Source organism: Cibotium barometz, chromosome 63 (genome assembly GCF_041138505.1).
Source record: "Cibotium barometz isolate CiBa-2024 chromosome 63, ASM4113850v1, whole genome shotgun sequence".
In the NCBI taxonomy this organism is placed as follows: domain Eukaryota; kingdom Viridiplantae; phylum Streptophyta; class Polypodiopsida; order Cyatheales; family Cibotiaceae; genus Cibotium; species Cibotium barometz.
Window position 1 is genome coordinate 11125794 of NC_141108.1, and position 72089 is coordinate 11197882.

Consider the following 72089-nt stretch of genomic DNA (forward strand, 5'->3'; position numbering starts at 1 on the left):
GCATTAAAGGCAAATATAATTCCTATCACAATTTTAAATGTTAGCATGGCTAGGTCAAGTAGGGACCTTTATTGTGATATGTATGGAGAGTCAACTCACCTTTTGGTTCCAAAATGTCTATTGGTGCATCTCCAATGTTCTCAGTTTCCTCTCCACCAATGCTACTACTCCCTGCTTGTGTTACTTGCCTCTTGATTTCCTGCAAGGCCTGTTCTACAAGTTGTCTTCCATAAGTTCACAGGTGGCATGAGTAATGTGGCTCTCGACACAGTAGACTAGGCATGGGATGTGATGGGTGTATTCTATACATACGACACACATACAAAACACACATACAAAACACATACAAGTTGATTTCCTACAAGGCCTGTTCTACAAGTTGTCTTCCATAAGTTCACAGGTGGCATGAGTAATGTGGCTCTCGACACAGTAGACTAGGCATGGGATGTGATGGGTGTATTCTATACATACGACACACATACAAAACACATGTTACATCATGTAATTATATTATAACAATTTGGCTGCCGATGCAGTAGATTGGGCATGGGATGTAATGGGAGTATTCTAAACATACGACACACATGCAAAACACATGTTACATCATGTAATTATATTATGACACATGAAAGACAAACAATTCTCACTTATGTCATCTGTAATCTTAGGCTATGCTCCTAGAAGTAATGCATACTTATATTGTTGATATAGGTCCATCTCTTCATCTAGTGCTATATTTTTTTCCATGTCCAACCACCATGGACAATGATCTCTTTCAATACTAGAAATAGCCTGTGTATAGGTGTAACAAGAAAAAGTTACAATTGACTATGGTATTACAAGAACTCAAAGGATACACACTTACTCTTCCCAACTGCAAGTCTTCATACATATATGTTGGTGTATCATTGCAAGCCCATATGGTTGATAGCAGAGGTATGCTCTCAAGTGAACCCACACTCACAAGCTTAAGAAGCCATCTGCAAATTACATAAGCTGATTTCAATAGGTGTCATTAATGATTAATTTAAGAGGTCAAGAATTATATAGGAAGCAGTTCACGTGTAAATAACATGTTGTGTAGCCTTGATGATTGGGCTGATGCTCGATGTCATTGTTGAATCTAATGCTTCCTTGATGAGTCTTGAAAGCCTTTTTAAAGCACTTTCTTCGATTGGTCATGACATACTCTGTGTACACATCGTCATTAGGAAGCCTCACTCTATCTGCATTACATATGTCATGCAACAAAGATACCCCCAATTCCGAAATTTGAAGCCAATAAACAAACATATCCAACCAATCTCGTATCTTCCTCTTGTCACTAGGTAAGTACTCCAAGGTGCGTATATGAGATTGGGAATTGTCAAGCATCCCCACAAGATTGTCTTCATCTTTAATATAGGCAGCAGCAATCATGTTCAATTTCTCCTCTGTGGCAATGTGTTTGCTTGGCTCATGCCAAAGCAAAGAAAGGATAGCATGCCGGTAACACTCACCATTGCAAGGATCTGCAAGCCTCACATGCTTCCATGCTTTTCCTCTATACAACACCTCTCTTATGACCTTTTGTCTGGCCTCATCATCCATTCCCTTTGTCTTTTCATCCACTTTTTGTTCCATTTCATCCTTTGATTGAAAACATAATATAATAAACCAAGAACAATTAACATAAGTTCATGTTTTCACTTTGCAAATGAAAGACATGTATGTAATTTGACATTTTTAGAAATGCAAGTTACGAGTAGGAAATTACCTTGAAAACAAGTAAGTATTTGAATTGGAATCTTGTACAACCCTTTTTTTTCCTCTTGCATCAACATTCTTGCTCAACTCTGCTTCAATCCATTTCTTATCTTCTTCATCAAATTTAGCAATAAGAGTAGTAAGGTCTGATTCCCCAAGTTTCCTAACCTAAAAAAGCTTATCTCCAAATGTGTTAGGAATATACCCAAACTCATTGATCCTACCGCACAAGACAACATTTCAATAAATGACCCAAAATGCACATTGGTCAATCAGATGAGAGAATAAATAAGTTCAATTGGAAGAGAGAAATTTCTTACTTGTTCAATCGCGTGAGAGAAAATAAGAGCTGGACCCAACATCATTGTTCTCAAATGAAACAAAATCACAAACAACACTAAAGTACATAGACAAATCATTTTGGTATACAGCATCAAGAACACAATTATAAATAAGTAAAAGATAAAATTTGGCCATTGACATAAACAATTATAATATAATACTCGCCTCGTTTGATGCAATCCATGAATGCTTTGTGTCGATTATTTCCAGCAAGTATGTGGATCATTTACCCCTGATGTATGGATCCCACTCTGCATTTGTGTTCTAAAGTTCCTCAAACCTATCATTCATAGTCTTCCATGCAGCATCACTCCAAGATTCTCTCCTCTCATCTATTAGGGGTGTCTTCTCCCCCTCTAAATCAACGATGGGAACAATGAAGGACCCCTTACTTTCCACGTAATCACCCATCTTCATAAAATACCTTGATAGATTTTTCTCTGTTCATGGACTTAATTTTCTGATTGCTTCATTCGGAATGAGCCTACATAGAGGGATTTTTTGAGGTGGTGTCGTAAAATTCACCCTAATTCTCTCTAGGAAACCTTGAGGTGTACTAGTTTTCAAGATCTTACCAAATATCTATATCTTCCTCTTACCCGCAAGTTTTGGCACATTTGTCCCTTGTGCACATTTATCTTTGTCTTCCTCTTACCCGTAGTTTTTGGCACATTTGTCTTCTATGCACTTGATTCTTCAACAGATTCCTCTCCTTCCTAATTTCCCCCTTCAACACCTTCTGTAGTCTCTTCTTCATCCCCCTCGTCTCATTACCTTCTTCACTCCCTCCTTCATGAGCTTCATCATGCCCTTCAATATTAACTCCTTCCATCTCTCCTTCCTCATCCCCATCCCCTTCTTTCTCTTCTTCCCCCTCCCCCTCCCCTTCCCCTTCTCTCTTACCTTTATTCCCTTCCTCACCTTCTCTGTTACCTCCTTCTGTCACTTCCCCTTCTTTAACAAGAGACTACTCTTCAATTTCGGTTTCTCCAAGCTCGAACAAACCCCAAGCAACAGTAGATGAACCTTCTGCTTCTTCACTCTCTGACACACCTACACAATCTTTTTTCGCTTACAGTTAGGCCTTGGAATTTCAACCTCCATGTTTTCACATGATTGTTCAAGTTCAACATGACCTTGTAAAATATCTACTACCTTTTGACAAGCTAGGTGAACCCATTCTATTAGTGACATGAGAAAAACATAAGCAATGACATTTTTTAAATTTTTCTCATTTTCAGGATGGAAAATTCATTGGAAATAGAAATTAAAATAAAAAATAGATTTTATTTTTCTAAAATTTTCAGGATGGGAAATTCATTTTCTCATTATGAGTACCAAGGTCGTGGGTGCAATTTTGAGGTGTGTATGATATAACAAATATCCATGCACGTATCTCAAAATTACACCCATGACCTTGGTACTCATAATGTGACGTGCACCCACGACCTTGGTACTCATAATAAATACATATTTTAAATACCATGCATTCAAGAAGATGCTCAAAATGTATAAACAAAGACATGTAGAAAACAAGAAAAATTTACTCAATTCGCATTACTAATCGAACACTAGCTACCATGTAAGTTCCTCTCCCACTATCTATGTGAAGCCCCTGTCTCTGCTATAATGTAAGTTACTTCGTAATATGTTTTTGAATTAATTCTTCCTCCTATGTAAAGTCTTTGTCTCTAATTGATTTCAAAAAACCTATGTGAATCAAACAATCTTTGTGTTTTTGAAGTCCTTGTGTCTTATTTAAATTTCATGTGATTAGGCCTCTAGTATGATTATGATTTAGTAGTGATCTATTGAAAGCTAATCAATCTCTCTAGATTGAATCACAGCAAAAAAGATGGGCTCATAAGCTCACAAAATATTTATAATGAAAAACAAGTCAAAGAGTACGCAATTTTAAGAAGCCTCCTTGAATGGTCCCTTCACATCTCCCCTAGATGTAAGATTCCTCCCTCCAGCTTTTGAGGTGTAAAGGTGTAAGAACCTTCCCTTCTGTTCTTGAAATTATTCCCCTCTCTGAAACAGAAGAAAGATCTCGTTTTACCCTGTTTTTCCCTAGAGAGAGAAAAAGTCTAGAGAGAGAGCCCTAAATTGAGATATCTTTGGATATAAAAATCCTCCTAGTGTCTAAAATGGATTCCCCTAAAACAAAAATTCAAAAAGAACTTTCCAATGTACAATTGGAATTAATTGAAAATGTGTATAAAGGACCTTAGCCTAAGGGTCTACATTTTCAGAAATTTTTAGATTATGGTCCAATTAAGGTCCAAATGGACCAATTAGATTAATCCAAGTGTTGGGATGAGATAAATCCAAAGAATAAAAGAAAATACCCAAAAATGAGTAAATGCTCACATAAGATGAAGAGTTGACTGAGTACAAGATTTATTAGTTAAAAACTATGAGATATTACTAAAAAATGAGATATTTTGAAATAATGCTACATTTTGACACCTTGGTAAGGAGAGGGTGACTCTGGAGGTAGGCACCTAATTTACACATGTGGATGAGTTTTTAATTTTAAAAAAAATGTGATATTTTTATCTCTCCTCTCTCCTGGATCAAACAAAATAAAAAAGAGAGCCAAACTGATCCAAATCTTCCAAATTGAGTAAAACTAAACTTGAAAAATTCTAGAACCCAGTTGGACTTGGTTAGTGGCCTCCCTCACCTATAAATAGATCCTTAGTCTTTTGTAAAAAAATCTGTGAACCATACAATGCCAGTATTACATTAAAATAATGATATTTTCTATTATTCTTTAAAAATCCTCTACTTTTGGAGAACTTGGAGCTTCTCTCTCTCTTCAACAATCCTTGGAGCTTTCTTCTCAACATACTAAACCAATTGATTGGTTGGGGGCTTCCTTCTAAGATAAAGAAGCAAGCCAAATATAGAGGTAAGAAGTAATTTCATGGTTTTCATTAATATTCTCAATGATTTCACTTCTCAACCCCTCTCAAGCTTGAGAAGTTTCTATATCATTGCCATTGCATGATCCATATAAGATTCAGCTTTCTTGGCCTTCAAACAATCATGTTCCAATGGATCCTCGAGCGATAGAGCTTCAATTCTGCTTGTTGTGCATAAAGAAGAGCCTGCATACGAGTAAATTCAGCCCTTAAGGCTATGGACTCTTCTTCTTGCATTTTCTCTTTGCTATACGGGCGGCTGTAACACATGAGTTTGCTCATCCTGTATAGCATTGAAAGCATGCATTTCATTGTCCCCGTCTCTTATGTAAGCATCTTCAACATTCACTGTATGACTGTCCATAGTGTTCTAAGTGTAGAGATAGCTAGTGTTCTCGTGATCATCTTTCACGATAGAAGTGAAAGAGAACTGTATGCTTTGATACCAATGTGACTTGGTTGAACACAATGCTAATCAATACACTTAAATACACCAAGATTTAGTGGACAACATGCTCAATACAAGAAGTAATTTGTTGAATTGACAAGAGACACACATTGAGCCGGAACGGCCGGCCCCTCCCTCAAATAAAGTATATTGATCTTAGGAGAATCAAGTACATAGTGTCCATACCAATGCATATAAAAACAATATTACAAACAATATAGTTGTTGGTGTAGACTTGCAACTCACACTACCCTCTTAAGTGCCCATGTTCCCTACCATCTGCTTTCTATTGTTCCACCAACACATGAAAGCAACAATCTGCAAGATAGCACGTCGGACAAGAGAACACTACACACGGTATGTGAACAAGAAGTCCGGTTCCTCCCTCCTGCTACTTGCTTCAATATTTAAGCATCAAAGCTTACCAAATTGCAAGTAGCGTTAGTGACAGCGGAAGTCTTCGCGATGAAAGCGTTTGGTGTGTTGAAATCTTCGATTTGTCACAATCCTTCGTGACAAAAGTCTTCAAGAGAATGAAGGAAACCCTGGGAAAGCTTTCCCTTTGGTTCAACAAAGAACTGAAATTAGGGTTTTCAACAAAAAGGCCAAAAATTACAACAAAAATAAGAATTGTTTTGCTGAATTTTAATCATTGGGAGTGTATGGAAGAGTGTATACCACCTAGAAACACTCTTGGACGCTTGGAAAACACACTAGCAAGCTTGGATATGAAATTGGGAAGGAGAAAGTGTAGAAAATACAACCTAAAAGACCTCATGAAGGGTGCCTACTTCTAGAGAGAGAGGGAAGTGAGAGATAGTGAGTTGTCCACTCTAGGTGTCAGGTAGAGAGAACAAGTGGCTTGTGGTGCAAGCTAGAGCGAACACATAGTTGGTTACTCCCTTTGTACAAAGGGGATAAGGTCTAGGCGGTGGGCATTGAGTTTTGTCCACCTCGAGACATCAATGTATACGAACTCAGGGCTAATCATAACTTATAAGTGAGTCTTGATCGCCCAAAACTTAGTGAAGTGTGTACACACTCACTTATAAATTAATGCTAATTCCTAAAGCTAGGTTTATGACCAATACTTACCACTTATCACATGCCACATAACCATGTCAGCAGACAGTTACACACACATTTGATGGATGGGCTTCCCCTTACCCGGAACTACACATTGGTCAGGCAAGCACGAAAATAGCATGCAATCTCAATTGCAAGCAAGCACATAAAGATGCTATGCAATGCAACATTGGTATGGACAATCCCCGTTCAAGAAGCTATACCAAAATAGACGTGCTCCAAGCAAGTACACAAGGTACCAGACCCAATGGAATACCAATCTTCCAGGCATTTCCGGGCATGTACACACAAGCACAAGTCCCAACGGAAAGCCAAGTCCACGTTATCACATGAGTGGCATCAATCCCTGGCATATGCAACTGCCATGGACGTCAGTCCAATGTACATACATAATCAAAAAACATGGGTGGACCAATTGGGTGGCCAAATGGTGACACTGCTTCTAGGATGATGCCTTAAATGAGCCTCGACCCTGCTCTTATATATCTGTACATAGAGCTGATCGTCTGCCTACTGCAGGTTGGCTTGTTTGTCCACCAAGCCGGCCTGGTCTACTGCCCCAAACAGTGATGTGGGCAGCCCACACTCGACTGATCCTTCGGCAACCTGCTGTCCAGTATTTGGCTGCCCAAAACTGCAGGCCATCAGTGCAAATATGCCCTCTAATCCTACCGAAAAAGTGTTTCATGGGTAGGACATGTCCATAAGCATCCCTGACTAGGCATGCACGTGACATTTCCTCCTGCTAATCTTGGAGCATTGGGGCAAGTCATGCAACTTTGCTCCACTTCTCATTCGATCCATCTTTAGGCATGAAACTAGCTCTTCTTTGCTCCAATTCTCATCCGATCCATCTTTAGGATTAAATGACCCTCACCCCTGTTCTTATATAGCGGTACATAGAGCTGGTCGGCTTGTTTGTTTACCAAGTCAGCTTGGTCCATTGCCCCAGAGAGTGATGTGGCCTGTCCACACTTGACTAATCCTTGGGCACCCTGTTGTATCTAGCTGCCCGAAACTGCAGCCAATCGGCCTCCACATGGCCTCTGATCCTGCCCAAAAGGCAGCTGCACGGGTAGGACAGTTTCATAGGCATCCTTGACTAGGTGTGCACGTGACATCCCCTCTTGCTAAACTTGGAGCATTGGGGCAGGTAATATGCAGCTTTGTTCCACTTCTCATCCGATTCATCTTCAGGCATGAAATTAGCTCTTTCACTGGCGGCTCCAGCTCTGCTGTGTCCATGGGAACATCAGGCTCCTCTAAAACAGAACACTCCTCAACCTCCTTGGGAAAGAACTCCGGAATAGGAATAGCCACAAACTCTGGCATGTATTCGTCCTCATAGAGTGATTCCTGTGCTTGCTCTAACTCTACCACCACCGACATCATCTCCTAAATGTCCTCCAACGGTCTGCACTCCTATATTGGGTCAACGATCTCTTGGTCCACTTCCAGTCTTGGAAGCTCTTTGGCATCCTTGGAAACTCCCTCCCACTAAGCTTCAACTTCGGGTGAACTCTCCGCGTCTATGCCTTTGTCTACGAGCTCCGCAGTTGTCAGCATTGCAACTCGTGCCTGGATCTCTCTCTTACCCTCGGCCCAATAGCTTTGCATTTCCTTGTTGTAGGCCTCTTACTCCCGCAACTCGTGCCTGGAACTCTTACCTTCGGCCCAATAGATTTGTATTTCCTTGTTGTAGGCCTCACATTCCTCTTACTCCCGCTCTGTATTTCCTTGCTGTAGCCCTCACGTTCCTCTTACTCCATTCGTACTTGGCTTTACATTTCTCAACTATCCCATTGGAATGGCATTCAACTTCCCTTATGTGTTCCTCCCCTTCCGTCAAATCTAGGCTCTGTTCTCTTCCATTTCTCGATGATACCCTTCCTCTAATAGCCTCTCTTTGCTATTACTCCTCCCATGAACAGCAACTATCAGTAGCCTATCTAAACTTAACCTAATCTATATGCAACTAAACTTGTGCACATGTGCTTGACTTGGCTTCAGGACTACCTAACACAAACTCTAAATGTAATATGGGCTGAGAACGCAAACCCTAATGCATGAATCTGGCAGAAAATCTGGGCTGCCCTGCAAACCCAAACAAAAACGCACAAATGGAAGAAAAAACGCACCCTTAATGACCCTCCGAAAAGCTGACCTGATGCTCAGATACCAATGTGACATGCAAATCTGATTAATGCTAAGTAAATCAAGATTAACACTAATCCTTCTTAGTAAACACAAAATAGAGAAGAGGCAAGAGAGACCCTAAACTACTATATATTGCCAAAACATGAATACATACATTGAGTTCCAAGTCTACACTTGAATCTGTCGTGTGTATATGTGCATAACTGCCATGCAATGCAAGTCATGTTGTCCCCCCCCTGTGCATTGATGACAGACAGAGAAGAGGGTTGCAAATCTGATGACCCCTGATGTCAATTGTGCTGCCCTTAAACTTGGCTCCGAACGCTACTTCTAGGATGCCCTAAATGGGCCTCAACCCTGCTCTTGTACATAGATCTGGTCAGCCTGTTTGTTCACCAACTCGGCCTGTCCACAGAAAAAAACATTTTCTCCTCTTGAGAGAAGTGTAGTGCTCAAAATAAATAGCTTTTCAGCTCCTACTGGCCTTTCGGAAAGCCTAGATTATAAGACAGGTGAATGATTTCATTCTGAAGAAGTAAAGCTTTTCATGAACTCGTTGAGCTGCTAGCACCAGTGACACGCTTTCTCAGAAGGCCTTGCACATTGAGATCACTTATCTTGGCAGCAAGAATAAAATCATTCTCTGTAAGACCCCCTGCCAAACACATCTATGCTTAAGCAAAGTGCTTGCAGCCAAAACAAAATTAAATTACACGACAAACAAGAAATTTATATATAATTCAGCATATAAACTACATGATATAAAGTTCAAATAAGAAATTTTTGAATCAGGGTAAAAAATTGTTTACCTATGGCATGAGTCCATATCTCCACGCTTACATCATTCCAATTGACCAAGTGAAGGTTGGGATGGTGACCTGAATGGCATTAAAAAAACAAAAAAAAACATAGGTAGCCTGATTAGCCTGATTACAACTTGGTTTGCTATACTGTTACCTATGTTCAAGTGTACAATGGTCTGACCTCATTCCATACGCTCAATTCATCAGAAATTGAGGTATCTCAAAACAGTAACCGCAGATCATTAATAAAAGCATGGGTTTCAAGTTTTCCCCTTCTTGCAGCATACTGCTCTCTTATCTCTTTTTCATATGCATTATTCAACTCAGCAGGAATAGATATATTTTTTTTCATCATGCAATACAATCTAGAAGCTCACTTTTTTTTTTCCGAGAAAAGATCCTTTCATTAGTTATAAAATAAACCCCACTGGGCTACAAAACCCCTCTCCTGCTCATAAGAAGGTAGAGCAGAGATCCAACGTGGCCTGTAGTGCCAGCGGGGGTACCCGCGTGTAGAGTATAGAAAGGGCCGCTGCACCAAGTGGTGTGGAAGGCCTGGCGCCGCAAGATCGCTCGATCCGAGTCGCCCCGGATGCGGTCATACTGTCCTCGCAGGGTGTGAATCAACTCCTGCTAGATAGCCCGAACAGTCTCTGCTGGTGGCTCCAGTCTCCCCTCAAAGGCCCTGAAACAACGGGCTCTCCAGGTGAACCATATGGTGAGGCTACTGAGGAGCTCCCATCGTATATCCCTCTCGTGTGTCCAGCCGGCTGTCCAGAAATCCGGTGAAGGAACAAGGCGAGGCTGGCCCCCAATGAATCTGATGGCCTGGCTGTCCTGCTCCATCTCGTATCCCAGAGCTGGCCCTGACGAAGTCGGCCAAGCAGCGGCTCCCCACGTATACATGCCCTCTGGAGAGAGGGGGGCCAAAATGCGCAGCATCCTCAGCCAAATCTGCTGCGCCTGTGGACAGCCCCATAGGCAATGTCTCTGTGTCTCCAATGGGTGGCGGCATCGGACGCAGGCCGGCGGAAGGCCACTGTAGACAAGCCAGGTGCCAACTGCAGAGCCCCTGTGGGCAACTAGCCACTGGAAAGCCGAGATCTTGCGTGCCTGCCTGGTCCAAAAATCCTCCAAGAACTCCTGTGAGAGTCCCTGAAGCCGCCAGTGCTCCGATGCAGCTGGAAAGACCGTCCTCCTCGCAGTCAAAATATGCCTCCCCAAACGAACAGTGTACTGGAAAAAGGTGATCTTTGTGGCCTCGGGGGACACATAAGGATCATGCCACTAGTACTCGCCAGGGTCCCACTGGAGCCGGGCCAAGGGGCGCGCAGCATATGCCCATATGCACCAATCAAAGTCCACATCTGCACGGTCTGGATCAATATACCACTTCCGAGAAGCGGCAGCCACTATCCGAATCCTCTGAAAGATGCACTCTACAACCAAAGGCGACTCCGCCACCACTCTCTGAAGTCTGCCCTCATCCTGTATCTCATAGTAGAGGCATCTACCATCCTCAGTGCAAGCTCTGACAGCAATCAGGATCTCCAATTGTGTAAAGGCTCCCATCCACCGTGGGGCCGTTGGCTCGAAAGGCGTGAACCACTCCTCAGTGAGTGCCTCCTGAATGTCATCCCTCATAATCAGCCCCCCTCTGAAGTGACTCAGCCTCTCCGCCTGGATCTCCTCCGAGAGACTGCAAAAGGCCTGCCAATCACCAAAACTGCGCGCTGGGCCAGCCGCCAATGGTCCCCAGGCTAGACGAGGCCGAGAACCCAGCATATGACCATGCTCTGTGCGTACCACAGGGCTCCAGATGAGCAGCTGTCTGGCCCGCTCCTCATCACAAGTGGGAGGTCTCTGAGAAAGCCCCGGTCTCAGCAACTCCCAAGCTCGCAGGATACTCAAGGCAAATCTGTCCTCCCATCCTCTACTGAGGCCTGTCCTCCTCATCTCTGTGAAGATCCACCGAATCTCTGGTGCCCAAGTGCCCCCTGCTGGGGGAGCTCTAGCCTGCAGCCGCTAAAAAAGCTCCTCCTCCCAAGGCTCATCGCCTGGAAGCAGCCCCCGAACAATAAGCTTCCCCAACAAGGCTCTACTCTGATCAGCTGGATCTATAATGCCCAAGTCCCCCTGGGCCAGCGGAAGAGTAATGACTGCTTGGCAAGCAACCTTAGCCCGGGCCGGCTAACCATCCTGCCCAGACCAAAGAAAGTTCCTGATCAGCCTCTGTACCTGGCTGATGCAAGAGCTCGAGAAGATCCAACAAGACGTGATATACCACATAGTCGCTAAAAGCACCTGATTTGCCACCACCACCCTCCCAGCCAAGGATAGCCGAGCTGTACTCCAATATAAAAGCTTCTTCCGAATGCTCAGAAGAAGCGGGGCGATCTGCTGCTCAGGTGACAAATCAAGTCCAATCTGGCATCCCAGATACCGCACTACTGTGCCAGGAGGAATCCATCTAAAACCCGAGTCTGGGCTCCATGCCAGAGCGGGAGCACTACTGATCCAAAAAGCCACTGTCTTGCGCCAGTTTATCAATGCTCCCGAAGCCACACCAAAAACCTGTAGCGACTGCTCTGCCCTCTGTAGATTGGCCTCCTGGCCATGCAAAAACAATCCCGTGTCATCAGCAAACTCAGAATCGAGCAGGTCCTCTCCCCGGATTGGAAGCTGGAGTCCTCTCAAACCAACCTCCTCTGCTATCAGATACATGCTCATAGCCTCTGCAAAGAAAAGAAAAAGGAACGGGGCGAGAGGGCATCCCTGACGGACTGATCTAGTCAACTCAAAACACGGCCTCCGTCCTCCTGCCATCAACACTTGGCTACGAGCTGTGGAATATAGAGCCGCCACTCCTCGAATCCAATCTGGCTCAAAACCCAGGCAAAGCATAGTGCCCTCTAGAAAACCCCAATCGACTCTATCGTATGCCTTCTCAAAATCGAGAAGCATAACGACCAAGTCCTCACCGAGAAATCTAGCTAGGGCCGTCGCCTCCCAAAAGGTGAAAATGTTGTCAAGGATACTGCACTCCTTGACGAATCCTGTCTGAGTAGCATGAATCAAATCCCCAAGGAAGGGCTGGACCCTCAAACTCAAGGCCTTTGCTAGGACCTTGTAGACAGTATTGAGGATCGTAATAGGCCTCCAATGCCGAATATCATCTGACACTCCCTCCCCCTTGGGGATAAGAAAGATCAAGCCCTCTGAAAAACTCTGTGGCATCACCCCAGTGTCCAAAACATACTGAAAACCCCTGCGGAGGCCTGGCCCCAAAAGGTCCCAATAGCGCATAAAAAAGGCAGGCGTCAATCCGTCCTCCCCAGGGCAACTATGACGCAGAAGGACCCTCAAAGCCTCAACAAGCTCATCCTCTGAAAGGGGCTCACCCAAAACTGTGCGCATACGATCTGTGACCCTCCTCTGCACATGGGTCCACACAGACTGTCTGTAAGCATCACGTGCCTCCGTGGCTGGCTCCGCTGAAAGCAGGTCTCTATAGAACTCAATGGCAATAGCTCTAATCTCCCCGGGCTCAGTGGGTGGCTAACGATCCGTCCTGCCTCCTGAGCTGGCGTACTCCTGCTCGAGCATGGCGGAGTCCGGTGATCTCAAAAAACTCCAAAGTCACTCTATCACCAAGCTACGTCCACTCAGATGCCTGGCGATGATAGTAGAACTCGTGTCTCTGCTCCTCTGCCTCTCTGACCTCCTGGCGTGCCTGGGTCAGCTGGGACGCCACCCACTCACATGTAGGCTGCTGCTCCTGAAGACGCTAAGCGAAGCAAGGCTACGTCTCAAGCGACGCTCCCGCTCTCGTGTCTCTCCCAGCCGTGTCAAGGCTGTAGCGTGCAAAAAAGAGCTGAGCTCAGGTCAGAGCTCTGGCTATCATGCCATATCCTCTCAATGTCCTCAAAAAGACTGGGGTCTGTAAGTATCCTCTCTGGGATCCTCAACTGCAAGCTGGTCTCTCGTGTCCTCTCCTCTAGTGTCAAAATAACTGGCGCATGGTCTAAAAAAGAGGTGCCAGCGAGAATGCCAACGGAGCCACCACGCTCCCCGAACCTGTCGCCCACATAGAAGCGATCAATCCATGATAGATTAGTCCCTCCCTGCCAGCGATCCGACCGAGAAAAACTAAGACTGTCCTGAGAACAGGAGAAAGCCACATGCTGCCATGCATCAGTGATCCGCAGTGTCATACAAAATCGCTCCCAAGCTGCAAGCTCCGTGCCGTGCACTGTAACATGATTGCCTCTCACCCTATCGGCCGGGTCCTCAAGCATGTTGAAGTCTCCCCTGACACACCAATGTGCGGCCTCGGGCAATGCATCTGTAACAAGGGTCCAGAACTCTGCTCTGGCACTAGCATGATTGGGCGCATAGACATTGAGCACACCAAAGTGCTCATCGTGCATCCTCAGAATAACATACTGCGCTCTACCAGGCACAATGACCCCGCGATCCACAATGGCCTGCCGCCATACATCCGCAATGACCATACATACTCCTCCTCCCACCCAAGGGGCCAAAACCTGCAGACCAAAATGTGTCCCATCTACCAGGCATCACCGAACCATATCTCCGAATCCTGCTCTCACTCAAATGGTGCTCCTGCATCATCAGAATAACAATACTGCCTCTAACCAGGCATCTCTGAAGCTCCTGCCTCAAACAACCACGATAACGTACATAGTGTGCGCTGCCAAGGCCTTGTACATTCCATGAGATGATCCTCATAGATGACCTGCTGAGGTGGAGGCTGTCTCAGCCATATGGTGGGCCTTCGCAAGCGGCTTGGATGGAGAGTAATCCCCATCCGAGCGACTACGAATTTGTCCACCTGGTGTGTTGCAAGAGTCTCGGATCAGGCGCTAGTGGCTGTGTCCCATAGCGACTGCCTCCCGCTCGGAGAGAGAAACCTCTGTATGCATACATAGCGAGGGTCTCGCGCTAGGTCTGCCACTATGCGAACCACCAAGTGTCGATTCCCAGAGGCATCCGCACTCCCGGTATCAAAGAAATGTGCCAACCCCCAGAGTCGGCCTATCACGTCTGTCATCTCCAAATCGCTCACATGGTGAGAAAACTCAACTGCCTGTTTCCTCAAAATACTAAGAGCGAGATCCAGAGTCCACTCCCGGTCGCTAGTGCCGCAAAGAGGGAAGGAGAAGGCCACCGCTTAATCAAGTGCCTCCTCCCCTCGGGCCGGAGGTATCACCACATGAACTCTGATGGGTGCTGGCTCATGGGGGCCCTCTGCTCCAAAAAGGCGTGTAAAGGAGTAGTCAAAAGCCTCCGAGCGCTGTCTAGTGTCGAGACTTCTCAATCGATTGCGGATAGAGGATATCCGTGAAGCACGAATCGGCATGGTAGGCCTCCTCTGCGGTGCACGAGCAAGGTCGGTGCTCAGTGCCCGCCGGACTGCAGGTGAGCGCCAAGGTACTGCCAGTGCCTCCCGGGGAGCTGAGGCGAGCCGAGGGGGAGGGGGGGGGGAGAGGGGGGTGGGGAAGGAGACGCTGAAAGTGCGGGAGCGGAAACGGGAGGAGGCGAGGGGGGGGCGGTGGAGGGGGGGGGTGGAGGAGAAGGGGGGGGTGCTGGCATCTCCTGATCCTCAGTCTGCGCTGGGGTCTCCTCCTCAAGGGGAGCAAAGCTGTTCCTCACTGGAACCCAATGATACTGAGGCTGTGTCTGCTGCTGCGTCGGTCTCTGGGCATGCTGCTGTGGCTGTCTCCCTCTACGGCGCCCCTATCCAGGCTGCCAAATCAAAGGTCTCTGTGGGCTGAGCAGGAGTCTCGGAGGCTGCCTGTCGAGCCGCATCTGTGGGCGGGCCATCGGAGGTCTGCTGCTGCGGTGAAGGTCGGGGTCTCCTGCGAGGGCACGCCTTGGCCAGGTGGTCGACCTGCCTGCATATAAAACATTAGTTCGGGAGCCCCAAAAACTCAACTCTCTGATCGATCCATCCCCCCCCCCCCCCCCCCCCCCCCCCCATCCTAGGTAGAATGACCTTTGGAAGGGAGGAGATGTCAGGAACCAAAACTCTGACTGAAGGAAGGCCAGCTGCTCTAGCCACCACTGAAGCTGCTGTGGGGCCAGTCTCAAGCACCGAGCCCGCCAACGATCCTATCCTAGAAAGGAGCGGAAGGTACTCGCGGCGAAGTCCAGGAAAGCAAACTGTGACATGGAATAGGCGCTCTCCCTGCTCGGCCGCTGCTGGGTCGAAACCATGCTGCCAATGTCTGAAGAAGGCCCGAGCGCCCCTGATGTCAAGGGGACTCATGGCTAGGACCTGGGCCACGCTCTAGGCTGTCTCGAACTCAATCTGGTAGTGTCCGCGGCCCAGTAACTGAACGTCCAGGATCTTGCCCACATCTGCAAGAAGGCGGGCCTGGAGAAGATCCCGGATCTCCCCTCTGCTGGGGCGAGTGCCAACTATACGGCAAATGGTGGAATGTGCCCGGAGGCGTTCCACCTCTGCGGCAAGGCTCGCTCCTCTTCTAGCGAAAGAGAAAGCCTGATGGGGGTATCCTCAGGGGTGGGCGAGGGGGCTGCGGAAGAGTCCCTCTGAGGTGGGGCGGGAGGAGCCTCCAACAAAGTCTGAAGCTGAGTCGACGGCGAAGCGAAGACGGAGGGTCCTACAAGAACCAAGCTGTACGAAAAAGCGGAGCGGGGAGGGGAAGAGGGAGAAGGGCGGATGACAGAGGGGGAGGGGTGGAAGACAGAGGGGGAGGGGCGGAAGACAGAGGCGGGAAACGGGCAGCGGGGAGCGAAAGGGGGGCGGGAAAAGCGCGAAAGGGGGGCGGGGGCAGGCAGGGGGCGGGACGCGGAGGAAGGGGGGAGCGGGGGGCGCGAAGGACACGGGGGCAGGTGGGCAGGGGCGATGGGCGCGAAGGGGGGGGGGGGGGGGGCGGGGGGCTCGAAGAGCACAGGGGCGCGGAGGGGGGGTGCGAGAAGGCGGGGAGAGGAGAAGGCTCGAAGGCGGGGAAGGGGGGGTGCGAGCAGGCGGGGAAGGGCGAAGGAGGCTCGAGCGGGGGGAGGGGGGGGCGGCGAAAGCTTCAGCGAGCTGTTTTTTTTTCTAGAAGCTCACTTGTGTATCACAAAATCACTCTCATTTAAATTTCATCTTAATAAAGTCTTGCACTTATGCATCTTGATGTTGCTATGTCTATATGCTTGCATGTTTATATATCATGTGCAACCTGTATACAAACATGTCTTGTCAAGCACCCTAGTCTTGAGTCACGAATAGATTTCTGACTGAACAAAAAGTGATAGCTATGCACAAGGACCAATTCCGAATTCAGTACTACACCTTCAGCTTCAGCAACATCTGCGATGATTTTGAAAAATTCAAGTCCCTTCACAAAGTTCTTAGCCTTCCAGGACCTCTTGAGTTTTAAATACCCATCATCATTAACCAAATCCCAACCAGGCACCTAGGCAAACACAAAATGATGTCTTGGTCACCAGAAATTTTGATCAAAACTACTGAAAATGCTTGTTTTAAGCCTATGACGTATTGAAATATAAAACTCTTAATCTGCACATCAGATGAAACAAGTATGTGTGCATTAAACAAGGGCACAACCAATGAAACAAATACCTTTTGTGAAAGTAGTCTTGCAGACTCCTCATTCATGGGCCTCAAGTCCTTGGAATTGCAGGGCACGCATTTCTTCTTTGACAAGGGAATGGCTGCAGCTGTGATTTACAAAAAATTGATGAAGAATTTAAACTACTACAACTTTACCCAGACTTCATGGCACGGACACGACAACAACAAATACTGTCTCCCTGGCCCTTCAAGAATCCAGGATCATGAAAAGTCAGAAATTTTGATTTGGAAAAAAATACCATCTTCAGGTTCAGTTTGTGCAGAATACTGCATGGCTAGATTCTTCCAAGGCAGTCTCACCAAAGGTGTGATGCAAGGGTAAGCTGTGCCACAGTGATGAGTTGAAATTTTAGATAACTGCAAAGCAAGACACCAAGTAAAAAGCAGAATCTTATAAAAATTACAATCACAAAATGCCATGATTCATGTTAAGTATGACAGATATAGCTCTCCACCTTTGAATTCCTTATCTATATAGCACATCCGATCTACAGAGCTACCCCCTTGTTTGGGGCACTTTAACAAAGCGATCATTCTTGTATAATTCAAGGAGAGGGATTGTGAAATCAAAAATACCCAGGATAAGGTTGTCCTTATCAACTCTGATGTGTGCAAGATTGTGAGATGCGAGGCCTAGGACTGAATCACCCTTCATATAGGGGGTATGGAACTGGCTGACAGGAGTAGGGCTGGCTGACTATGCATTTAGGGCTGATCGTGGGGTGCTAAGCCTCCAAAAGGTGCTTAGGTGGATGGCCCACACATGTGGCCATTACCATGGTCCCTGGGCACCAGCATCTTCCATGGCCCCCTTTTTGGGTGGCCAAAAGGGCTGTCCACAAGCCTTTCTTGCACCTTTGGCCTCTGCCTCCTAAGTGTGGTGTCACTAGTACCATGTGAAATGGATTTGTACACACTGGAACTTGACTAAGACCAGGCACCGGACACCCAACCAAGTGCCCAGGACACAATGACATCATACAAGAGGGTTACAAATATGTGCAGGATGGGCACTGCACTCATGCATGCGAGACATGTTGTGACCACCCCTTGGCTGTACACCAGCGATTTGTCCCTGGACAAGAGCTCACAATGAATTTTGAAAATGTGTGGTGTCCGGTCTCCTTAGGGCCTTGCACTTGCTTAGTGTAGCATGTCCATGGGTTTTCTTGACTTTGGAACCCAAATGTAGGAGGGGTTCCCTTCATAGAAGCCTTGTGTTGCTAATAGCCTTGTTGGGACCAAACAGAATGTCGGCTGCTGGGCACATAATCATTGACATTCTGTGAATGCGGAGTTTGAAAATGAGATAAAGGAAGATGTGTGGGATGCACGTGATAGAGAGGAACCTATTGTCACGTGCACCCCACTTTTGGATGCCATGGGACATGTTGTACATAGGACAAGTGCAAGAGACTAAGGCCGGACACCAGGCATTTTCATTATAAGACAACTTGAAACCGATTTCACAACCTTATACGGCAGAACTCCGCTTAGCAACTAGACACAAAACTCAACAGAAGGTCCAAAACCCTGTGGTCTATCTCGTGATGGCTTACAGCCCTTGTTGGAGCACAAAAGATATATATTCATACCTTACCAAGGGCAAGTTGAGCAGCCAGATCTGAGAGGCCTTCTTTGGGTTTCTCTTTTTCAACGGCAAGCTGCATCTTCAGTGAATTTATTTGCTCCATCATTATTCTCAAGAGCTCTTATGTGCTTGGCGGAAGCGTACTTTCTTTTGGTGTGTCGCTTTGGAAGGTTTGTGCCTCCATAACTTCATGCTTGCTTTCTTCTTTATGCGATTTCTCTCCCGACATGGTGGAGGCCTGACTATTTTTTCCGGACCACAGCTTTGCCATCCACCGGATGCTCTCACTTCTTTAGATAGCCAAGTTGGGTCACCAACTTGATGCTCTGATACCAATGTTACATGCACTGAGGTTGATCATGGTGGGCCTTCTTTATACCTTTATGCGGTGAGATCTTTGCATAGAAATGAAGAAGACGACACAATATTGAGTCCCAATTGAATCACAATATTGAGCCCCCCCTCCAAGCAGGAGTATTTGCTTATATTACTTCTTTGGAGAATGTTGTACAATGCTTGAGAACAAGCGATATGACAGCCCAGCCCAAGGACAAGGAAGACCGTACGGCTGAGTATCCACTAGTCCGAGGCACTGCAGAAGACTGTTCGGGCCACTTATGCAAGTCCGGATAGCTGTAGGACTGCATGCTGGCTGAATGCTGAAGAGGAGCTTCACTAAAAGCCTAGAGATGATAGGATGCTGAATGCTGACTTTAATGCTAAATGTTTTGCTGAAATCCTGAATGAATAAGTGTTGGATTCAGGCGCCTCTTATATATGGACAAATGCTGCTGGTCGGCCAGCATGGTTGCTGTCGGCCTGCTCTGATTGGACAAAATCTACATTCTCTGCAGCATTTAATGCTGCGCTTAACATTTAATGCCACAACTACTGCTGGCCAACTGCAATCCCACACCCGGCCTTCTGCTGTCCACCTAGGATGCTGGCCACCTTCTACTAACAGGCCTGTGCTGCTGTCGACTGGTCTTCTCTGTGGTCCAGGGCTGTAAACAGCCCCCACAAGGCTGCCGACTAAGTCTTATAGCCATGGGCTAGCCTTTGGCTGGTCCATAGGCATGCTTCTCACTACTTCATGCTTTTGATGCAAAACCTACTGCTAAGGCTGACATCTACATGCACTATCTGATGAATTCTCCAAGTGGGTTAAGAGGACCGACTCTCGACTGACCTCTATGGCTCAAAGACTGACCTATGTAGCTCGTGCTTGACTGTCCTTGGTGATTGTTGGCTAGGAATTATGGAATCATTTGTATACGATTATGATCATGATATCATATTGTATGTGGATAATCTGGCTTGCCATGATCGGAATCCCCCAAAGCTTGTACAATTGAAATACTCCTTGGAAATAAAAATATATCCAAATGGAGGGGGGGGGGTGTAAGATCCCTCCGAGCTCTCCCTAAACACAAGCAACAAGATTTGTACCAAAAAGAAGGGGTGCACACTAGCTCACCTCCCAACCTACGGTTTGTGACTGCAGACCAACCCCCAGCCGGAGGCTTAAGGCTCACTCCCATCTGCGGAGTCGATGGCAAAAGTCTCTGATCTAGGCCCAGACCCACTGCCAACAACTATCAACAATAAGAATAATAAACCCACAAGTCACTTTTATAGTGATTATTGTTGCTATAAGTAACCAACTAGTCATAAATAGCTAGTAACTATGGTTTTACTAATAATCCATGTCACCAATTGGCCGACCATTTGGTCCATCTCCAGTTTTTGCGTCTCGTTCACTTGAGGCCAGGCCGGTGTCTCGTGTGAAGAGGCCAGTATTTTGCTAACATGGACGGGAGCCAGACTGGTGCCACCCGTGTGTTAGCAGGATGGTGTCGTATGGACGGGAGCCAGACCAGTGCCACCCGTGTGGTATGACCTGGACTGTGTTCGACCCATGGGATTGTCACGCCATGGAAGAGCCAGTATTCGTGCCGTGTTTTGCCTATGGGACTGTCACACCATAGGGAAACTCGTGCCTGGAATTGTGTCTTACCTATGGGACTGTCACTCCATAGGAAGACCAGGTTTTTATGTTTTTATGTCGTGCCAGTTTTGTGCCGACAGATATTTTGTACTTGTTCCATGAACGGGAGATATGTCCATGTTACTATTTGCACATGCACACATATTTTGCATGTTTGAAACTGTTTTCGCATGACATGTATTTGTGTGTTTGCCTGCTTGACGTGTTACTTACTGAGCGGGGACGCCTGCCAGTGAGTCGTGAAGTCTGCTCTGTATTCTGACAAGTTTTGGTGCATGTGAACAGGTGGTAAGTATGTCGCACTTGTTGTTTTAATGTTTTATATTCTAACCCTTTATTTTATAAGGTTAGGTGTTCACATTTATTTAAAAGTGGGCACCCACTTAGGGGCCAAGGTGGGGAGCCCCACTTTAAGTGAATGTGGGGGTGGGCACGGTCACCTACCCAAACTCCCCACCCACATGCAAGTGTGGAGAAAACTCCACTATAATTTTATTAAAAAAAGCTTCCTCCTTCAAGCGTAGAAATCAATCGCTTCCTTCAAGCGCTTATTCACCAACCTGCGCCTTCTCTCTTACAAGCGACTGTTGCCCCTGCACTACTGGCTGCAACCAAACATGCTCCCAGGCGGCTGCTGCTGAATTTTTATGTGCCTCTGCTCCTACAGCAACCAGGCTGCGGGCTGTGTCTCTGAATAACCAGGCGCATGATCCTACCTCTCCTGCAGGCGACTGTTTCACTCCCATACAGGCGCGACTCTGAAGTGCTGCAGTCCCTCCAACAGGCGGCTGCCTCCCCTGCACAGCGGCTGCACTTCCTCGATACTGGTGGCTGCGCCTGTTTTCCAGCAAGCTGCTCTGCCTACATAGAGGCGGCTGCCACCACCTGAAGGCTACGCCTCAGCTCTGCTACAGCCGGCTGCTCCTCCAGGCCATCTCCTCTTCAGGCTACAGCCAGGCGGCTGTGCACTGCAGCCAAGCGTTACTGGACTGCACACTGAGGCAACTTCTGAATTGCTTCCCCAGGCGGCTGTGTATCCATCACCAGCAGGCTGTGCTCCAGCAGGCGGCTGTCTACAGCTATCTCTTGGTTTTTTCTACTTTGGAAGAGGTGGTACATCCTCTCCACTGGTGTTCTACAAGGAGACTTCGCATCACCTGGGTGTCCAACGGAGTCTTTCCCACTTGACGGGATCGGTTTCATTGGTATCAGAGCACGGTTGTTTCCCTCTTCCTAGTGGGGAAACGAACCTGTGTACTGGACATCCTGCTTTTAGCAAACTTAAAACACAATGGACAGCCAAGGCAACCCTTTGGAAGTGCCAAATTCGAGGGGTCCATCTAGTGCTTCTCGTGGGTCTGATGCCCTGCGTGGTAGGCACAAGCCCCTTGAAAGGGTTATGGATAGTGAATCCAAGAGTCAACTGTCTCCAGGAAAGACAGTTATGCTTGAACAAGAGCCTGAAGCTATGAGGGCTGAAATGGAACATATGAGAAAACTTTTGCAGGCTCAAGAGCAAGAGTTAAAGTTCTTGCATGAAGATCCACATCTGCAAAGTGCTATTGAAGCCAGGAAGGCTGATGCTATGGTTGATGTAACTTTTGAATCAATGGCTCGTGAAGTGGGCAAGAAACCAAGGGAGTTGGCACTTGCCTATCTCCTTCGCAAAGGTGATATCAAAGAGGGGGATGACGGAGAGCTGAAATTCAGAAATCCACCTCGTTTGAAGCATGGAGATCCCGCATCCCAGAGGCTGAAATCTTTTATGCAAAAGGAAGAGGTGACTGTCACCTCTCGACATGCATCCTCTCCACAAGGCACAAAGCCTGATAGATATATGTATGCCAGTGCTCATGGAGGGCATGAAAGTCACATGCATGCAAGACATGTATCTCATGGTGACAGGTCTGCTTCCAGAAAAATTTTGCCTTCTGAGTTGTCTCATGGAGAGACATTGCCATATGCAGGTAAGTCACATGCATCTTAGTTTCGAGTTCGTGGAGCACATGCCACCGTGCCCCAAGAAACTTCTATGACGGCCCATGGAGCCCATGCAGACAGGGCTGCCCCGTTGGATAAGGGGAAAAGAAAAAGAGAAGACCATGAACCTCATGCCAGGAAGCTCAAGGAATTCAAAGCAGGTGATAAATCTGTCAAATTTGATGTTTTTCATGGTGAACATGATGCTTCTAAGGTGTCAGCATTTGTGGCACAGTTCGGCATTGCTTTTAGCGATGAGGATTTCACAGAAAAGTCAAAGGTGCGCCATGCTAGCATGTTTTTTAAAGGGACTGCTGCTCATTGGTGGATCACTGAAAAGATCACCAAGGATCCCATCTCCACTTGGAAGGAATTCAAGGATAGATTTTATGCTCAGTTCTTACCACCCAATGCAGAGCAAACTCTCACTCAAAAGTGGGACAGGCTGGAACAAAGAGACAATGAAAGTGTGCAACAGTATGTTAACAAATTCTAGAAAGTGTTGCTGGAAGTGACTCCCTTCATGCAAATCACAGAGGATGAAAGAAAGAGGAAGTTTCGTTCTGGACTGCAACCAGCATATAGATCGGGTATTGAATTGCACCCGAAACATACGTTGCAACAACTCACAGCTTTTGCTCTTGCTACGGAGCAATTGGTGCTCAAGATTAAGCAGGATCAAGGAGGTTCCAAGGGAAAAGACAAGGCTGTCCCAAATCAGCAAAAGGGTGGACAGCCACCTAAAAAGAACTTCCGGGAGCCTTACAAGGGTGGTAAAGCTGAAAATAACACATCTAAAGAACAGGGCCCAAGAAAGAACAAATTTGGATTAACCCCGGAACAAAGAGAGCAATATGCTAAGGATGGAAAATGCTTTTCTTGTGGTAGCAAAGACCACATGTTTCGGCAATGCCCAGATCGCAAATCAAAGCACGAGGACAAGCACTCCAAAGCTAATGTACATGCAGTTCCTGATGTGCAAGGTAATACAGTCATGATGCAAAAGAGCGTATGGTTTGCAAGGCTTGGGGGCAAATCAAGGATCAGCCCGCACTCTTCATGTTTGATGACTGTGCAACTGACAATTTCATCTCTATGCAAATGGCAGCTGCATTGGGTATTGAGGTGGAAAACATGGGACCTCAGATTGAAGCCGAAGCTGCATTTATTGGTAAAGAGGTGCAGGTTACCCCTTTGATAGGGAAGTTGCGCATCCATATCCAGGGCTACCTTGATAATGAGCATTTTCTAGTTGCTCCACTGAATGGATGTGATATATTGTTGGGCAAGCCATGGCACCATAGGCTTGAGCCCCGCAAAGACTACAAGTCCAATATGATTTCTTTTATGCATAAAGGCCGCATGCATTTTATTGATGCTGGCAAAGAAGGGGATTCCATCCCACTTGTATCACACATCCAAATTAATAAAGCAATGAAAAAGAGTCTTTCAGCGTACTTGGTTTTTGTGCGTGATAGTCTTGTGCCAAATCATCAAAATGTGGATGCTATGTCTAATGATAGGCTAAATTTTCTTAATGCATTCAACGATTGTTTTGCTGACTCGTTGCCAGGTGAATTACCTCCCCAAAGGCCCGAAGATCACCGTATAGATCTTGTGCCAGGTAGTTCTCCACCTAACAAACCCGCATACCGAGTGAGTGCTGCACAACAAGAAGAAATTATGAAGCAGGTAAACGAGCTTTTGGAGAAAGGTTTGGTTCAGCCCAGTTCCTCACCTTACTGCTCTCCTGTGCTTCTTGTTCAAAAGAAGGACGGATCATTCCGTATGTGTGTAGACTATAGAGCTTTGAACAAGCTTACCATCAAGAACAGATTTCCTATTCCACGTATTGATGATATCTTGGATAAGCTTGATGGTTCGGCTGGCTTTAGCAGACTTGACTTCAAGAGTGGTTATGTCACCAGGAGGTGAAATTTTTTGCAGTTGATTTCCTTATTTACATTTCTTTTTAAATATATATATATATTTTTCTTTTCTTTCTCTTTGGTTGCTGTTGTTTTCCCCCGGGATCTCTTGGAAGGGCTTCGGCCATTGCAATGTCAGAATGGGTCAGCCAGTGGGACTTTGGACCAGTGGTTGGCTAAGCCTGAGAACTGCATTGAAAGATGAATGACAGTGTCCAGGACATGGGCACTGAAAGATGAATGACAGTGTCCAGGACATGGGCACTGAAAGATGAAGGACAGTGTCCAGGACATGGCCACTGAATGAGGGTATAGGCCAGTTTACACTAATAAGTGGCCGCCACCGAAATGTGAATGTATCTTGAATTCTAAGCAAATTCTGAAGTGACCATAGTGGTCAAAGATGGTCAGGAGACCAAAAGGAATGCAGATGACATCATCCCTAAAATTTAGGGAACTGCTATTTTTGGCAGTGTCGGAATTGAAAAGTGTTCGCGTCAGTTTGTGCGGAATGTCAAGGGGACCAAAAGCTGGCAAAGGACTGTTGTGAGAATGTGAACCAGTCAGGAGATTTTTAGCCTGGAAGATTGCATGTGGAAAAGGCTTAAAAATGTGCCAAGTGTCAAATTTTGGTACATTTTCCTCATTGAGAAGAGGGAAGCGTGGGAATTTGGGGAAGGAGGCTCAATTTGCAGCCATCGTGTGGTTTTGTTGCAAGAAAAACAGCTATGGTGGTGCACTCCCTTGCCCTACAACTCATGAATTGAGGGTTGAGCTTGCTCCCCACAGCCTCTCTCTCTCTTTCTCTCTCTTGCAGACTATGGAAATGCTTTCATCAGATAAAATCAGGTACAATTGTGTGAATTTCATGCTTATATGCAAAGGTTAGTTGCCTCCTTGAACAGGAACAGGTGTAGTTGGTTCCTACACCAAAGCAGGGACGGAAGAGGGTAATAACCTCTTCAATACAATGCTGTTTCAGCACTGTTTAGGTGCTGTTTTTGGGCTGTTATGTTGCCCGGTTGATGCCAAAATGCAGTAGGACTTTGTTAAAGTCCTCCAGGACAGTGCAAGGGTTATTTTGGGCTGAAAACAGAGCTGAAAACAGGTCTGTGCAGAAAATTACAGCAAGCTGAATTGTGATGTTTTGGACTCCATTGGGTAGCTTGATGCCTATGGAAGTGAGCCTGTCAGTTGGGATTCATTCTGAGATGTTATGGAACAGTTTTAATGCAGTTATGCTGGCAAAATTCTCCTAGAATTTGTAAAATTCAGCTGATGTAAGTAGAGTGCTTTGTTGCACTTGTGCTTTGTAATTTCCAACCTTTTAACAATAAAGAAATACCGCAAGGGGCGCCGGACTTCGGGGCCAATGTGTTGTTGAGCGAGGGAGCGAGGATTCTATGAATGTGTGTCTCAGTAAGTCCAGGTTATTTGTGAATGAATTACCGCTTTATGTGTCCATAGACCGGTTTTATGGTTCCATTGCCGGGATAGGGTCCTCTTTTCTGCAAGAGCCCGGACACGGATTGGATTGGGTGAACAGGAGACACACATAGTGAGGTACAACTGATTACAGGTGAGAAAGAGTACGGTCTCTTTCTTTGGATACAGGTTCCCTTAAACTTTCAGTTGACAGCATGACAGACAAAGGGAAAGGCAAGCTCCTTGCCGAGGAGAGTTCCTCCTCTACTCGCAGACAGCATATAGAGGTGACAGGTGCCCAGGTGTCAGCCTTTGCTCGGACGGAGCCAGTAGTACAGCCAGCCTTGTTAGAGGAAGAACAAGAACAAGAGGATTTATTTCATGCGCAGCTCCTGAGCATGGTTGGTACCTTTGAACAGTTGGTGAAGAATCCCAGGATGAAGAGGTATTTGCAGTCAAGGACAGGGGATTCCCAGGCTGAATCATCTCAGCATGTAGTTGAGAGGGCACAGGAACAAATGCCAAGGATGCCACAGCATGTAGAGCAAACACCAACAGTGGCAGCTGATCCAGTGCAGCATGTTACACAGGCACAGGTACATGCATTTAATGGCCAGGAAAGTAATGTGCAAAGGGTCATGTCGACCATTCCTCCATTCGTTGCTTTCCAGCCCGGCTATTTTGGTGGTGGGTCTGTTTTCCAGGCCATGGCTAGACCGCCCACAGTTTTGCCAGGATTGATGTCAAGAGGGTCACCAGGAATGATGCCTATGGAAGCTGTGAACCCTCTTTATGCCAATATAGGTATGCAGCCCCGATTTCAAACTTATTTTAGTCCAGTTTTGGGGCCCGCAGCACCTGTCAGTGTGGCTGAATTTTCTCAACCTAGTGGACAAAGAGCAGTAAGGATTGATGCAGAAAAGGTGCAAAAGGATTACAAAGAAGGAGGTCAAGCAGTAAAGTTTGAGACTTTCAGTGGGATGCAGGACAAATTGAAAGCGCTGACTTTCATTCAGCAGTTTGATGCAGCATACACTGGGGGTAACTTTACAGAGTCTTCTAAGGTGCGGAAGGCTGCTACTTTCTTGAAAGGTAATGCATTACAGTGGTGGACCTCACTGTTGATGCAAGGACAAGCACCTGCTACATGGGTTCAGTTTAAGCAGCAGTTCTCTTTTGCCTGGCTTACAAATACTTTTGAAGTGGATGTTATGACAGCATGGCACAAACTTGATGCAGCCAACTGTGTAAATTTGGAAGAGTATAATAAGAAGTTTTGGGATGCACTCTTGCCAGTAACTTCTTACAGGACAGTGCCATTGTCAGAGCAAATAGAAAAGTATTGCTGTGGTTTGCCCAAAGAAATCAGGGATTATTGCATTAAGACCAATGTTTCTAATATGACTCAGCTCATTGAGAATGCAAATATGGCTAATGCATTGTTACAGGGAGGTTCACGTGGCTTTAAGAGCACAGTAAATAAGGAACCTCAGGGCAAACAGGAACCACTTGTGAAGAGGGATTTCCCACCTAGACCATTCTATAGAAAGAAGCCATTTGAGAAGAAGACTTGGCCGTCACAACCTCAGAAAAGTGTTGATCAAGGCAAAGGACAGAAGAGGCCATTCTATGGCAAGTCATTTGAAGAGAGAAAGGCATTAATGCAAGCTGGGAAATGTTTCATCTGTGAACAAAAAGGGCATATGGCTGCAAAATGTCCACAACAGCCAGCAAAAGATGCCGAGGATAAAGAAGGGCCACTCAAGAAGAAGACAATGCCGAGTGCAGGATTGGTACCTGACATGGTTGGTGACCAGCCATGTGATAATGCTACAGAATTGTGCAGAGCATGGGGTAAAATCAGAGATGCTACAGTGCTGATTTTCTTTGACCCTGGTGCTCGAGCCAACTTTATTTCACCGGCATTGGCAGCCAAGTTGGGAATTCGTGCTGAAGAGATGGGACCAGTTGGACAGGCTGATTTGGCATGCCCTGGGCATTCAGTTCCTGTCACTCCTATACTTGGCAAACTTCGTATGCATATACAGAGTTATGTGGACACAGAGGAGTTTCTTATCATGCCCTTGGAAGGATGTGATGTCCTGTTGGGAATTCCATGGTGTCATAGGAAACATGCAGTGTTGGATGCTTTCAACAGGAAAATCACAATTGTACATAGGGACAAGACCCATGTTTTGGATGTGAAGCTGAAAGGAGAGTCTGTCCCAGTTATTTCTGCTTCTGCTATAACTTCAGTAATGAAAAATCATCTTTCTGCGTACTTGGTTTTTGCAAAGCAAGTGAATGAAGTTGAAACTGATTTGTCTACACTAGACGAAGGTAGAAAAGCTTTCTTGGATACGTTCAGAGACTTCTTTTCAGAGTCTTTACCAGGAGAGTTACCTCCAGAGAGGCCAGAGGATCATGCCATAGATCTTATTCCAGGGTCTAGTCCGCCCAATAGGCCACCATACAGGGTTAGTGCAGCCCAGCAGAAAGAGATTATGACACAGGTTAATGAGCTGTTAGAGAAGGGACTAATTCAGCCCAGTAGTTCCCCGTTTTGTTCACCTGTGTTACTAGTACAGAAGAAAGACGGTTCATGGCGAATGTGTATTGACTACAGAGCCTTGAACAAGAACACGATCAAGAATAGATTTCCAATTCCGCGCATAGATGATATTCTTGACCGATTGCAAGGAGCAGAAATGTTTAGCAGGATAGATTTGAAGAGTGGGTATCATCAGATTAGAATCAGACCCGAGGATGTGCACAAAACCGCATTTCGCACTACATTTGGTCTCTATGAGTTCTTAGTCATGCCTTTTGGATTGACAAATGCTCCTGCCACATTCAACAGAATGATGGATAGAATTTTCCGCCCTTACAGAAACTTTGTGGGCACATTCTTTGATGACATGATAGTTTATTCAAAGAGTGAAGAGGAGCACAGAGACCATCTGACAGCAGTCTTTAATGAGCTGAAACACAACAGATTGCTCATTAATGGCAAGAAGAGTGAATTCTTTCTGAAAGAAATTCACTTCCTTGGGCACATTGTATCAAAGGATGGTGTCACAATGGATCCTGCTAAGATTGAAGCAATCATTTCATGGCCAGATTTACAGACTGTGCATGATGTTCGCAGTTTTCTTGGCCTATGCTCTTACTACCGCAGATTTGTAAGGCATTTTGCAGAGATTGCTTCACCGTTACATGCGCTTGAAAAGAAGGCCATTAAATGGCAATGGACAGATAAAGAGAAATCCGCATTTAGATGCCTGAAACAGAAAATGACTACAGATCCTGTATTGACATTGCCAGATTTGTCTAAATCATTTGTTGTGCAGTGTGATGCATGTGGGAACAGCATTGGTGCTGTCTTGATGCAGAATGGCGGAGTCGTGGCATATGAGAGTAGAATACTCTCTGACATTGAGAAGAACTATCAGATTTATGAGAAAGAGCTGTTAGCTGTGATCCATGCACTTACCAGTTGGAAACACTATTTGCTTGGTGCTGATTTTGTTGTGCAAACAGATCATCAGACGCTCAGATACTTTCTCACATAGGCAAAGTTGTCAGAGAAACACATGCGTTGGGCAAATTTTCTGTCAATGTTCCATTTTCAGATAGTGCATGTGGAAGGCAAGAAGAATGTGGTTGCAGATGCATTGTCTCGCAAACCACAAGTGTCAGCTGTTTCTATTTCTTATCACCAGGAATTGGATGATATGATCAGTGCTTTGAAGTTGTATCTGTTACGCTTCAAATGAATGATTTACATGTTGTGACACTAATAGTACAAGATATATGCTATCGCCCTGTGTTGCATCCGGAAACATGTATTTGAAAGGCTTGAACCTGCGATGGCACAAATGGTAGTGGGGAATCCCTATCATCGCCCCGTGTCATCCATTGGCAGGAGATACATGCGATGACACTAATCACCTGGGGAATCTGGTGATCGTCCTGTGTCATCCGTTTGCATGTGGACTTGCAATCGAGGTCGCTTGCTTCTTTCAAGAGGGGGGTATGTCACCAGGAGGTGAAACTTTTTGCAGTTGATTTCCTTATTTACATTTCTTTTTAAATATATATATATATTTTTCTTTTCTTTCTCTTTGGTTGCTGTTGTTTTCCCCCGGGATCTCTTGGAAGGGCTTGGGCCATTGCAATGTCAGAATGGGTCAGCCAGTGGGACTTTGGACCAGTGGTTGGCTAAGCCTGAGAACTGCATTGAAAGATGAAGGACAGTGTCCAGGACATGGGCATTGAAAGATGAATGACAGTGTCCAGGACATGGGCACTGAAAGATGAATGACAGTGTCCAGGACATGGGCACTGAAAGATGAAGGACAGTGTCCAGGACATGGCCACTGAATGAGGGTATAGGCCAGTTTACACTAGTAAGTGGCCGCCACCGAAATGTGAATGTATCTTGAATTCTAAGCAAATTCTGAAGTGACCATAGTGGTCAAAGATGGTCAGGAGACCAAAAGGAATGCAGATGACATCATCCCTAAAATTTAGGGAACTGCTATTTTTGGCAGTGTCGGAATTGAAAAGTGTTCGCGTCAGTTTGTGCGGAATGTCAAGGGGACCAAAAGCTGGCAAAGGACTGTTGTGAGAATGTGAACCAGTCAGGAGATTTTTAGCCTGGAAGATTGCATGTGGAAAAGGCTTAAAAATGTGCCAAGTGTCAAATTTTGGTACATTTTCCTCATTGAGAAGAGGGAAACGTGGGAATTTGGGGAAGGAGGCTCAATTTGCAGCCATCGTGTGGTTTTGTTGCAAGAAAAACAGCTATGGTGGTGCACTCCCTTGCCCTACAACTCATGAATTGAGGGTTGAGCTTGCTCCCCACAGCCTCTCTCTCTCTTTCTCTCTCTTGCAGACTATGGAAATGCTTTCATCAGATAAAATCAGGTACAATTGTGTGAATTTCATGCTTATATGCAAAGGTTAGTTGCCTCCTTGAACAGGAACAGGTGTAGTTGGTTCCTACACCAAAGCAGGGACGGAAGAGGGTAATAACCTCTTCAATACAATGCTGTTTCAGCACTATTTAGGTGCTGTTTTTGGGCTGTTATGTTGCCCGGTTGATGCCAAAATGCAGTAGGACTTTGTTAAAGTCCTCCAGGACAGTGCAAGGTTATTTTGGGCTGAAAACAGAGCTGAAAACAGGTCTGTGCAGAAAATTACAGCAAGCTGAATTGTGATGTTTTGGACTCCATTGGGTAGCTTGATGCCTATGGAAGTGAGCCTGTCAGTTGGGATTCATTCTGAGATGTTATGGAACAGTTTTAATGCAGTTATGCTGGCAAAATTCTCCTAGAATTTGTAAAATTCAGCTGATGTAAGTAGAGTGCTTTGTTGCACTTGTGCTTTGTAATTTCCAACCTTTTAACAATAAAGAAATACCGCAAGGGGCGCCGGACTTCGGGGCCAATGTGTTGTTGAGCGAGGGAGCGAGGATTCTATGAATGTGTGTCTCAGTAAGTCCAGGTTATTTGTGAATGAATTACCGCTTTATGTGTCCATAGACCGGTTTTAGGTTATCACCAGATACGCGTGGTGCCACAAGATGTCCATAAGACTGCATTCAGGACAGCCTTCGGATTATATGAATTTTTGGTAATGCCTTTTGGTCTCACCAATGCTCCTGCTACTTTTAATCGTATGATGGATAGGATATTCCGACCCCATCGCAAGTTTACAGGAGTCTTCTTTGATGATATCTTGGTTTTCTCCAAGAATGAGCAGGAACACAGAACTCATTTGGTCACAGTGTTCGAAGAGTTGCGGAAGCATAAACTTTTCGTCAATGCCAAGAAAAGTGAGTTTTTCCTTTCAGAGATTCATTATCTGGGTCATATTGTACCCAAAGATGGAGTTACAATGGATCCTGCAAAGATAGAGACCATTCGGAATTGGCCCGAATTGCAAAACGTACATCAAGTACGTAGTTTTCTGGGATTATGTTCGTACTACAGGTGTTTCATAAGGCATTTCGCCATGATTGCCACTCCTCTACATGATCTCACGAAGAAGAAAACTGCTTTCAAATGGACTTCAAAGGAACAGGATGCTTTCTTGCAGCTCAAGCATGCGATCATATGTGGTCCAGTATTGATTGTTCCTGACTTGCACAAGTCATTCGTGGTTGAATGTGATGCTTGTGGTGATTGCATAGGAGCTGTCCTAAATCAAGAAGGGCATGCAGTTGCATACGAGAGCCGTCGTTTGCATGATGTTGAGCTTCATATGGATATCTATGAGAAAGAGCTCTTGGCTGTAATTCACGCCTTAAAGATTTGGAAACACTACCTTCTTGGGGCTGAATTTGTAGTCAAGACAGATCATCAAAGCTTGAGATACTTTCTATCTCAAACCAAGTTTTCAGAGAAGCAGATGAGAATGGCAAATTTTCTTTCCATGTTTCATTTTCAGATTGTGCATACTCCAGGAAAGAAAAATGTGGTGGCCGATGCACTATCTAGGAGGCCTTATGTTGCTGCAGTCTCAGTGGCCTCTCATGGAGATTTATCTGCTATGAGAGATTTGTATCATTTGGATGCTGATTTTTGCCATATATGGACTGATTTGATGGCTGGTCATTCACATGCCTCTTATGTTATCAACGAGGGTTATCTTATGAAGGATAATTGCCTATGTGTGGTGAAGGATTTGTGTCCAAAAGTTATGGACGAATGTCACGCTCCACCTTATGCTGGTCATAGAGGTATTATGCCTACTACTTGCATGATTCAGAGGTTTTTTTTTTGGCCAACCATGCGTAAAGACATTGAGGCTTATGTGCGTGCATGTATTACTTGCCAAAAGGTGAAATTTGACAGGCAAAAGCCTCCAGGTTTGCTTCAGCCATTGCCTATTCCCTCGCAACCTTGGGAAAGTATCACGATGGATTTTATTATGGATTTGCCTAGATCCCAGCATGGGAATGATGCTATTTGGACTATTGTGGACAGGTTTAGCAAGCAAGCTCATTTCTTGCCCGTCAAGAAAACCATTAAAGCTGATCATATGGTAAAGCTTTTTCTTGCTAATATTTTCAAGCATCATGGATGTCACCAATTGGCCGACCATTTGGTCCATTCCCACATTTTTGCGTCTCGTTCACTTGAGGCCAGGCCAGTGTCTCGTGTGAAGAGGCCAGTATTTTGCTGACATGGACGGGAGCCAGACTGGTGCCACCCGTGTGTTAGCAGGATGGTGTCGTATGGACGGGAACCAGATCAGTGCCACCCGTGTATGACCTGGACTGTGTTCGATCCATGGGACTGTCACGCCATGGAAGAGCCAGTATTCGTGCCGTGTTTTACCTATGGGACTGTCACACCTAGGGAAACTCGTGCCTGGAACTGCGTCTTACCTATGGGACTGTCACTCCATAGGAAGACCAGGATTTTTATGCTTTATGTCGAGCCAGTTTTGTGCCGACAGATATTTTATACATGTTCCATGAACGGGAGATATGTCCATGTTACTTTTGCACATGCACACATATTTTGCATGTTTGAAACTGTTTTCGCATGACATGTATTCGTGTGTTTGCCTGCCTGACGTGTTACTTACTGAGCGGGGACGCCTGCCAGTGAGTCGTGAAGTGTGCCCTGTATTCTGACGAGTTTCAGTGCATGTGAACAGGTGGTAAGTATATGGTACATGTTGTTTAATGTTATTAAATACTAACCCTTTGATTTATAAGGTTAGGGGTCCACACTTATTTAAAAGTGGGCACCCCCTTTGGGCACCCACTTTGGGGCCAAGGTGGGGAGCCTCACTTTTAAGTGAGTGTGGGGGTGGGCATGGTCACCAACCCCCACTAGTCCCCTTCATGCATGCGTGGGAAAACTTTAGTGAAACCTTCACTTAAATTTTATTAAAGAAATCCCTCTCTCTCAAGTGTGGATGCATCGTTTTTCTATTTGGCGCATGATCATCAACCTGGAGTCACCTTCGTTGGCTTCCTGGCGGCTGGAGTTCACCTTGTTGCTGCTTCAGGATACTACAGCTACACAAGAGGCGGCTGCCCCTCCATAGGCTGGCTGCAACTGCCCCTCTACAGGCGACTCTTCCCATCTCTTCTGCTGGCGTTGAATTACCTACAGGCTGCGCTGCCCTCTGTGCGCTGGAGTTACCTACAGGCTGCGCTGCCCTCTGTGCGCTGGAGTTACCTACCGGCTGCGCTGCCCTCTACTGTGCGCTGGTGTAATCTGCAGGCTGCAAACTGCTCTCTTTTCCCTCTCCAACGGGCGGCTGACTACCCTGCACAGCAGTTGCCACCTTTTGAGGGCTACACCTCTAATCCTACAGCCAGCCGGCTCTTTGCAACCAGGCGCTTCCTAGTGGCTGTTTCTCTCATACTCTCAGGCGGCTGAATCTTCATCAGTGGTACTTGTCTTGGTGAGTCTTTACGAGGCTACTCTTTCTTCAACAAGGGTGGTTTCATCCTCAGCAAACCACAAGTATTGGTTTCCTATCAACCATCTACAAGTAAGTGATTTTCAGATTTGAGTAAAGCATTTATATGTTTAAATCTGGTAAAAGATTCGTCCTGCTCGACCTACACCCGTTCGGTGCCGGGTTGTCCAAGCTATATGGGCGAACCTCGGTCCAAAGGTGCTGAGATCGGGAGAGCCAGGCGTTAGTACGAGAGCGCCTGTCTGTGCGTGGTCTCGGAACACCAGTGTGGTGCTCTCCGCGGAGTCCAGTGAAAGCACAGGACCGTAGCGATTGGACCACACTAGTGGTCAATCTGCTTCGAGCTTCTACATCGAAATTCGAGTTATTTGTTTAATACTGTTTTCATATGTACATGGACATCATCTGGTTCTCAGAACCCATGGAGCATTGTATTCTTTAAATACTCCCAATAAATATATCATATATTGAGGGGGGGGTCGGCCCGTTCCGGCCCCAGTGCTGGTGTCCATCTTTCCATTTCTGTTCATTTAAATTTCAAGTTGTTTTAAGTTGTCCATTTCATATTTGTGGTTTTAAAGTTGTGCTATTAAACGTGTAGGTGTCCAATTGAGTCTTTCCCACTTGACGGGATCGGTTTCATTGGTATCAGAGCACGGTTGTTTCCCTCTTCCTAGTGGGGAAACGAACCTATGTATTGGACATCCCGCTTTTAGCAAACTTTGAACACAATGGACAGCCAAGGCAACCCTTTGGAAGTACCAAATTCGAGGGGTCCCTCTAGTGCTTCTCGTGGGTCTGATGCCCTGCGAGGTAGACACAAGCCTCTTGAAAGGGTTCTTGATAGTGAATCCAAAGGTCAACTGTCTCCGGGAAAGACAGTTATGCTTGAACAAGACCCTGATGCTATAAGGGCTGAAATGGAACATATGAGAAAACTTTTGCAGGCTCAAGAGCAAGAATTGAAGTTTTTGCATGAAGATCCTCATCTGCAAAGTGCTATTGAAGCCAGGAAGGCTGATGCTATGGTTGATGTAACCTTTGAATCTATGGCTCGTGAAGTGGGCAAGAAACCAAGAGAGTTGGCACTTGCCTATCTCCTTCGCAAAGGTGATATCAAAGAGGGGGATGACGGAGAACTAAAATTCAGAAATCCACCTCGTTTGAAGCATGGAGATCCTGCATCCCAGAGGCTGAAATCTTATATGCAAAAGGAAGAGGTGACTGTCACCTCTCGACATGCATCCTCTCCCCAAGGCACTAAGCCCGACAGATTTATGTATGCCAGTGCTCATGGAGGGCACGAAAGTCACATGCATGCAAGATATGTATCTCATGGTGACAAGTCTGCTTCCAGAAAAATTTTGCCTTCTGAGTTGTCTCATGGAGAGACCATGCCATATGCAGGTAAGTCACATGCATCAGAGCTTCGAGTTCGTGGAGCACATGCCACCGTGCCCCATGAAGCTTCTATGACGGCCCATGGAGCCCATGCAGATAGGGCTACCCCGTTGGATAAGGGGAAAAGAAAAAGAGAGGACCATGAGCCTCATACCAGGAAGCTCAAGGAGTTCAAAGCAGGTGATAAATCTGTCAAATTTGATATCTTTCATGGTGAACATGATGCTTCTAAGGTGCTAGCGTTTGTGGCACAGTTCGACATTGCTTTTAGCGATGAAGACTTTACAGAAAAGTCGAAGGTGCGCCATGCTAGTATGTTTCTGAAAGGCACTGCTGCCCATTGGTGGATCACCGAAAAGATCACCAAGGATCCCATCTCTACTTGGAAGGAATTCAAAGATAGATTTTATGCTCAGTTCTTGCCACCCAATGCAGAGCAAACTCTCACTCAAAAGTGGGATAGGCTGGAACAAAAAGATAATGAGAGTGTGCAACAGTATGTGAACAAATTTTGGAAAGTGTTGCTGGAAGTGACTCCCTTCATGCTAATCTCTGAGGAGGAAAGAAAGAGGAAGTTTCGTTCTGGATTGCAACCTGCTTACAGATCGGGTATTGAATTGCACCCAAAACATACGTTGCAACAACTCACAGCTTCTGCCCTTGCTACTGAGCAATTGGTGCTCAAGATCAAGCAGGATCAAGGAAGTTCCAAAGCAAAGGACAAGGCTGTCCCAAATCAGCAAAAGGGCGGACAGCCATCTAAAAAGAGCTTTCGGGAGCCTTACAAGGGTGGTAAAGCTGAAAATAAAGAACAGGGCCCAAGAAAGAACAAATTTGGATTAACTCCGGAGCAAAGAGAGCAATATGCTAAGGATGGAAAATGCTTTTCTTGTGGTAGCAAAGACCACATGTTTCGGCAATGCCCAGATCGCAAACCAAAGCACGAGGACAAGCACACCAAAGCAAATGTTCATGCAGTTCCTGATGTGCAAGGTAATACAGGTCATGATGCTAAAGAGCGTATGGTTTGCAAGGCTTGGGGGCAAGTTAAGGATCAGCCCGCACTTTTCATGTTTGATGACTGTGCAACTGACAATTTCATCTCTATGCAAATGGCAGCTGCATTGGGTATTGAGGTTGAAAACATGGGACCTCAGATTGAAGCTGAAGCTGCATTTATTGGCAAAGAGGTGCAGGTTACCCCTTTGATTGGAAAGTTGCGTATTCATATACAGGGCTACCTTGACAATGAGCATTTCTTAGTTGCTCCTCTGAATGGATGTGATGTATTGTTGGGCAAGCCATGGCATCATAGGCTTGAGCCCCGCAAAGACTATAAGTCTAATATGATTTCTTTTATGCATAAAGGCCGCATGCACTTTATTGATGCTGGCAAAGAAGGGGATTCTATCCCAGTTGTATCACACATCCAGATTAATAAAGCAATGAAAAAGAGTCTTTCAGCGTACTTGGTTTTTGTGCGTGATAGTCTTGTGCCAAATCATCAAAATGTGGATGCTATGTCTAATGATAGGTTGAATTTTCTTAATACATTCAAAGACTGTTTTGCTGACTCATTGCCAGGTGAACTACCTCCCCAAAGGCCCGAAGATCATTGCATAGATCTTGTGCCAGGTAGTTCTCCACCTAACAAACCCGCATACCGAGTGAGTGCCGCACAACAAGAAGAAATTATGAAGCAGGTTAACGAGCTTTTAGAGAAAGGTTTGGTTCAGCCCAGTTCCTCACCTTACTGCTCTCCTGTGCTTCTTGTTCAAAAGAAGGACGGATCATTCCGTATGTGTGTTGACTATAGAGCTTTGAACAAGCTTACCATCAAGAACAGATTTCCTATTCCACGTATTGATGATATCTTGGATAAGCTTGATGGCTCAGCTTGCTTTAGCAGACTTGATTTGAAGAGTGGTTATCACCAGATACGCGTGGTGCCACAAGATGTCCATAAGACTGCATTCAGGACAGCCTTCGGATTATATGAATTCTTGGTAATGCCTTTTGGTCTCACCAATGCTCCTGCTACTTTTAATCGAATGATGGATAGGATATTCCGATCCCATCGCAAGTTTACAGGAGTCTTCTTTGATGATATCTTGGTTTTCTCCAAGAATGAGCAGGAACACAGAACTCATTTGGTCACAGTGTTCGAAGAGTTGCGGAAGCATAAACTTTTCGTCAATGCCAAGAAAAGTGAGTTTTTCCTTTCAGAGATTCATTATCTGGGACATATTGTATCCAAAGATGGAGTTACAATGGATCCTGCAAAGATAGAGACTATTCGGAATTGGCCCGAATTGCAAAACGTACATCAAGTACGTAGTTTTCTGGGATTATGTTCGTACTACAGGCGTTTCATAAGGCATTTTGCTATGATTGCCACTCCTCTACATGATCTCACGAAGAAGAAAACTGTGTTCAAATGGACTTCAAAGGAACAGGATGCTTTCTTGCAGCTCAAGCATGCGATCATATGTGGTCCAGTATTGATAGTTCCTGACTTGCACAAGTCATTCGTGGTTGAATGTGATGCTTGTGGTGATTGCATAGGAGCTGTCCTAAATCAAGAAGGGCATGCAGTTGCATACGAGAGCCGTCGTTTGCATGATGCTGAGCTTCATATGGATATCTATGAGAAAGAGCTCTTGGCTGTAATTCACGCCTTAAAGATTTGGAAACACTACCTTCTTGGGGCTGAATTTGTAGTCAAGACAGATCATCAAAGCTTGAGATACTTTTTATCTCAAACCAAGCTTTCAGAGAAGCAAATGAGAATGGCGAATTTTCTTTCCATGTTTCATTTTCAGATTGTGCATACTCCAGGAAAGAAAAATGTGGTGGCCGATGCACTATCTAGGAGGCCTTATGTTGCTGCAGTTTCAGTGGCCTCTCATGGAGATCTATCTGCTATGAGAGATTTGTATCATTTGGATGCTGATTTTTGCCATGTATGGACTGATTTGATGGCTGGTCATTCACATGCCTCTTATGTTATCAACGAGGGTTATCTCATGAAGGATAATTGCCTATGTGTGGTGAAGGACTTGCGTCCAAAGGTTATGGACGAATGTCACGCTCCACCTTATGCTGGTCATAGAGGTATTATGCCTACTACTCGCATGATTCAGAGGTATTTCTTTTGGCCAAGCATGCGTAAAGACATTGAGGCTTATGTGCGTGCATGTATCACTTGCCAAAAGGTGAAATTTGACAGGCAAAAGCCTCCAGGTTTGCTTCAGCCATTGCCTATTCCCTCGCAACCTTGGGAAAGTATCACAATGGATTTTATTATGGATTTGCCTAGATCCCAGCATGGGAATGATGCTATTTGGACTATTGTGGACAGGTTTAGCAAGCAAGCTCACTTCTTGCCCGTCAAGAAAACCATTAAAGCTGATCATATGGTAAAGCTTTTTCTTGCTAACATTTTCAAGCATCATGGTATGCCTAAATCCATTGTTGGGGATAGAGATCCCAGGACTACAAGCCTATTTTGGAGGGCTTTGTTTGATAATATGGGTACTAAGCTTGAGTTTTCATCAGCTTATCATCCCCAAACGGATGGCCAAAGTGAAGCTGCAAATTCAGCTGTGTTGGATTTGTTGAAGTGTTATGTGGCAGATCAAAAGAGTGCATGGGAGAAGTATCTTCCACTTGTTGAGTTTGCCTACAACAATACAATCCATGCTTCCACAGGAAAGGCTCCGTTTGAGATTATTTATGGCAGAGTGGTCTTGCCACCCATCCTTCGTACCAAGGATGAGATTTTTGCAGCTGATGAATATGTTCGTGACTTGGATGTTGCCTTTGGTCAGGTGCGGACAGCCATTGCAAGATCTCAGGATAAGCATAAAAAGGCTGCTGACAAGCATAGAAGGGACATGGAAGTCAAAGAAGGTGATTGGGTATTGCTGAAATTTGAGAAGGCTAGGCTTCGGAAGAGGCCAGGACGAGAAGGATCATATCCTAAGCTTTCTCCTCGCTATTATGGACCCTTCAAGGTGATTCACAAAATCAATGAAGTGTCCTACAGGCTTGCTCTACCTAGTCATTGGAAGATTCACAATGCTTTTCATGTGAGTCTATTTCGGAAATATGTGGGGCCAGATCCTGATGAGCCTGTCACAGAAGATCCGCCAGAAATTGAAGAGCTTGAGGAGATCCTCCAGCCAGAACAGATTGTTTTTCACAAGGAGAGAAAGCTACCTGCAGGAAAGCTTTCCAGGAGATACCTTGTGAAGTTTAAAAATTATTTGCCTATTGATGCCAAGTGGGTAAATGAGGATTATTTTGCAGATTATCCGCAATTGTTGCAGGCATATCTTGAGGCTTTTAAGTTGAGGTCAACTCTTTAGAAGCCCGGGGGGATGTCACCAATTGGCCGACCATTTGGTCCATTCCCACATTTTTGCGTCTCGTTCACTTGAGGCCAGGCCAGTGTCTTGTGTGAAGAGGCCAGTATTTTGCTGACATGGACGGGAGCCAGACTGGTGCCACCCGTGTGTTAGCAGGATGGTGTCGTATGGACGGGAACCAGATCAGTGCCACCCGTGTATGACCTGGACTGTGTTCGATCCATGGGACTGTCACGCCATGGAAGAGCCAGTATTCGTGCCGTGTTTTACCTATGGGACTGTCACACCTAGGGAAACTCGTGCCTGGAACTGCGTCTTACCTATGGGACTGTCACTCCATAGGAAGACCAGGATTTTTATGCTTTATGTCGAGCCAGTTTTGTGCCGACAGATATTTTGTACATGTTCCATGAACGGGAGATATGTCCATGTTACTTTTGCACATGCACACATATTTTGCATGTTTGAAACTGTTTTCGCATGACATGTATTCGTGTGTTTGCCTGCCTGACGTGTTACTTACTGAGCGGGGACGCCTGCCAGTGAGTCGTGAAGTGTGCCCTGTATTCTGACGAGTTTCAGTGCATGTGAACAGGTGGTAAGTATATGGTACATGTTGTTTAATGTTATTAAATACTAACCCTTTGATTTATAAGGTTAGGGGTCCACACTTATTTAAAAGTGGGCACCCCCTTTGGGCACCCACTTTGGGGCCAAGGTGGGGAGCCTCACTTTTAAGTGAGTGTGGGGGTGGGCATGGTCACCAACCCCCACTAGTCCCCTTCATGCATGCGTGGGAAAACTTTAGTGAAACCTTCACTTAAATTTTATTAAAGAAATCCCTCTCTCTCAAGTGTGGATGCATCGTTTTTCTATTTGGCGCATGATCATCAACCTGGAGTCACCTTCGTTGGCTTCCTGGCGGCTGGAGTTCACCTTGTTGCTGCTTCAGGATACTACAGCTACACAAGAGGCGGCTGCCCCTCCATAGGCTGGCTGCAACTGCCCCTCTACAGGCGACTCTTCCCATCTCTTCTGCTGGCGTTGAATTACCTACAGGCTGCGCTGCCCTCTGTGCGCTGGAGTTACCTACAGGCTGCGCTGCCCTCTGTGCGCTGGAGTTACCTACCGGCTGCGCTGCCCTCTACTGTGCGCTGGTGTAATCTGCAGGCTGCAAACTGCTCTCTTTTCCCTCTCCAACGGGCGGCTGACTACCCTGCACAGCAGTTGCCACCTTTTGAGGGCTACACCTCTAATCCTACAGCCAGCCGGCTCTTTGCAACCAGGCGCTTCCTAGTGGCTGTTTCTCTCATACTCTCAGGCGGCTGAATCTTCATCAGTGGTACTTGTCTTGGTGAGTCTTTACGAGGCTACTCTTTCTTCAACAAGGGTGGTTTCATCCTCAGCAAACCACAAGTATTGGTTTCCTATCAACCATCTACAAGTAAGTGATTTTCAGATTTGAGTAAAGCATTTATATGTTTAAATCTGGTAAAAGATTCGTCCTGCTCGACCTACACCCGTTCGGTGCCGGGTTGTCCAAGCTATATGGGCGAACCTCGGTCCAAAGGTGCTGAGATCGGGAGAGCCAGGCGTTAGTACGAGAGCGCCTGTCTGTGCGTGGTCTCGGAACACCAGTGTGGTGCTCTCCGCGGAGTCCAGTGAAAGCACAGGACCGTAGCGATTGGACCACACTAGTGGTCAATCTGCTTCGAGCTTCTACATCGAAATTCGAGTTATTTGTTTAATACTGTTTTCATATGTACATGGACATCATCTGGTTCTCAGAACCCATGGAGCATTGTATTCTTTAAATACTCCCAATAAATATATCATATATTGAGGGGGGGGGTCGGCCCGTTCCGGCCCCAGTGCTGGTGTCCATCTTTCCATTTCTGTTCATTTAAATTTCAAGTTGTTTTAAGTTGTCCATTTCATATTTGTGGTTTTAAAGTTGTGCTATTAAACGTGTAGGTGTCCAATTGAGTCTTTCCCACTTGACGGGATCGGTTTCAGTATGCCTAAATCCATTGTTGGGGATAGAGATCCCAGGACTACAAGCCTATTTTGGAGGACTTTGTTTGATAATATGGGTACTAAACTTGAGTTTTCATCAGCTTATCATCCCCAAACGGATGGCCAAAGTGAAGCTGCAAATTCAGTTGTGTTGGATTTATTGAAATGTTATGTGGCAGATCAAAACACTGCATGGGAGAAGTATCTTCCACTTGTTGAGTTTGCCTACAACAATACGATCCATGCTTCCACAGGAAAGGCTTCGTTTGAGATTATTTATGGCAGAGTGGTCTTGCCACCTATCCTTCGAACAAAGGATGAGATATTTGCAGCTGATGAATATGTTCGTGACTTAGATGTTGCCTTTGGTCAGGTGCGGACAGCCATTGCAAGATCTCAGCATAAGCATAAAATGGCTGCTGACAAGCATAGAAGGGACATGGAAGTCAAAGAAGGTGATTGGGTATTGCTGAAATTTGAGAAGGCTAGGCTTCGGAAGAGGCCAGGACGAGAAGGATCATATCCTAAGCTTTCTCCTCGCTATTATGGACCCTTCAAGGTGATTCACAAGATCAATGAAGTGTCCTACAGGCTTGCTTTACCTAGTCATTGGAAGATTCACAATGCTTTTCATGTGAGTCTATTTCGGAAATATGTGGGGCCAGATCCTGATGAGCCTGTCACAGAAGATCCACCAGAGATTGAAGAGCTTGAGGAGATCCTCCAGCCAGAACAGATTGTTTTTCACAAGGAGAGAAAGCTACCTGCAGGAAAGCTTTCCAGGAGATACCTTGTGAAGTTTAAGAATTATTTGCCTATTGATGCCAAGTGGGTAAATGAGGATTATTTTGCAGATTATCCACAATTGTTGCAGGCATATCTTGAGGCTTTTCAGTTGAGGTCAACTCTTTAGAAGCCTGGGGGGATGTCACCAATTGGCCGACCATTTGGTCCATCTCCAGTTTTTGCGTCTCGTTCACTTGAGACCAGGCCGGTGTCTCGTGTGAAGAGGCCAGTATTTTGCTGACATGGACGGGAGCCAGACTGGTGCCACCCGTGTGTTAGCAGGATGGTGTCGTATGGACGGGAGCCAGACCAGTGCCACCCGTGTATGACCTGGACTGTGTTCGACCCATGGGATTGTCACGCCATGGAAGAGCCACTATCCGTGCCGTGTTTTGCCTATGGGACTGTCACACCATAGGGAAACTCGTGCCTGGAACTGTGTCTTACCTATGGGACTGTCACTCCATAGGAAGACCAGGTTTTTATGTTTTTATGTCGTGCCAGTTTTGTGCCGACAGATATTTTGTACTTGTTCCATGAATGGGAGATATGTCCATGTTACTATTTGCACATGCACACATATTTTGCATGTTTGAAACTGTTTTCGCATGACATGTATTTGTGTGTTTGCCTGCTTGACGTGTTACTTACTGAGCGGGGACGCCTGCCAGTGAGTCGTGAAGTTTGCTCTGTATTCTGACAAGTTTTGGTGCATGTGAACAGGTGGTAAGTATGTCGCACTTGTTGTTTTAATGTTTTATATTCTAACCCTTTATTTTATAAGGTTAGGTGTTCACATTTATTTAAAAGTGGGCACCCACTTAGGGGCCAAGGTGGGGAGCCCCACTTTAAGTGAATGTGGGGGTGGGCATGGTCACCTACCCAAACTCCCCACCCACATGCAAGCGTGGAGAAAACTCCACTATAATTTTATTAAAAAAAGCTTCCTCCTTCAAGCGTAGAAATCAATCGCTTCCTTCAAGCGCTTATTCACCAACCTGCGCCTTCTCTCTTACAAGCGACTGTTGCCCCTGCACTACTGGCTGCAACCAAACATGCTCCCAGGCGGCGGCTGCTGAATTTTTATGTGCCTCTGCTCCTACAGCAACCAGGCTGCGGGCTGTGTCTCTGAATAACCAGGCGCATGATCCTACCTCTCCTGCAGGCGACTGTTTCACTCCCATACAGGCGCGACTCTGAAGTGCTGCAGTCCCTCCAACAGGCGGCTGCCTCCCCTGCACAGCGGCTGCACTTCCTCCATACTGGTGGCTGCGCCTGTTTTCCAGCAGGCTGCTCTGCCTACATAGAGGCGGCTGCCACCACCTGAAGGCTACGCCTCAGCTCTGCTACAGCCGGCTGCTCCTCCAGGCCATCTCCTCTTCAGGCTACAGCCAGGCGGCTGTGCACTGCAGCCAAGCGTTACTGGACTACACATTGAGGCAACTTCTGAATTGCTTCCCCAGGCGGCTGTGTATCCATCACCAGCAGGCTGTGCTCCAGCAGGCGGCTGTCTACAGCTATCTCTTGGTTTTTCTACTTTGGAAGAGGTGGTACATCCTCTCCACTGGTGTTCTACAAGGAGACTTCGCATCACCTGGGTGTCCAACGGAGTCTTTCCCACTTGACGGGATCGGTTTCAATCCACCTTAGCCACTTGTATCAACCTGCTTTCCCTAATCCCACAACTCCCCTAACCTTGCAAGATTAGACCACTAATCCCAAGGATCAACGAGCCAACTGTGTCTTGAAATACTTCACAAGAATCCAATAACAATGAGAGAACTCATATGTATACATGTATAAGATATCATTCATTAGATTCATGCCATTGCATAATTCATAAAAGAATCCTTCCATGTCCCAACCAAAGTTTGACGATTGTATATGAAATGGCCTCAAAGGGGTTTGAGCACAATCTTGACACACACTTTAACTATTAATACTATTAAACAAGATGAAATGACACAAAACCAAACAAGATAGCAATGCTGAAATTTAAATGACACTGCAATAGGGCCAAAAAGGGCCAACCCCCCTTGTAATATGATTACGATACAAGCTTCATGGGCATCACATGCCAAATTTCCAATGACATTCATGCAATGAAAACACTTTGCAAACATGATTTGTCGAAGTTGGAGTTGATTCCATAGCTTTTGTCGCGAAGAACTTCACTCCCCAATCCCCAATGTCTTGGCACAAGCAGCTATGCTCCACTGACATCCATACACAAAAGGTAATATGATTAGCTACGATAATTGTCTCCATGATTTCACGTTATCCAATTCTATGGGAGTTGCGAGATTGAGAGGTTTTTTATGACCTTGATTTGGTTTGATTTCGTCTTTTGTTCCAAACTTCCACATAGATAGTCTTTGTAGGAGCAGTGGCTTATGACTAAGTTGGTTCTTGTATAGGTAACTTATGATTTAATGGTTATTGAAAGTTAACACAATTGGCTTTTGTGCCTGTGTTGTCATGTGCAAGACATGCACTAGCTAATCCCTGAAGGGGCAACATATAAAGAACCAGATTTGAACCTAATTTTGGAGCAAATGTTGCTGTTTTTGGCGATGGAATGATTGGGGGTGGACAAGAGGTACTGTTGGCCACTGCATGAGTGAGCAAAGGAGCTGTCAGTTGCAGCAAGAAACACATGGTTTGTCCAGGACCTGGCCGACCAACAATCGGCCAATCCATCAATTTATTCCAAGGCCTATAAAAGGCACAAGTTGCTCATTGTTTAGATCATTCAACTCTTTATGAGTTGAGTCCTAGATTTAGGAATAGATTAGGTTTACACCTTTCAAGAAGGCAGCCTATGGCTGTAGGATTTATACTAGCTTTTTGTACATTGAATACTCAGCTCTTTTTTTTTCATAATAGAAGATATATTACCAAAATTACTTTACAAATGGCCACATTGCCTAAATGTGATGTACTAAATACTAGTTGCTCATTGTTTAGATCATTCAACTCTTTATGAGTTGAGTCATTGTTTAGATCATTCAACTCTTTATGAGTTGAGTCCTAGATTTAGGAATAGATTAGGTTTACACCTTTTCAAGAAGGCAGCCTATGGCTACAAGTTGCTCATTGTTTAGATCATTCAACTCTTTATGAGTTGAGTCCTAGATTTAGGAATAAATTAGGTTTACACCTTTTCAAGAAGGCAGCCTATGGCTGTAGGATTTATACTAGCTTTTTGTACATTAGAATATACTAAATACTCAGCTCTTTTTTTTTCATAATAGAAGATATATTACCAAAATTACTTTACAAATGGCCACATGGCCTAAATGTGATGTACTAAATACTCAACTCTCTCTCTCTCTCTCTCTCTCTCTCTCTCTCTCTCTCTTATGTATGCATTTTTGCATCATGTTCCAAGATGGTGTTTAGGGCTGAACGAAGACTCTCAGAGCTTCCGCATGTAACATTGGTATCAAAGCATGAGGCTCAGCAAGGCTAAACACTGATTCAATCCCAGATGAAGGTGCACAAGTCCAAGGTACAGGAAAGTACACAGGTACGAGGCCCAAGGAAAAGGGACACAAGACATGGAAGAATTCCCAAGAGGGAGGTTGGTGGTATTTCACAAAACCCAAGGGAATGGCCATCCTGTGAGTCGGGTGCCACTTGGGGCACACCAAGAAAGGCTTTCAGGCAATGGTTCCAAGGGAGGATGATCCTCCAAGGGGTGGAGTGAGTGCCAGACTCAATACTCAGGAAAGAAGACCAAAGACAGTGTTTAGGGACAGGGGAGGAATGGAAAGGGGACAGGATGGAACAGATGCACAGATCTTCATCAAAGTTAAGAGTGGATTTGGAGACCGGGCCGGGTTTTCAGTGAAAAGGTTGCCAGGAAGGGAAGGATGAAAGGTTGGGACTCCGTGAATAGATAATGGGATGATGACAGTCATCCAAGAACATAGATTGGAATCCCGTCATCAAGTTTAGCAGAGGGGGATGTCATGTGCAAGACATGCACTGGCTAATCCCTGAAGGGGCAACAGATAAAGAACAAGACTTGAAACTGATTTTGGAGCAGATGTTGCTGTTTTTGGCAAGGGAATGATTGGTGGTGGACAAGGGTGCTGTCGGTCAGCGCATGAGTGAGCAAAGGAGCTACCAATTGCAACAAGAAACACATGGTTTGTCCAAGACCTGGCCGACCAACAGTCAGCCAGTCCATCAATTTATTCCAAGGCCTATAAAAGGCACAAGTTGCGAGTTGAGTCCTGGATTTAGGAATAGATTAGGTTTACACCTTTTCAAGAAGGCAACATATGGATGTAGGATTTGTACTACCTTTTTGTACATTGGAATATACTGAATACTCAGCTCTCTCTCTCTCTCTCTCTCTCTCTCTCTCTCTCTCTCTCTTATGTATGCGTTTTTGCATTAGCATGTTCCAGGATGGTGTTTAGGACTGAAAGAAGACTCCAAGAGCTTCCGCATGTAACATGTGTCTATCATCGATTCCTGGAATGGGAGTATCGATGATTTGGTTTTCCACATGGAAATATGGATTCTTTGATCTATGCGTAGAGTTATATGGATTTTGTTTTCAATGATTCTGCTTTGATCTATATCAACCTGGCCATTGTGTTGTCTTTAATGGCTATGGCTTAAGGTTGACAATTAGCCAGTGTGTTGTCTTTTATGGCTATGGCTTAAAGTTGACAATTAGCCAGTGCGATGTCTTTTATGGCTATGGCTTAAGGTTGACAATTGTGGTCAACCGTTCAAAAGTGGGAGGAGATTGTTACCAAGCTGTACATTTCCAGCATGAAAAAGTGGATTCCAAGATGCCCGAATATTCATGGGTGCGCAAGCTTTGGGAATGGGGGATGATCCAATATAAAGAATCAGGCACCCGAAATAGTTCCTTGGACATAGACATGGTCATTTGAACCCTATTCTTGCATGGGAAATAGGCCTAGAAGGCCCCGAGTGTTTGGGGAAGGATTTAGCATGGAAATAGGGTCTGACAAACCTGTCCACACTCATAGAGAGTATGGAAGGACAATTTATAAAGTGAGCACCCCGTGCTTTGAATGGTGTTCAGGCTTTCTCATTAATGGAAAGCGTTTCACATTTTTATGGCTGGGTTTTGGTATTTGGGCGGCCAGGACATGAGAAAAGGCAAAGAAGGGATCGTGCATTTTATGGATGCACACCCTACAGTGTTTGACTAACCTAAAACACTTCGCCAAAGTTACTATACATGGCTAAAGCTCGAAAACTATTAAAAAGGTCACGTTTTATCTTCTTCATCATTTTGTTCCGTACACATTACGCTATTGTACGAAGGCACGAACAAGATGTGCGAACACAGATACCGCAGTAGGATCCATGCAACCGTACGAACATGTGCAAAACAATGCTACAATCAATCGGGAAAGTTATCAGAATTAACATCTTTCGGTGATTTTCGAGCATTTTTGGGCTCCCAAAAGTGATTTTTCAGCTGAGTTTTGGGTTCTGGGCTGCATGGACATATACAAAAAGCTATCGGCTACCCATGAATTGGCTATTCCACTTTTATGCTAACTGAGGTATTTTCTATCATGGTTATTTTTCCAATTGATTATCTGCAAATGTTGGCCTATGTGCGTTTTAGGGGGAAAGAATCAATACCCACACTTGATTGTTGGCCAAGATTTATGGAATCATTTGTATATAGTTATGATCATGATATCATATTGTATGTGGGATAATCTGGCTTGTCGTGATCGAAAGCCCCCAAAGCTTGTCAATTGAAATACTTCTTGGTGATCAAATTTGATGGGGGGGGGGGGGCATTCCGGGCCCATTGCCATGTCATATGTGCAAGTTATATTTCAGCTTTCTTGTGGATGCGATTAACAACTACATGGTTTATAACCATGTTTATGTTAATATGGTGTATGTGCACGTGTGTTTAAATGTATGTTTAACTAATAGTCGAGCGTCTTAAAACCCTTACTTTTGTTACATGTGCTTTCATAATTGATAGAGATTAGTTAGTAGGCTATTGGGACTCCTGAGCCGAGGGTAAAACTATATCCTGAAGTAGATCTCCTCGTGTCTCGATCTCCTCCCCAATCTGAGTCACTCCAACCTTGGAGCCTGACTCCATCCCCTCCAGTGTAAAAGAGTCCTAGATCCTTCGTACTCTGCAGATACCGCAAGATCCGCAATCCTGCGTCCCAATGAGACTTCAATGGCGTCTGCATGAAAGAGCTCAACAGCCCCACGGAGAAGCTCAAGTCCAATCTGGTGTTCAGCAACCAGATCAATGAACCAACCAACTTCCGGTACTGCGAGGCATCAACTGGCTCACAAGGATCAGTGACGGTTAACTTTGTGTTCGGGCCCATTGGCGAAGTAATAGGCTTGCAGTTCTCCATCCCAAAGGCCTCAAGCAACTCATGAACATACCGCTGCTGAGAGACGACGAAAAACCCCCTCTGGGTCTGCCAGATCTCCAATCCCAAAAAGAAGTGGAGTAAGCCTAAGTCGGTCATCTCAAACTCCTTTGACAAGGCAACCTTCGTCACTCCAATGTGCTCCACATGACCGCCAGTGAGAATGAGATCATCCACATAAAGGATGATAATCGTGACCATGCCACGTTCCCGAAAGAGATACAGGTTCGGATCTGCAACCGATCTCTGAAATCCAGTCCGAACAAAGAAGGAATTAATCTTCTGATTCCAAGCCTTGGGAGCCTGCTTAAGACCATACAAGGCCTTACGTAACCTGTAAACCATCCCTTCAGATCCTGGAACAATAAAGCTTGGAGGCTGCTCAACATACACCTCGTCCTGCAGGTCACCATTAAGGAACTCAGATTTTACATCCATTTGATACACGGGCCACCTCTGAGAAGAAGCAAGGGCAAGAACGGTCCGAATCGTGGACATCCGTGCTGTCGGTGCAAAGGTATCCTCGTAGTCGATGCCTGGCCGCTGAGCATAACCTTTAGCCACAAGTCTGGCTTTGTGTTTGTCCACCGACCCATCAGACGCATATTTGGTCTTAAAGACCCATTTGACACCAATGACTGACCGCTTCGACAGCCTTGGAACCAACTCCCAAGTGTTGTTCTTCTCGATGGCATCAAGTTCCACCTGCATGGCTTTCCTCCAAGTATCCTGTGAAAGGGCTTCTTTGACAGAAGTGGGCTCCTTGTCCCGCATAATACGAGACATCAAAGCATAGTTCACCTCAAGAAGCTCCGTTGTATTGCTTTTATCTTGGACTCTGTGTGATCTTCGAGGGCTGTCCTCTGTGGTCCACTCGGAGGGTAACTCCGTGACACCTGACTCCCAAAGGATGTCTAACAACCACCTAGGTACTCGAACAGATCGTGGAGCCTCCTGTGGTCGCGAGGGCTCTACTCTAGCTGCGGGCTCAACCTCCTGTACTGACTGAGGTTGATCAACTGGAATTATGGTCTGGGAATCATCATCAGACTCCTCTGGATCTCCAAGAAGTGGCGGCTCCTCGACAGTGGATACTGGAACATGCAGCTTCCCCCTCTGCTTCTTCGGAATATGTACATACGCGTCACTCCCAAAAACACGGAAGTGCGAGACATCAGGTTTCCTGCCAAAGTATGCCTCAAATGGAGTCATATAGGGTACTGAAGTCGTCGGAGATCGGTTGAGGGTATGGACAGTCGTTGCCACAGTCTCTCCCCAAAGTGGACGAGGAAGATCACGATGCTCCAGCATGGTCCTCGCCATCTCCACCACAGTCCTATTCTTGCATTCGACAACTCCATTCTCCGAAGGCGATCCTGTATTGGCCAATTCCCTTTTGATGCCATGATCTACACAAAATCTGAGAAATACAGTCGAGGAGAATTTTCTCCTCCTTTATCAACCCTGAGAGTCTTGACCTGAAATCCAGACTCTTTCTCCACCATCACGTGCCAATCCTTGAACCATGCAAAAGCTTGGTCCTTCTGGGAAAGAAAGTAGACCCACGTGTTTCTGGTATAATCATCAACAAGCAGCATAAAGTAGAGAGATCCTCCCAAAGATGGTGTCTGCTGAGGTCCACACAGGTCAGTGTGAATCAACTCCAATGGTTTCGAAGCCCGCTTGGAAGCCTGCTTCGGAAAGGATTCCCTGTGCTGCTTACCACGTATGCAAGAACTACAACGCCCTTGCCTACTACCAACATCTGGCAAGCCAACCACCATTTGGTCTCGGAAAGCTCGCCTCAATGCATCCACATTTAAGTGGCCATAACGAAAGTGCCACAAATCTTCGACCTTAGAACCTGTCAACGAGGAGAGTGCAGAGAGCTTGTAAGATACCATTCTCCACACCACCTTCCCAAACAACCTGGCCAGTCTCACGGTCCCGTAGAGCAACTGAATGCTCCTCACATTTCACCCGAAAGCCAGTCTTGCATACTTCATGCACTGACAGAAGATGAAAACCCAGAGCAGGGACATAAAGAACACGGAAAGCATGCTTGCCCCCCTTTCCGTCGGGAATAATCTCCATCCGGCACTCACTATGTATCGGAATAGTGGAGTTGTCGCCAATAAAGATGCGACCTTACTGCCGTTTCAGATCCAGAAAGAAGTCACGGAATGGAGTCATGTGCCTGGAAGCACCACTGTCAAGAATCCATTCCCGGGTATCCTTCGCGATGAAGCCAACTACCTCCTCGCTCGAAGATGATGAAGCGTCGGAGTCCATTATCTCTAAGTGCACAAATGCCGGAGTCTTTGCAGCTGAGGCTGAGGAATCAGCACTCTTCCCTGTCCGCTTAGGACACTTTCTCCAATAGTGGCCTTTCTCGCCACAATCATTGCAGAATCTTTCGACCTTCAGCTTCTCTCGTTCTGAGTCAGGCTTCTTCTCATAAGACTTCTCCGGTGAAGCCTTCCCTTTGCCCTTGTGGTTATTCCGGCCTTTCGACCGTTGGCCAGTTAAGGCCTCCGAACCGCCGCTGTGAGGAGGGTTCGTGAAGCGTTCCTCCTGGTCCAAAACCATTGGCACAAGCTCCTCCCAGGTACTGGTGCTGAGCCTGCCACTCGTAATCAACGAGGAGTAGAAAGCAGAATACTGAGCAGGCAAGTGGGACAGCAAAGTGATGGCCATGTCTTCAAATGATATCTCCTTCCCAGCTTGTAGGACTTCCTGCTGAAGGGCCTGCAGCTTGTTAATGTGTTCCCGCATCGTCGAGGACTTTGCAGGGTTCATAACCCGCATCTGCACTTCCAAGGAGATCCGTTTCATGGGTGATACCCTGTTATAAAGAGAAGCCAAGTGCTCCCATATGCCTCTCGCCAGCGTCATGTGCTTTACATGATTGATCACTTGTGGTGTGCAGCTGAGAAAAATAAATGACCGGACCCTGGCGTTGACACGATCCCATATGTGTGCCTGTGCCTCTCGGTCCTTCCTCATCGACAGTAACTCCCCTTCCTCTGCTTCCGGCCATGGAACCCTGATGATGATGAAATCAGCAAGGTCATATGACTCCAGCACAGACTTCATCATGACCTTCCAGATGCCATAATTGGACCCGTCCACCTGACGGTCCACTGGGAACGTGGGGAGAGTCAGAATCTTCACGTGCTTCTCAGTCATCTCTAGTAAATCTGCCATCGCGGGGAGTAAACTAAAAGGGTGGGTGGGTGGGAAAAAAAATCTCTAAAACCTGCAAGTGGCTGTCCAGCACCTTAGCCCGCCTTCCTCTTGCAACTTCTCTTCCCGAACAATCCAAAACAGTCCACCAATCAGCAACCTATCGATCCCTCTCTTGCTCAGAAAACTCCCAAGATCTATCACGAGCCTAGGGCTCTGATACCATGTCAAAATATGCAGCGGAAATGATAACCAAACTTGGGTTGACAAGAGCAAGTAGAGTGTAGAAAATAGACAGCACAAGAAACACAGAGAAATAGGTGTGTAAACTCTTCTCTATACACAAGATCCCGCAAATAACTGAATGAATAAGTGGTGGGGGGCATGGGGCCTATTTATATGCCCCATGCATGCAATCGGCCAGCGCTAGTGGCTCTCCACGACTGCATGAAGTAGTCGGCCAGCAGTAGAGAAAACTCCACGCTTGCTGAATAGGCAGTCGGCCAACCACACGACTGCTGAATGGACAGTCAGCCAGCCACCAGAAGCTCCTGCCAACATCTGGCATCCATCCACACCACCGAAAAAATGAGAAAAAATAGGGAAAAAATACGGGGAGTGAGGAAAAATGATAAAACACCTATACAGGGCGGGCACACCCACAACAGAGGCCCTGGTGTATAAAAATAGACAGGAGATGACTTCTAACAGAATAGCCATGGCAAGTCAAGTCCTAGAATACGACTAATCAAAGCCCAAGCTTTACACCTTTGGGTGGGTTCTCGTGGTATGGAACACCATGACTATGCAAGAAGGACACATTGCTGGTTTAACCTCAAGTTCCCAAGTGGAGCTATGGTTGGCAGCCAGGAACACATTCTCACCATAGCGCCAAGCATTTCCAAAGAGTGACCTTTCTCGTGCTTTTTTTCTCCAAAAGCCACCGTGATGCTTCAATGGACACACAGATCTGTGCTTGGCATGTTAGCTGTGAAGGGGACTTCCACTACTCCACCAGCAGAGTCCCTCAACAGATCTAATTCAGACGCATCAGAGCTCCTACGAACGACTTCAGGGTAATACCCAGGCTGTGCAGGAACGAAGAGCGGCCTTGTTGTGCAACTAGAAGCCAGGTTTCGTCTTGTAAAGAGACAAAGACTGGATCAGACACAGGATCAGTGTGGGGCTGCTCCCCCAACCCTGGAATCTTCCTCGCAAGGCACCCACAACCATGGAGGGATCCCAGTCATGAGGGTTGTTATCAAATATATCTCACACACAGTTATGTACACAGTTTCAAAACTTGTATGTTGCATGAAATCGAGGATTAGGGTTAGCACTCACCTGGAGATGTCGAAAGCCACTCAAAAACAGAAAGTGCAGCCCTGCCATGGTCTCTCAAAGCTCGCCCACCCTTCTTTTATAAGACTCTTTGTGAGTTTGCCGCGTGGTTTGAGAATCCTGCCACGTCAACAGCTTGCCGTTCCACACAAGGTCCCCTCTTTGCACTTTCTGACCGCCTGCCCGCCCACACCTTGCGTTTCCCCGTATGGACATGGCTGTAAGGACCCTTCTGGCATATTTGGGGCGTTTAAGGGATTGACGACGAGTACAAGGATTTGTGTCGCCAATCCCTTAAACGCCCTTTGCCACCAAAATGAAATTTAATGTCGACCGCAAGTTAGTGGAGTGGTTAAGGTGGAGTCCCGAGGTCATGGGTTCAAGCCCCCCCCTCTGCAACAAGCGATGGCATGTAGGGTGTGTGTGTTGTTCAGTAGGGTGTGTGTGTTGTTCAATCTAATTCCAACCAAACTTTTTTTTTTTTACAAAATGAAATTTAATGTGCTAGCAACGCATAGTGCTAGGCTCTCCTTCATCTTAAACTTACAAAGTTGATGTTAAGAGACCCATAATTAAGTTGTGCAAATATATAACTTTAAAATGAATAAATGACTATTGATTCCCATAGTTTCAACTTACAAGATCTTATCTTTCTCTTTTTTCTTTTTCTTTTAAAGAATACAAACTCGTGAGATGATGAAGTGGAGAAGCGAGTTTCAAGTGTTAGGTGGCGAATACAACAACTTCCATGAGCTAGGAGGTGCGAGCATAGCTTGAAATCACATCAATTCGTCTCTTCCAAAAGTAAAAGCGATTAATGCCAATATATATTAGCTCTTAACATGATTTTTTAAATTTGCATTTGGTTATAACAGTAATTTTTATGAGCATGATCGAGCATTTGCACCTACATCTAGAGAGCCAAAATCTTATCATATAGTTTCTTTGTTCACAAGTCATATTCTTGAAATGTTAATTAAAACTTTTCCAATGGATTAGCATCATGCACAATATTCAATTTAGGCATCAAGATTGCAAGAGGTAAAATTAAACATGTGTAGTTTTAATTTAAAAGTTGACAATGAATACTAGGATGGCCCCATGAGGAGTGCACATGGCCTTCACATCTTGCCTACCTATAATGCACATATAAAGAATGTGAGCTACCTTTAAAACTTTTCTTGCTAGCAAGGTTTAACTTGATGGGCTTCTCCTCCATGGGGCCATTGTAATGGTTTGTCTACTGTCTGTCTTCCCATTCTTGATGTGGCAATCCTTCCACGTGCTATTGCCATGTGATCAAGTATATTAGCCAAGATGTTCGAATGGTTGCAAGTATGTACTTAGGGGGTACAAACCCAAGTATATTAAACGTTGTTCGACTGGTTGCAAGTACTTAGGGGGTACAAAACCAAGTATATTAAACGATGTTCGAATGGTTACAAGTACTTAGGGGGTACAAAACCAAGTATCAATTTAATTTAATTCTTAGGGGGTACAAAACCAAGTATATTAAACGATGTTCGAATGGTTGCAAGTACTTAGGGGGTACAAAACTAAGTATCAATTTAATTTATTCTTATAAAGAACCTGAATAACACAAATTATTATATGTGGTTTATTATTTATTAAAACATTTTGTAATTAGGCTTGATTATGAGTAAAAAAGTAGCATTCATGGGTGCTTTAGCAACCTTTTTACGAGAAGTTGCTTCCCTCCAAGCTCACACATTGTAGACATGTGTATTGAAGTTGAAGAGCAGCATGTTTCACGAGACCCTTTTGTACTTCTTGAATAAATAATTAAAAACTTATAAAATATATCAAAAATTAAAACAAAGACTTGAATTAAATTGAAATCAAATAATATAACATAACACAAGGCAAGGGAAATAAAATAACATCACCAACCATCAAGACAAGATTGGGTGCAATCTCCCCCCCCCAATGCCATGCAGCTCCACTTCCACCACATGAGTATTTAGAGAATTTTATTCATAAAACTAGCCCAAGGAGCTAAGAATAGATGTGTGTACAAATTGGGCTTGCTTTTCCCACTTTTGGGGTACTGCTTTACATATTTTTAACCATATCAAAATCCCTAAGGTTTATACATATAAAAACCTTTGCCCAAATGTAATTGCTAATGGGCCTTGTTACATAAAATAACTTTGTGTACATTTGCACATATATTAATCTTGTGCTCACTTGCACATTCCATTAAGCTAAATTTTACACAAATTAAATTAAACATATTTTGTAAGATTATTAATTCATCAAAAATATGATAAAATATATACTTGTAACAATCCTCCCAACTTAGGAAGCAACTGTCCTCAGTTGTGTAAGAAAAATGTCATAACCTGCAAGGTAAACTCAGAGGTTCGAACATGGCTCAGAGGTTCTTATGGACATGGAATACCAACAAGAAAACTCATGCGACACCTAAATTGGTGATCGCAATCGTCACACTGATTATCAAATAAAAAATAACATGTACAAAAAGTCTAATACGTGATTCACAAAAGAAAAATGATCATCATCTTCATACCACCGCTCAATCCACCAGCCATATGACACCTCAATCGGTACCCTCGTATAGTGCAACACCTCAATCGGTACCCTCGGACATCTCATGCAGTGTGACACCTCAATCGATATCCTCGCACTTCTCATTGCTATACTCAGACATTGTCCACGTTAGTTAAATAATTAATTGAACACATCAATTAATCCCAATGTCGTCTTGAGATATAGATAACCCATAAATATTCAAATAATAGCCACACATGTTTGCCAGGCGTAAGTACCTTGGGAATCACCCCTCCATACGAACCAACTGAAACAAACAATGGAGGCCTACAAGCATGCCATATACGAGTGTCCCCGATATACAATTGCATAAATGCATGAGAGGATGGCTTCGTGATTGGTGCGGAAGACTAGATCTACACATAATGCATATGCAATGAACCAATCAAATGAATGTATGTAAGACGAGTCTAAGTGTCCCATACCACATAGGCGCGTTACACATAAACACATAGGATGGTAAAAGGTAGAAAATATAAATGTGTCTGGAGTAAGTATATGAAACCAATTTGATGTCTCGTACCACCAGGTTAATTCCATACATCACTTCCTTCAGAATAGAATTTGAGGCGGAGTGGCTAGTTCCCTCTGAAACTTAAATTCCGACACAAATTTTCTCTATCTAGAAATTTTATTTAAGTTACTAGACTTGAACTAATCTTAATGTTGAATCTATGGTTTATTAATTAAGTTCTTGGGTTGGAGAAATATTATAGAAAAAGTTATGAAAAAGTTGTATAAAAGGAAGTGAAAATATACATACCTCCATGATTGTGGTGTAATTGAAATAATCTGTCAAAAACAATATTAACACTCGAAGAGATGTGAATCGTTATTACTTCTATGGATAAGGTATATAAAGTCATTAAACATAATCTCATGAGAAACTTAACATCATAAGAATAAAAGTTGAATTGGTTATGGATATAAGGGTAGGAAATACTAACCTTGAGTTGAAAAGTTGTTTACGAGGATGAAGAGTGAATAAAATTGATTAAATATAAATGACTAGTAACAATTCTAACAATCTTGATTAAGTGAACAAGTCTAGATGATGAAAGATTAATTTACATTTGAAGTTTGAAATAAACTTGAATAATAAAGATAAAATTGAAGTGTAAGAGAGAGTCGTACCTTTTATATATCGGATTGCAATGATGTTCTACATTGAGAAAAATGCGAACGCATTGAAATATAATTATTCTTCCAAACGTAACTAGGGTTATCTTAAATTACGACTTTATAAGAAATAGAACTTAGACTAGTATGAAATTTTATGCATAATTATTTAGGCATGATCATTATTGTAAGAGTAGGAATGAGAAACTTACTTGGAAGGTGTTCGAATCACTGTCTGAAAGTTAAAACTTACATAGAAATATTGAAAATTTTATTTACTAATTTATAGAGGACATCAACTTACTTGTAAGTGTCGAATAGCTATGTTAGCTTTCACCCACAATTCGTAAGAAGTCAAAAAGTTCATAGATAGCCTTGATTTAATCTACAAAAGCAAGGTCTTCACAAAAGTATGAGACATTGTTGATGTTATAAATTTTGTAAGCTTTTTATAATAATTTAAGCTTAAACAATGCTTGTTGAAGCTTTCATATAAGCTTCCCAAATAAATGAGTGCATAAGGTTCTCTCTCTTAAAAAGACCCAAAAATTAAAGCTTTTTAATAGCTTTCACTAAAGTCTTATGTAATGTTTAAACTAAACTCTATAAGCTTTAGACTAAGCTCAATTCTTTTATCGCTCTAAGAGGTTTGCTCCTAAGGTCACATGATATAAACTTTTGCTAATTGAAAAACTTCCTTCCTTTCTTTTTATGTAGAGTAAAGAGTACATAAGCTTGTAAGCTTTTAAAAGCTTTGTTTCTATACTATAAAGCTCTAAAGCTTAAAGCTTTAGTTTTTAAAATAAACAAATATTTTTTCCCACTCACTTGTGCCCTTAATGCCATGATTTGCTTCTTCAGTCTAAGCTTCTTAATCAAGAATTTAATCTAAGCTTCTTAATCAAGAATTTAATGCCATGATTTGCTTCTTCATTCTAAGCTTCTTAATCAAGAATTTAATCTCCAAATTAATGGAAAAAGAAAACTGTAGCCTTGTTTATTAAGAAGAAAAGAAGAAAGAAAATAAAATCTTGAACCCTCCATTATACAAATTGAATAGAGGATAGGTTTAGCAATTCTGAAATCAAAGATTTGACCTTCTCAATTTGCTGATTCAATGCGTACGGACCTGAAGTGGATTAAAGTTGAGGAAGGTGGTTTCGTGGTTTTTGCAAACCCACTAATGGTTTTCCACCTAGCTTTACCCTTTAGGCAATAGATTGATGGGGATTTGTTGTCCAATGGTTAAAGACAAGCCTTCTTTCAACCATACATAAACATAAACGTAATTAAATTAAAAATTTACCAAAATCACCTGTAGCTTTATCTCTTTCACCTCTTTGTCCACAAGTCTTTGACCAACTTCAAGAAGATTAAATTAAACCAAAGCTCAAGTCTTTGACCAACTTCAAGAAGATTAAATTAAACCAAAGCTCTATACCACTGTCACAAGACCCTTTTGTACTTCTTGAAGAAATACTTAAAAACTCATAAAATATATCAAAAATTGAAACAAAGACTTGAATTAAATTGAAATCAAATAACATAACATAACACAAGGCAAGGGAAATAAAATAACATCACCATCAAGACAAGATTGGGTGCAATCTTATCCCCCCCCCATGCCATGTAGCTCCACTTCCACGACATGAGTATCTAGAGAATTTTATTCATAAAACTAGCCCAAGGAGCTAAGAATAGATGTGTGTACAAATTGGGCTTGCTTTATATATTTTTGATATGTGCGTACAAATTGGGCTTGCTTTTCCCACTTTTGGGGTATTGCTTTATATATTTTTAACCATATCAAAATCCCTAAGGTTTGTACATATTAAAACCTTTTGGGGTATTGCTTTATATATTTTTAACCATATCAAAATCCCTAAGGTTTGCACATATTAAAACCTTTGCCTAAATGTAATTGCTAATGGGCCATGTTACATAAAATAACTTTGTGTACATTTGCATATATATTAATCTTGTGCTCACTTGCACATTCCATTAAGTTGAATCCTGCATAAATTAAATTAAACATATTTTTGTATGATTATTAATTCATCAAAAATATGATAAAATATATACCTATAACAGTTTCGTGCATATCAATACTTCCTTGTAAATTAAGTGACCTAGTGTATCTCTACCTTGTTATATGAGCTAGCACATAAATGGATTAATGCGTCCTTAAAGTTAAATAGTAGCCACTTCATTACATATAATTTCTTTCTTATAAGTCACATGTTGTTGTAAACAGAGTAGTGTATCTTTATCTTATTATATGTGGTATCACATACATGGAATCTATTATGACCCTGCTACCTAGAAAGAATATGTGATTGAAATCGATGGGGGAAAAAAAGAGTGATTAAGTATGAGCACTCCAACAAAAACCAATTGGCAGCATAAGGTCACGTTGTTCACTAGAACATGGGCGTGACTGTTTTCACTTAAGGACAAGCTAATAATCTATGAGAGTGTCCCTTGCTTGGTTGGAGAAACACTAATCAAATCATTACAATGTTTACTTATGTAGGATATGACAACACATAGTGCTTGCAAACTATTCTTATAATAATGTGTACTTTTCACTTGATGTGGTTAAAAAATTAGGGTTGGGTGGACACATCCCCCTTATCTCAAAATGTTGATGAAAAATAAATATAGAGGTTTGTGAAATGCTGATGAAAAATAAATATGACTTTTCAAAATTCAACAAGCTCTCGAGGGTTACTATAAGCCCTAATTGTTGTGGTCAACAAGTTGTATGGTTCTGTGGAAGTCAAAATTACCTTTACATGCATGCAGTGGCTTTCTTTGGAAAGTATTTGTAGAGGCTTAGATTCTGAAGGTGAACATATTCAGAAAATTGTGGAAGTGCAACCCTTAGGGACCGGGAGACAGGAAGGAGAAGAATATTAGTCTTCGCAAATCCTTTTTATTTAAAAACGATGATGGTAAAAAGGATGCTAAGGTGGTACTCACATGATTTAGTCAGCTTGATGATTATTTCTCAGGGGATAAATTTTTCGAAGGGATAAAATCAAGTACACTGCCAACTATAGTGATACGTTGTGGTGGAAGGCTACTGAGACGGGATGTCACAAACCCCATACTTGATGGAAAGAGAAAGGTAATAATTTCTTGCCACCGCAGTATAAAGCTAGAAGTCGATAGTAGTGGGATACCATTCAATAGCTAGAGAAGAAGATTGTGCAGATGTATATAGATAAGTTTTGGCAAACCCTTCTATAACTTAAAGCCATAGAGAAATAGCTAGATTGAGACCTCATATTAGAGCCAAAGTAAGTATGTTTCATCTTCATTCTTTGAGCTCTACTATTTCCCTAGCCCTTAATTGTGAAAGGAAGAATGTTATGACTCCTCAATTTCAAAATTATTTTCCTTGATCCCCTCTAAATTTCAAAAGTATGTTCCTACTTCTAAATCTTTTGATAGGTTTCAAGGTTCGAAACATACTTTCAAACAGTTCAACAATAAGAAGAGCAATGATCCAAATGCCAAGACTAAAGAGAATACTTCCAAGAATAAAGGCAACCAAAAGGTGAATTAAATGCTTCAAATGCAACAAGGATGTCCACATTGTTTCTAATTCTCTCTCTAGAGACACACACCACAAGCTAAAGTCAACATGATTGATGAAGCAAATGATATTCCATAAGCAAGAGGGTAACTCAAACTATGACAATCTTTCAAACCAAGGAGGCAATTCTAAACCCTCACATACCTAGTCTACTCCTCATCATAACTTTATTTATGAAAGGCTTGTGAATGTACTAAATCTAGAAGTCACACCATCCAAATACAAAATCAAATCTTCCTTTAATAATCAAAAGTATAATTACACCAAAGAAGTAAGAAATTAAAAATTGACAATATCACCTATTGAAGAGAAAATAACTTTTTGGTTGCACCACTACAAGGTATTGATGTAATTCTTCGTATGCCTTAAAGGCACAAGTTTAACCCACACACTGATTAAGGAAAATGTTTGTCTTAATGGAATTAGGAAAGAGGAGAGTATTACATTCCTTAGCCATACTCAGGCTAAGAGAGCATGGAGGAAGAGGGAGATAACATTAGGGGAAATTTAGACTCAAATTGGACCCTTTAAGGATTTGTACACATTCTCTCTCTACAAAAATGGGCTCATGGTGAAATTTTGCAAATCAACCTAGAAGTGAGTGGAGTTTGGACATTTGGAACCTAGCCTTCGAGACATTTCCAATGATATATAGCATGATGGGCAATTTTGCATATTCAAGAAGTCCCCAAATTTGGTGATGACATGGTAGAGTTTGGACATTTGGAATCTAGTTTTCGAAACCTTTCCAATGATATATAACATGATGAGCAATTTTGCATATTCAATAAGTCCCCACTAGAGCAAAAGGAAGTCAAATAGAAGATCTATTAGAGCATAAATTGATCCACCCTAGTAGCTTACCCTATGGTGCCCCAGTCCTCTTAGTCAAAAAGAAAAATGGAACATATCAAATGTGCATTGACTATAGGTATCCTATCCCTCGTGTAGATGACCTGCTAGAAAAATTGAGAGGAGCAAAAGTATTTAGTAAGATTGTCCTTAAGTCAAGATATCATCAGGTAAGGATATGTGAGGAACATGTGTATAAAACTACTTTTAGAATGCAGCTAGGCCATTATAAGTTTTAAGTGATGTATTTCAAGCATTATTCTTGTGTTCAGTGATGGTATTACCGAATATAAGAAACATTTAGAGGTAGTAGTTAATCTTTTGAAGAAAAATGAACTTTATCTCTAGCCCCAAAAAGTTCATTCTTTCAGATAGAGATTGAATACTTAGGTTACATAGTTTCTACAGAGGGTATTTGGGTGGACCCTAAGAAGATTGAGACCATAGTAACTTGGCCTAGCCCTAAAGAGATTCACGAGCTTCTTTCATTTCTTGGTTTATGTAGTTACTATGGAAGGTTTGTGAAAATTTTTGCAGTTATTATAGAAGGTATATGCAATTACTATAGAAGCTTTGTGAAAAGCTTTGCATATCTTACTCATCGTCTAACTTTTCTCCTTAACAAGGTGAACAAGTATGAATGGACATGGAAATATGAAAAATCTTTTAATGCACCAATATTATAACTTTTAGATTTTGCTAGACCCTTCTTTGTAGTTTGTTGACGCATAGGAGTTGTTGTAATGCAAGATGGGAATCCCATAGCTTTTGAGAGTAGAAAACTTAGAATCCCAGAGGCTAAGTATAGTATTTATGATAAGGAGCTGACTGTTGTGGTACATGCACTAAAAATTTGGAAACATTATCTAATGGGTTCCAAATTTAGTATTAAGACTAATCAATAGAGTATTAGACATTTGTTTTCTCAACCTCTCATATCTGATTGACACATTAAATAGACTACTTTTATTCAAAAAAATTAACCTACTATTCTCTACCAGCCTGGTAAAGAGAATATAGTTTGTTGATGCACTTAGTCATAGGCCTAATATTCATAACATTACCACAATGGAAAACTCATATTTTGACTCTATGAGAGACTCTTATGACTAAGACCTAAACTTTGTAGACATTTGGAGCAAAATGAGAGATAGTGGTTGGATTCCACATTCAAAATAATATTATCATGATGGATATCCCTTTTTCTAAAAGAGATTATGCATAACACGACCTTTTAGACAATCTATCAATCTATCATGGAAGAGTTACACCAACCCCCTTATGCTGAACATCCTCTACTCCTACAGACTATAGTCTAATATTTTTATTGGCCAATGATGAAAATATATGTAGATAGATTTGTAACTGAGTGTATTGTTTGCTAGAAAATTAAAAGCTATAAGGGAAAAAATCAAGGATTATTTATGCCACTACCCATTCTCAGATGAACCATGGGAAAAAATTTCTATGAATTTCATTACAAGTTTTCCTCTTATAGCCAATCACACCATGATATGATATGGATCACTATTGATAGATTTAGTAAACAAGCACATTTCATTACATGTAAAAAGACACTCACTGTTGATAGATTTAGTAAACAATCACATTTCATTGCATGTAAAAATACACTCACTGTCGCACTCTTATTTTTAAAGCACATATTTGTTAATCATGGTTTACTAAGGATTATTATTTCAAATAGAGATTCTAAAATTTATAGTGATTTTTTGGACTACCTTGTTTGATAATTTAGGTACAAAATTAGATTTCTCTACTCCTTTTCACCCTCAATCTAATGGCCAAAACAAAGTGACCAATAGAAATCTTCTTAGAGATTATGTTTCATCACACCCTAGACAACGGGATAAATATTTACATATTCTTCAATTTGACTAGAACAATACCACCCATTCAGCTACTAAAACGGCACCATTTGAGATAGTATATGGTAAAACCTTACCGACACTTATGACCCATCTTTCACTTAATATTAAAGCTACAGATGCATTCATAAAAGAATTTAAGAGACTTTAAGGCTATTCATGAACAAGTAAAAGAAGCCATTAGAAAATCTCAAGAAAATAATGGAAGTAAGCAAACAAAAAGAGAAAACCAATGACTTTTGAAAAGGGAGACTATATCCCTTTGTCAAGCAAGCAAACAAAAAGAGAAAACCAATTACTTTTGAAAAGGGAGACTACATTTGAGAATAGTCTCAAAAGCATAGAAAATAATCTTATTGTCAAATTGGCACCTAGATTCTAGGTGTTTATGAAGAACCTCCACAATTAGTTGAAGACGCGAGGAATAATTAGAACCATACAAAATTGTAGATTATGAACACTCCACTATACGTACAGGCGATACATACACCGGATACCTTTTAAATTTCAAACATCATCCAACAGAAGATATGCTAGTGGATGCCTGAGGGGTTTTTTTACACTTATGCAGCCAACATTATCCACTCATATGAGCACACATGCAACTGAGGATAGTTGCCAACCTAAGCAAGAGGAATGTTAGCAGACGTCCTCTATGGCTAATTGGGGATGCCTAAGAAGCCATTATGTCATGCTAGCTTATTGTTATAATGAGTAATTTTACCAATAAAAATACTAATGTATTAGTGTAATTAACATATACGTAGCGAGGCCAAACTAGTGACTACGTATTGCAGGTGATATTATTCGTGTTGATACTATCTTTGCGTATTTTGGTGTATTGTGTTTGTGCCTTATTACCTGATATGGGTTGATTGTTATTATGGATTTAGGTGATACGAAATCATGTGTCATAGTGTATGAGGATGATCGATTAAGGTATTGTATGGGTTTTATTGGTGTGAGTATTTTTTGCACATGAACATTATTATTTTTGGCTAGCCTTGAGCGGCCTTGAGCCAAATGACTGTACATATTATTTATCTGCACTTGTGCATGGAATTTCTATTTTATTAGCACCACATGCGATAGTGGGTTTCTATTTGTATACACTGTGTGTGAACAAGCTCTTAGGTCTTGTTATTTTTGTTAAAGTGGAAAAGCAAAGCCCAATTTTGTACAAATCATTTATTATTAGCTCCACTGTAATTTTTTCCAATATAATATTAAAATTCTCATGTCGTAAAGGGAGCTACACGTATGAGGGGAAAGATTTGACCCAGTTGGTGTCAATGGTGATGCTTATCTTTCCTTCTTGCAATTTGTTTATGTATGGTTGTCTTGTTAATTTGTGGAAAGTATAAGCTTTTGTTCAACTAATATACGTGAGCAGCTTGATTTATTCTCCTAAGTGAACAAGGGGTCTTGACAAGGGGGTCCTGATGTTACATTTGTAGATGATAATAAATTTTTATTATTTGTGATAGAGAACGTGACATATAAATTGTGCTTACTAGAACTCTCAGCCATGGTTTATACAAATTAGACATGTATGACAAGTGTGATGATGTATGACAAGTGTGATGATGCTCGTCTAGTAGACACTTCAAATGCAATGATGGTTGTGGCATGCTAGGTTTGGCCATACACTAATTGGTGAATTAATGCTTTTATAGAAACATGGGATGTTAGAGGACCTACCTCAACTTGATCCCCCACCCAAATATGTTTGTGAAGGATGTATCCTTGGCAAACTCTCCCGTAATGTTTCCCACCAAAGAATGGAATAAATAGAGTTGACCACAAATTGTTGCTCGTATATAGTATTGTGTGTGGTCCAATGTGGACTTCACTTTTGGGAGGAAACTTTTTACTTTGTGATTTGCATTGATGATTACACCAAATTTGGCTCATCTTACCGCATGAAAGCTAAATAAGAGGTATTTTCTCATTTTTATTACTTTGTTGCTTTAGTTGAGGATTTTGAAATAGTCCTTGACATATAAAAAGCATTTTATATGTCAAAAAGGACAAGCAAGATTCGCTTGTTGTCATTATCTATGTTGATGACATGCTGTTGTGACAGGAACCAATGAAGATTTGATTATAGCTTTCAAGGCTAACCTCGCCCCTCAAATTTTGAGATGTTGGATCTTGGTCTTTTTCACTACTACGTGGGTATGAAGTTTATACAATAAGATGATGGTATGATCATTTAGAAATCCAAGTACATCAACTGCTCAAAAGGTTCAATATGAAAAGTTGCAAATGAATCTCTATACCAATAAACCTGGTGTGTCAATTTGATCTATTGTAGTACACATGACAATGTTGTAGGTATTTTCAAGCCTTATCACATGAAAAGTTTAAGGCCTTCCGCAAAGCTTTGGGCTTTATCCCTTTTAGAGACTAATTTTCAATCTCCGTAAACCTCACATCTGTACTATAGGGGGGTTTGTTAGATATTTATGGTAGTACTATAGTGAGGCCATGTACTGATGCCATTGGCACTTTTGTCCCATCGGGTTTTTTCCCATGGCCATCTAGGTGTGAACGGACATGTTAGGGTCAGCTACTAGTATATAAGCAATCTCATCCATTGACACTCGGCTGCGGGGTTAAGTATTTCATTTCATTTTCCTTGGATTATTTAGTTATCATACACATAAGAAAAACAAAGTCAATCATATGTGTTCAATGGCTAGTTCAACTTAGCCAAACCTCTCAAATGAGGTAGGTTCTTTCTAGGGAAAGTTCATTGGTTTTATGGATATCAGAGGCACTTCAAATACCTTGGTCTCTTTTATCTTGATATAAGAGGCACTCCAATTACCTTGGTCTCTTTTACCTTGATATCAGAGGCACTCCAAATACCTTGGTCTCTTTTACCTTGATATCAGAGGCACTCCAAATACCTTGGTACATCAATGGGGCCAATACTCGTTTGAACCCTATCATCCTGGTCATCACCCGTGGGCCCAAGGAGGATCGAATCCCCACTACTCCTCATCATTTTCCTCATTGGACCACTTTCCCATTAAGTGGGAGGTTTTCCAAGCCTCTGCCCCCAAAAAAAGTGAGAGGCCAATGATATCTCTTAAGATCTTTAACCCCATCAAGGAGGGTGATCATTTCGACCCCTCCTTTGGAATAAATTTCAATTTCAATTGTAATCCTTTGAATATAAAAAATAAATAAATTCTATCCTTTTCTTTATAATCTATATATAGGGTCTATGTAGTACTATCCCTCAGGGCAAAGTCTCCTTTTATAGATAATCATGTTGAACATCCTTAATTCTTTCTTATATATGTAATGCTCATGCACCTTTTATAAGAGGATACAACGTGCAGTGTATACAAGAGAACACTCACACAAGAAGGATCTTTTTGTGCTCCTATGAAGGGAGCTTCAAAGGGGCTTATATCAAACTAATAAGATTGAGGTTTCATGCTAGTAGAAGCTAGGGAGTAAACCTCGAGTAAACTCATAGTGATTACTGATAAACTATGTGGAGAAGGGGATAGTTGTGTATCTATATAGGCTTGTATATGCGGGATGGCCATGACATGACCACGTAGGCCGTGACATTTTTGCGTAGGTCCGCAATCATAGTCGACACCACCGTCCATGGTGTAGAATCGGCCCATAAATATTGTACTAGATACTACATAGTAGTGTCTCCACCTCCCATGGCCACCCAAGCTCATATTAGGCCCCGTTTTTCTGATCCCACCATAATGTCACAACAGGGTGTCCAAGAGTAAAGTCTTACTAATTCATGTGTGCACCATTATGAGATAACGATCTAGTGTAGCATATAGCCTATTTGGTAATGTGTTAAATCTAATCCAACCCGTCTCTCTAAACCACCATCTCACCTCCTAGGCTGCATTCTTGTGTGAATATGGGGATATCGGGCACCCGGGTTGCTCAACCATGGCTACTCCTCATAATGGGGGCTATACAAACATGAGCTAGTCGATGGCTATGATAGAATATGAGAGTGGAGCATTGATATCCAACACCCCTCCCTTGATATCCACAAGTGAATTACCTATGGTCTGATGCTAAGTCTATGAAGATATCACTCCATCTAATCCTTGCTAAGAGCCTTTGGGAAGATGTTTGTACAATTCTCTATCGTTGGGTAGTAGACCATCTATTAGAAAAGCATTTGTTTAATGCTCTGCCCTCCTGATGTTTCTATGGGTGACAAATGTGCTCTCTTTTGTAAGGCCCTCCCTTTATGAGGAGTGACTATTATGGTGAACACCCAGGCATTCCCAATTTAGACACTCGATGGTGGCCAAGTGTGGCTAGATAGTTAGGAGATGACTTATGTAGACTTGGCATTTTACTAAGTAAGATGCATGCTTATGCAGGCTATGTGACCACATTAATATGAAAGATTAGCATGCATCCTACTTAGCACTTTGCCAAGTAGGATGCATGCTTGTGTGGGCTATGTGACAACATTAGTAGTATGAGTGATTGGACATAATAAACCATGAGGACACACTGTTCTCGACTTACGGGCTTAGATGGCTGTGGAAGCTATTTTAAGTGCCTATGGGACTTGGTAATAGTCTAATATGGTCCTATTCAAATGTGGTCTATTGGTTATTTTGGACTAAGTCATGGGTGGGTTGATGTGGTCAACCTGCGTCTTTGCCACCTTGGGTACTATATATAGACTAGTTTGGCAACAATAGACATCCTCCGTCTAGAGTCTATCTAGATCTGTAATTCAGTGCTTTGTATTATGTTAATCCGACTTCAGCTATTTTGTATTCTTATATGGTATCAAAGCATAGGCTCTGGGCAAAGCTTGTTTTTGGCATTTTGCTATTTGAAGGTAGACCTAGAGAGATGGCCCAACTTGCAAATAAAGTAGCCACTAGTGCCCTCCACTTTTCGTGATGGGAAGTTGGATGGGATAAATTAAACTTTTTAGAAGTTCAAGATTAGGTCCATTCTTGACTCATATGAGTTGTGGGAAAGTGCGGGAGTCCATCTTGTTAGCGGTTAAGAACGATGCCAAATCCTTAGCCATGGGGTCATGTACCATTCCTTTTGTTTCTATCAATAGTGATACTAAGAAGTTAGGCTGGTATAGTTATCACATATGCCAGTGGCAATGTTATTGGGAATGGAATCTGGTGCAACAACTTGTATGAGCTATTGACTTTTATAGCCTGAGGTGATGTGGGGACAAGCAAGCTATGGCATGAGAGATTTGGGCACTTGAGCTTTGTAGAGTTGCAAAGGTTTGGGATTGTGGCACGTCTACTACCAACATTCTCAGAGATTTCAAATGTGTGAAGTTTGTATCATGGGCAAGTAGCATCGGCATGCATTTCTATAGGACAGCAAGAATCGTACAATGGCTTCTCTAGATCTTGTACATGTACATCTCTATGGTAAAATGCTATCCACTGCATTGGGTGATTCTTCTTACTTCTTATTTATTGCTCAATGATTTAAATAGGAATATGTGGGTGTATTTTCTTCAGAATAAGGCTGAAGCTTTTGGAAAGTTTAAAGTATAGCATAACTTGGTAGAGAATGAGACAGGAAAGAGGCTAGAGAAGTTTCAAATAGATCCAGTGAGTTTAATGGCTACTATAAGAGCAAGAGATTAAGAGAGATTTGACAATTTCTCATACTCTGCAACAACAAAATGGTGTTGCAAAGCGCAAGAATCACACATTGGTGGAGATGGCGCAGAGTATACTCAAAGGAAAAGGATTACAAAATTATTTTTGGGCTGAGATAATTAACACTATAGTGCATATCCTTAACACGGGTTACATAAAGGCAATGAAGCTCATGATAGCTCAAGGAGATACTCAGGTAAGAAACCCTTAGTTGTATATTTCAAGACATTTGGTTGTGACTATTTTGTATATGCTAGAACCAAGTGGGATTTCAAGAGCAAAAAATGTATCCTTGGGATACAGTATGGAGTCAAAGGGTTATTAACTATACAACCCGGAGGCAAAGAAGATAATAGCTAATCATGATATGGTGTTTGAGGGAGCAGCCTCCTTGTGTGGAAGAGAGGGTTCCATCCACACTATACAACCCATAGCCACATAAGATAATAGTCAGTTGTAGGTGGAGGAGAGGGTTTCATCCACACTATATGACCCAGAGGCAAAGAAGATAACAGTTAGTCGATGTGGTGTTCGAGGAACAATCTCATCAAGTGGAGGAGAGGGCTCCGTCTACACTATCCTTCAATGAAGAAGTAGTCCAGTAGATACAACCATTAGTGACAGTACTAACTCCACAAGAGGTGGACTCATCAGATGATGAAGAAGAGAAGCATGTAACACCTCATAAAGGACCATATCCTAAATGGATGAAGTAGCTTTTGGATGGGAAGGTTCCCCCAGCAATCACAGAAGATCCAATAGTTGCTTGTTGCTGATCCAAGAGAAGAGAGGAGAAGAAGAGGGCCTCCACTCACATTGTTAATGTGGCCTTGGTAATGAAAGTACAGGAGTCAGCCAGCTTGGAGGAAGCATTAGCAACAACTAGAGGGGAGCTATGGAGTCAGAGTTTGACTCAATTTCGAGAAACCATATTTGGGATCTTAAGGGTCATTGTGGAAAACCAAAAGTTATTAGCAACGAAGTGGGTTTAGAGTTAGATTTTGGCTCAATTTTTGAGAAACCACACTTGTCATCTTGTAAAATGGAAGGTTATTAGCACCAAGTGGGTTTGGAAGGTGGTACATTGTACAAGGCAAGGTTCATGGTAAAGAGTTTTTCACAAGTCAAAAGGTTCGAATTTTAGGAGACATTCCCCTCATAGCTAGATTGACTATTCATATACTTACCTTAGCCGCTCTTGGGAAGTGGCCGATATTTCAAATGGATGTGAAGTTTACATTTCTGAATGGCCATCTCAAGGAGGAGGTCTATGTGGTGCAGCCACCCGAGTTTAAGATACTCGGTTCAAAAAACATAGTGTTAACCACTCGAGTTAACATGACCTTTCACGCGGCTACTACGCCCCTTTTGTAACTTATCTTTTTGTAACCACGCAATGCGCTGATTGTATATGCAACATGGGATGATCAAGCTTATGGTATGTGTAATGCCGATCATGAGGAATTGATGTACATAGAGCTAGTAAAACTAGGAAGACTAGTTTTGGGCCCCCACTTGTAATTAGGCGGTCGAACATTGTAAATATGAACTCATGTATATAAGACATTTTATGAAATATGAAAAGGGACAATACCATTTGTCTCACTTGAGTTTGCCTTCTCTCTCTCTTTCTCTCATTTGAGCTTATGGTTGCTTGCTTGCTTACTTTGATTGTTGGTGTATGTGAGTAGGAATGGTAATGCTCTCCCCTCTCTCCTTCTCTACCTTCTCTTTGCTATCTACCATGTCTTATTTGCATACTAGTGGCATGAGGTAGAGGTTGAGCTCTCCATATCTCCTTCCCTCTTGCTCTCTACCTAGCATTGGATCTCTTCTTGGGTGACACAAGGAGAGTGTAGAGTGAGCCCCTAGCTGCTTCACATTGAGGAGTTAACCCTCATAGGGTTGGCCAAGTGCTATCCACTGGTGGTGGATTCGACTCTTGCATGCATCTTTCTCTTCTCTTTCTTCTTGTGTATGCAAGGTAGTATGTTATTCTTTAACATCTTTGGCATCGCTGTCAAGGAAGGCATTTGGCTTAGGGTCCTCTACACCATTCATGTGCTAGAGTCTTTGATTTAGCGGTTGGAGTGCAAATCCATTGGTGGGTTGATTAACCTTATTTTTTGATGATGATTATGTGGAGCTTTGGTTGTTAATTGAGCATTGGAGCATTTGAGTATTTAGCGAGAGCGGGAGAAGTAAGTCAGTGCCCTTACCTTGCCCTTAACATTCAAACAAATCTTAATTTTATGTGTTTTTTCTTTATGCCCTTACCTTGCCCTTAACATTCAAACAAATCTTAATTTTATGTGTTTTTTCTTTATGCTTGCATTCTAGCTTAATC

General features: G+C 43.4%; 1 protein-coding gene across 4 annotated transcripts; it reads right to left on the reverse strand.

Annotated features, from left to right (window-relative positions):
• Positions 1-8822: 8822 nt before the first annotated feature.
• Positions 8823-54189, reverse strand: LOC147603678 (Transcriptional coactivator/pterin dehydratase). 4 transcript variants are annotated; one of them, XM_086795920.1, is made up of 7 exons: positions 54036-54078; positions 53576-53831; positions 17379-17496; positions 17128-17225; positions 16837-16960; positions 9519-9587; positions 8823-9364 (listed from the first exon to the last, which is right to left on the reverse strand). In XM_086795920.1, exons 2-7 carry the CDS (start codon positions 53588-53590, stop codon positions 9255-9257), a joined length of 534 nt encoding a protein of 177 aa, XP_086652046.1. In that variant the 5' UTR covers positions 53591-53831; positions 54036-54078; the 3' UTR covers positions 8823-9254. The 4 variants fall into 4 exon arrangements, with proteins under 4 accessions (XP_086652046.1, XP_086652047.1, XP_086652045.1 ...); XM_086795921.1 differs by lacking the exon at positions 53576-53831 and having other exon boundaries at positions 16808-16960; positions 54036-54189; XM_086795919.1 differs by lacking the exon at positions 53576-53831 and having other exon boundaries at positions 54036-54188.
• Between the last annotated feature and the right edge of the window lie 17900 nt (positions 54190-72089).

Coding starts and splice junctions, on each gene's coding strand:
- LOC147603678 (XM_086795919.1), bottom strand. CDS start 54,083: ATGGCAGGGCTGCACTTTCTGTTTTTGAGTGGCTTTCGACATCTCCAG. Junction 16,961..17,127: donor CAAGACTACTTTCACAAAAG/GTATTTGTTTCA, acceptor GTGTTTGCCTAG/GTGCCTGGTTGGGATTTGGT. Junction 9,365..9,518: donor GATATGGACTCATGCCATAG/GTAAACAATTTT, acceptor TGTGTTTGGCAG/GGGGTCTTACAGAGAATGAT.